A 62,354-nucleotide genomic window follows, 5' to 3' on the forward strand; every position below is an offset into this window, starting at 1 on the left:
CCTTTCAATGGCCTTCCTTTAGGATAAATTCCAAATTCCTTATCCTGGTGTAGAAGGTCCCACAGGATCTGGCTAGTATTTTCCTTTTCAGCTTCAGCTTTTGCCACCTCACGTTTTATACCTCTATTCACTGTTCTTGTGATGGGGCCATGTTTTTTCATGTCTTCATGCCGCCACTTTCCCTGCTTCCTTGTCTAGTACACTCTTTGCTTTTGCTGAAAAACTCCCCCTATTCATCTCTCACACTCATCTTAAGCCTCACCTTCTAGGAAGCTTTCCCATGAATCCCTTCACCCCAAGTCGATTTAATAACTCTGCTATGTAATCCTTCACCCCCCTCCTCTTCACTTACTAGCACTTAACACACAGTTTAGCGATTATTTATCCACATGTCTGTAAATACTCCCAAACTATTCATTTTAGGGTGAGAAACTGTATCTTTACCCTTTTATCCCCAGTACTTAGCACAGAATGTGGCATATAGTAGGATGCTCAAGAAATATGTCATGGATGAATGATTAAATGAATGAATGAGCTCTTAAATGGAGTATATGCTTGAATTCACTTACCTACATAAGGTCGATATAAAGACCCTCACCCTTCTTGCAAAGGTATCTAATTAATGAGGCCAGCTTTTGCCGTCTCTTTTTCCCGGTAGGGCTATACCTAAGCCACTCTGGAGTGATTAAAAAGAGAAATAGATGAGCTGGCCTTTTGAGTCATAGGCTCTCCCTAGTCCCTAAAGCTATAGTTATGGAACAATAGAGCTCGCCTGAATTAATTGGGCAGGAGGGAGTGAGACAAATTCTGTCCCTGGGAGACACCAAGTTCTTCTACACCATCCGTCAGCCTTGAGCACAGATGGGATGGAGGCCAGGCCTAAAAATACATCAGCCCTAGGTAACATCAGGGCTGTGTTTTTTCATGTCTAACTCACCCCAGATGGAGGGAAAGCATTTGACGAGCAGCCTTTGAAACAGGCAGAGAAGCTTATAGCATGCTAGGAATGACTACAGGGGCAAAAGGCTACTGTGTATTTCCTAGTCAATAAAAATAAACTCTGATAGAAATTTAAATAAGGAGCCAGCAGAAACATCCTTGTCACCATCATTGTGAATTCATGTTTATTAAGTGCACAACAAATGCTAGTCTCTGCTCTGAACATTTGATGAACACCTTTTCTGTATCTATATGGGACTAGGGAATACTTGCCACTATTTTGATGTGTCACCCACCAGAACACAAAATGAACTCTTATGAATATTCTAAAGCATAATGAGGAAGGGGTCTTAGACTATATGCAAGCATCCTCGATTAGTGTTTTCCCACTGAGAGTCACTGTCCTTGCAAGCTTCCCCACAACTGGAAAGAAAGAGAAGCAGGAGAAAAGAGGAATAAGTAAGGTATAGTCCTGAGAAATTCACAAAAATTTGAGCAGTGGCACTCCATAGATATTTGGAGATGACAATAAATACCAGGGGGAGGGCCATACAAATGGAGCGGTAGGAACCAGCCCTGTCCATCTCCTGGTCCCTCCCTGCACAAGTGCTCTTACCCAGTCCTTAAGCTTTGGGGTAAGCGATAGAGAGGAGCTGTAAAACTCTGAAGAGCTGCTTGATTGTGCAGTTACCTTTCAAGTGAGGATCTTCTCCTCATTTTGCATGAAGAAGCACTTTGGGACTTGGGAGCTACTGGGTATTCACCAGCTAGGTAAACATTTGAGAGAATCATTGTTCTTGATGGATTTTGTAAATAGCCACTGACCCACTGGCTTAAGGGAAAGTGAAAATGAATGACTGGTGAGTTAAAAAACATGCAAACACTGGGCTAGACTACTGGCAGGTGGGTGGCAAGTGGCCGAGTCCTAGTACCTCTTTTTAAGTCTCCCTTCCCTCCTTTTTCCCCACCCTCACCAATCTTCTGCTAAAGCTCAAGGCTTGAGGCAGTGGTCAAGCTCCATGGCATAAGAATTGGTATTCCTCATGATGCTCTCCACCAACATGACAGGCTTGGGGTTTCTTCCAGCAAAGCAAGAGAGCCAGGTACAGATCAACATGGCTGCAGCTGCTCCACCTCCAGCACAGTAATAGGCCCAGCCAAGCCGACAGGTACCTATAAGAAATGGACAGAGACATGGGGGTTAGGTTGTCGTCTCATACATTCTCTTTGGGATATTAGGGTTAAAGTGAGAGTAGGAAACAATGAATGCAAGTGGGATTCCTGTTTCCTCCTTTCCTTCTTTGCCGATGGTGGTATTTGCTTTAGCAAGAGGTTATAAAATTTTATTCTGTTACAGTAGGAACTGGGGGTGATGTGGGTGGTGGCAGTGGTGGTGACGCTAATGACAATGATGACAAGAAAAACTTAATCAAGTGTCAAGAACTATGCTAAGCTCCTTAGACATATACCTCCTTGATCATTACAGTAACTATATGAGATAGGTACTCTTATTACGCCTATTTTATACAAGATGAGGCAACTGAGGCGCAGGTTAATTGTGAAAAATCACACAGCTAGAAAGTGGTAGAGTCAAGACATAAAGCCAGGCTCCTCTTGACTCTAAAGCTCCACACTTTTAACCACACTGACATACTACAGTGCATGGAATGTTTTCAAAGAACTATATCCTGCATTGTCAGGAGCTTTGACAGGCAAAATCAAATTTCTTGTCGCTTAATACATGTCTCTATCCTAACCTAGCCTTTCAACATCCAGGGAGGAAATACGCATTGGAATCAAGGCCAAGCTTCTAAGGGGGTAGTTTCAGTTTGAGGGGTAATGGGAAAGGTTACCTGCTCAAAAACACCCACCCCACCACCTGCCATTGTATCAGAGGTAGATTGCCTCCTTTGAAGTATTTATATTTTGTTCAGAGATCCTTCGGAAAATGTCAGTGCCCAAAGAAAGAAGGAGAACTATTATTTCATGAGGGATCGGAGTAACAACTAACTGTTAAAATCAAATGCTTAAGCAAAAAATACTCCAGAAATTGAGGTAGATGCCTAGCAATGCAAAATTGCAGAGGGGTCCTGAGAAAAGAGGTAGGCAGCAACCTTCCCCTACCTCATAATCTTGCAGAAAGCTAGTCCTGACTACAGTCTGTCAGTTGGGGATGCCAAGCTTGACATTCATGACATCCTTTTTGGTGAGGAAGATTGGCCCTGAGCTAACATCTGTTGCCAATCTTCCTCTTTTTGCTTGAGGACAATTGTCCCTGAGCTAGCATCTGTGCCATCTTCCTCTATTTTGTGTGTGGGATGCTGCCACAGCATGGCTTGATGAGCAGTGTGTAGGTCTGTGCCCAGGATCTGTACCCACAAACCCTGGGCCACCAAAGTGGAGTGTGTGAACTTAACCACTAATCCACCAGGCTGGCACCCAACTTACTTTTTAATAACCGATTATTTCTGTTCACCTGGTGCCCATTGAACCTTAATATTCCTTGTTGTAATTGACTGGTTGGCATGTCATATAAACAGTCTGAGACAGCCCCAGGTTAGGCTGCTTTGTTTTTCCATTCAGGCCAGGCTAATTTATCCCAAATTTCCCACTTAAGAAATACTCTTTCTACGACCAAGTCATCACTCATGCTGTCTCTCCTGCCAGAAACAGCTTCTTTCCTCTTATTCATATCTTCATCAGAACACTATTCAGGACTCAGCACCTCCAGTAAGCCTTCCCTGATTAACCCCAGTGGGCTCTAGTCACCTCAAGCAAGCAGCCCTCCAGAAATTTGTTTGTGCCCCTCTTACATAAGTGTACCTGTTGGGCAAAATGTTGGGAGGAAGATTTGTGTATCATGTACTTTTTATCTGCCCTTTACTCCCTTCCAGATTGTTGCCTCAACAGTGTAGACATATTTGTTTCTTTCTTGATAATTCCTCCCACGCTCTGTCAACAGTAGGCGCTCAGTATGTGTGATTTAGCCTAATGATACTTCAAAGATGGGTACACTTGCATTTTCAACCCTCAACACCCAAACCTATAGTTTAAATTTTGAATTAAGGTTATAAAACCAGCTATAGTAGTATTCTGTTTGTTTCAAGAATGTACTATGGTCCTTCCCACCATAAGGCCTATATACATTCTGTTCCTTCTGTCTAAATTGCTTACTGCATGTGCACGTGTACACATACACTTCTTACCACTCTCTTTGCTAGTAAATGTTCAATTATTCTTCAGAGCTCGACTCAATCATTAATTCCTCAGTGAAGCCTTCCCTGACCTCCCTAAGTCAAATTCCCTCATCAGAGGCCTTCATTAGCACTGTGTACCTTTCCTTCTGTACTTGAATGAATGAGTGAATCCCTTATCCTTTCCCATGTCAAGTGTCAAATCTTAGTCCTTCGAAGGAGATAGTACTTTACCAATAGACTGAGGCAATCATATAACTTCCTGAAGTCCCGTGGCCCCACTCAAAATCATGCGGAGAGCCAGACTACATTAGCTCTGGAAACAACGCAATCCTCAGAGAGAGGGGGCGAATTTGAAAGAGAAGCCTTCCTAAAGAAAGGAATCCAACTATCTACGAAGTCGCCTCAACATGAACAACAATGATGGATTTCTGAGAAGAGTAAACTGAAGAATAGCACACTGAAGCAAGCGGCCAACAGATCTGTACCACCCCCACCTCATCGCACCTCTGCTTAGACACTCACTCGCTCACTCAGAGTAGGAGGTTTTATACAATTCTTTCAGTTTCAGAGAGTGAAAACTCTGGAGACAGACAAACCTTCAACTTCTGCCTTCCTTGGGAGGAAATCTGCAGGCTTTTTTGCATCCACTTCACAGACAGGAATGCGAGGCTCAGGTGACAGCCCTAGGAACTCTCTCAGAAGCAGAGAAGTAGAGGCAGGGATCCAGACCAAGTCTCTTCACTCTCAACCCAGTGATCTCCTCTCTACTGGTTTTCTCATCCTCCCAAAAGCCATTTTCTTCCTACAGAAACCTTGACCTGTAAGCCCTAAAGAGGGGATTCCTAAATCAATTTGTAATAGCCTTCTTGAGCTTCTCCCCCAGCCCCTCTAACCAAAATCTCCTGTGCTCACATGGCTGAGTAGACAGGATCCAGCTCCAGCATGGGCCCACTATCAAGCAACTTCCTCCTCTCTGGCGTGCTCCCAATCTAGTCTAGAAAAGGCATCAGAAGTCTCATTCTGTTTCTTCAGTTTCCTGTCAGGTCATCCCCTCATTAGAGTAGCAGGGATATTCATATTAGGTACATGCACCCTGGGACCAGGGAAAGACTTGTTTCTAGAAATGAAGGGAATAAATGCATAGCAAGCCATTTCCCCAAAGCCCTAGGCAGGCAGAAAGCTGACAGTGTGGGCAGGTCCAGAGTGAAGAGCTGGCTAGAAAGACCTCAATAAACCTTACTGAAGTCAAGTCAGAACCAGGTATTGCTGGGCTAGAAACCAACAGCAAAGTGCTCCCATTGCCACCCCAAGTGCACTCTGTGTTTCCTCTCACGGAGACTCCTTTTAGGCCACTGAATGGCATCTAAGCCTCAGGCTGCTGCCACACTGGAAACCAAGGAGAAATAGAGCGAGTATATCTTCTATCCAGCCCACTCCCCACAACCCTACCTGTTATCTGAGGGAATAGAGAGGTTATATCACTAGCATTGCAAAGGGAAAAAAGCACACCTTTTAAGAACTACATTTCCAAGTTGAGAGCTGCTGTCAGTACTCACCTACTCCACAGAAAGCTTGGACACTGTTCTGATGGCCTACAGAGGAACTCATGTTTTCTATGGGAGGATGAAAAGCAGAGACCAGTGGCAATGAGCTACCCCCTTTTACCTCCAATCACCTTTTATTGAAGTCCCACGGACCATCAACAATCCCTAAATCCTGTTCCCTGAAGTACTGTTGATCCTTCTATTCATTTGACAAATATTTATTAAGTACCTACCATGAAGCAGACATTTTGAATACATCATTTCACTTGATTCTCACAATAGCCATTATTATTTCCATTTACAGCTAAGAAAACTGAGTCTCAGAAAAGTAAATTACTTTGCCAACTTACAAGTGTCAGAGTTGAGATTTGAATGCCAAAAGTGAAAGTCCATGGTCATCCATTTCAACCATACCAGGAGAGCGGAGCCAAGGATACAGGTTATTCTGGTCCAAGTTTTATGGGAAAGTATGATGCCTTCAACTACTCACTTTACCTTTCTGGGTCTCAATTTCCTTTTTGTTAAGTGGAGGAAATTTTCCCGGAGAGATTTCTAAAAGCCCCTTCCATTCAAATTTTCCATTCTACTATAAATGAGAGAAATTTTTAAGAAACATACATAAAATACGACAGGAACATCCAGAGAAAGGGGAATCATTTGTAGCTGGAAGAATTCGGGCTCAGGTGAGGTTTTATACAGGAGATAGCATTTCAACCTGACTTTAGTAATGGGAAGTGGGCACTCTAGGCAGTGGGAGTGCTTGGTATGTGAAAAGTTATATAAGTGAGAAAGTAGACCACGTTTCAAAAACAGCACTCCAGAGTTGTTTCCGAAAAGGAGTTGCAGTTGGCAAATAATAAGCTGGATCTAGACCAGGAGGAGCCGTGAAATCTGTCATCTTTCCCACAGGCAGTGTGGAACAATGGAAAGTTTCCAGTCAGAAGATGATATGATAGAGCAAGGTTTCTCAACCTTGGCACTATTGACATTTCGGTCCAAAAAATTGTTGCGTGGGGGTGTGGTGGGGAGGGTTGTCCTGTGTGTTATAGCAACCTGGCCTCTACCTGCTAGATGTCTGTAACTTATCCCTCCCTCCTCCGAGTTGTGGAAACCAAAAATATTGACAGACGTTGACAAACATCCCTGGGGGTGGGGAGGGTGGATTGCTTCCCATTAAGAACCACTGAGTTAGAGGTATGATTTGGGAAAATTAACCTAAAAGTTCTGTGTAAAAGGAATTGGAGACAGTTGAGTGCTATAGGCAGAGGCTAGTTAACCAGAGGCCAGGGATGCTGTTACACATCCAACAATGCATAAAATAGCCTCCCACAACAAAAAATGATCTGACCAAATATATCAACATTTTTGAGGTTAAGGAACTCTGATCTAGGCAAACACTAGATATTTACACTTTGAATTACCTCCAAAGTGAATCTTGACAACTGAAAGATTAGACCAACAGAATGGAATCTTATCCCTTAAGGACAGCTGTGCATGATTCCTTATTAACCTGAGAAGCTGGCTGGAACTGAGGCATGGTCGGCCTTGAGAATTCTAGTATGCTGGCCCAGGGAAGCCAGGGAAGGTCAAGGGGCGAGATCTCACGAGGTATTAAGGAGGAAGCACTGATTCCCTGGGAGTCAGGAGACTGGAGTCTTTGAAGAAATCTCCTAAGCCCGCGGATCTCAGCTCTCTAACCCTCAAAATGGGAGAAAATCATTAATTACCTGCCTAAAGGCAGAAAAATAGGACCGGATAAGTTCTTAAAGTCCCTTTCAGAAATTGCCAGGTTCACTGCTACTGTGCATTTCAGATTGAATTCACTGACTCTGAGCCTCCATGCTAGAATTTTCCAAGGCCTGTATCCTCAGAAAATACTGCAGTGAGCTGACATCACACCTGGAGATTGTCTCTACATACATGCATAGATGTCTGTGAAAAGAAAAACTGGATGGCAGGATAGGCTGAGAGAAGAGGTCCCAACCACAAATTAGCTTTATGCAAAGCTTCTAGATGAGGCCTGAGATATGCCTGTTCTTTTTGTACTCTTCTGTATCATTTCTAACACCCTATCTGTGAGTCATTCTATTCCAGTGTTGAATTTGCTGTGACAAGATCCCTCATAAAAGTTATTAAATCATCACTCAGCAGTGAGCCTGACATTTAAATCAAGACACGTTGCTTTTATTCCAAGTTGCAAATCAAATTGGTTTGGAGTTTGACTCTATTTCCTTTGATTCAGCATTAAGTTATACCATTACACTTCTGCTGTTTAGAGAACAAATTGTCACTGGCTACTAAACTGCCCTCCCTGGAGTCCCAGCCCTATACACTCAGGGATGTGGTGTTTGGCCAGCTCTCAATGGATCATGATGAGCTACTGGGAGGAGTTAGCCACAAAACAATGCTTTTGGTGAGGCCATTGTTGTGGCTGTCAGGATTGGGAATCAGAGTAAGAATGAGTCTGACAGAGAGGCTCTCTCTGAAGGGGTCATGATCAGAATGCCAATTTAAAAGCCAAGAATGCTAGAAAACTAATCCAAAGAAAGGTGTCCTCCTTGGAGGAACAGGAAAAAGGCACAAAAAGAGAGTGAGCCCACTTTGGAAGACAGTTTGATGATTTCTTACGAAACTAAATATACTCTTACCGTACGATCCAGCAATCATACTCCTTGGTATTTACCCAAAACAGTTGAAAACTTATGTCCACACAAAAACCTGCACACAGATGTTTATAGCAACTTTATTCATAATTGCCAAAACTTGGAAGCAACCAAGATGTCTTTCATAAAGTAAATGGATAAATAAACTTGGTACATCCAGATGATAGAATATTATGCTGCACTAAAAAGAAGTGAACTATTAAGCCATGATAAGACATGGAAGAACCGTAAATGCATATTACTAAGTGAAAGAAGCCAATCTGAAAAGGCTACATACTGTATGATTCAAATTATATAACATTCTGGAAAAGGAAAAACTATGGAGATAATAAAACGATCAGTGGTTGCCATGAGTTGGAGGGTATGGGGAGGGATTAATAGCCAGACCACAGAGGATTTTTACAGCAGTGAAAATACTCTGTATAATACTATAATGATGGATACATGTCATCATGCATTTGTCCAAACCCATAGAATGTACAACACCACGAATGAACCATGAACTATGGATCTTGGGCGATTATGACGTGTCAATGTAGATTCATCAATTGTGAAAAATGTATCACTCTGGTGGGGGATGTTGGTAATAGGGGAGGCTATGCATGTGTGGAGTCAGAGGAGTTACAGAAGACCTCTGTACCTTCCTGTCAATTTTGCTGTGAACTGTAAACTGCTTTATTAAAGTCTCAATTGAAAAAAGAGAGAGTGAGATAAGTCTGTTCTTTGGGTTTCTCAAGTCTCCCCTTTTAGAGAATCAGCTGATGGAATTTTAGGCCCCCAAAAGGTTGGAGGAAGAGACAGGGAAGCAGGGATATAGCAAGTACGGGGATATATGACCACTAACACCTCCAAAACTGACTAGGGCTAGATGACATGCAATGAAACTTTCAGATCTATGAAGTTTTGATTTGATGCAAATGTTGCCAAAACTCAAGTTCTGAGACCTAATACTCCAGAAAAAGGCATGCCAGTGACGTAAGATCAATGGTAAGAAGCCCTGGGTATTAGTGTGGTGGAGAAGTCGCTGATGGAAGAGAAAAGTATTGTGAAGTAGCTTTGAGCTTTGAGGTAGGACAAGAAGGAATAAAGTTGTTTTAGGAATGTAAACATCTCAGGGGCATAGAGAGGGGACTATATTCTTATAGAAAGATGAGATCCAAATTCTAGGAACTCATGGAGTCAGGATATTGGGAGGTGATTCAGGTAGAATGCAAGGAGAACAATGTTAACATCTGTTTTTCCATCTAATATTTTCCAATAGCCAGGAAATTTGAGAGACACTGCTCTAGCATTAGATAGGCAAAATAAGGGATGGAATGGCCCCAAGGATGGAGGAGGATCTGCAATGGGAACTAGCATATTGCCCTTAACCTCACCACCTAGAGCAGAGGGACAGGACAGACATGCAGAGATGTCTGTCTGGGAGCTGCTTAGGGGGCCTTCAAAGCCTTCAACATATCAAACCAGGGTGCAAAACCCTCAGGGACAGGGAGATAACCAAGATTTCTTTGGGATTCTATGGAATAGAGAGATAAAGGACTAGAGAGAGATCAAAGAAGAGAAAGAAACTAAAGGAGGGTCAATGGGGCAGGTGGAAGAGGAAGAAAAGAAAGGCAGGGGGAGTTTGTTTAGAGGACATAAGGAGAAGATTAGAACACTAGAGAACACGGTGCACAGCAACTGAGGAGCAGGGAGAGATTGAGCTCTTCAACAGACCTCTTCCTTATAAGGGTGTTATTTTTCCCAAGGAGACCCAGCTCAGGAAAACCAGCTGCTCCTCCCATCACTGTGGCACCATCTAAGCTTATGAAACCAGGCCTGCAACCCACCTCCCAAACTGCTGTTGGTGTGCGTGGTGGGGGGAAGGGAGAGGGCTGGTTGCTATTTGCTTACTTGACATATTTTTGCCACAGAGACCTGAATTTTGTGTTAAGCAGGCAGCAGGGGTTTGGAGGAAGCTGGTGGTCCCATCTGTTCAGAGAGATACTGCTGACTTTAGGGTCTCCATTTGTAGCAGCATAAAAACACTTTCAATGCAGCCAAGCCAAATGAGCAGAGAACTTTCTCTGCTAGGTTCAGCACAAATGAATAATTGTCAAAGATAAAACAAAGCCCAAGACTTCAAGGGCAATTGCCAAACACCCTACCCAAACACCTCACCATGGCCCCCAGTAAAAAGATAGCCAAAGACATGAGAACAGCTCTCTTCTCACTCTCCAGGCAAGGCATGAGTGTCAACAGGAGCCTAGGTTGAAGGCCCAGAACCTACTGGAGATTCCAAAAGCCTATCAGGCTCCCTTGCCAAGAAGATGGCAAAAAAAAATCCTATGAAAACTTCAGTAGTTCAGGTAAACATTTTCTTGTTCGTAGCCATTTTGGCTTAGTCACATATGCTAAGGAGGTAGGACATTCTGAGTTTCCAACTCCATCTTGGTCCAACCCAATGTTCTAAAGGGTAAGGGCACTCGCTAGGAAGTCCGTGAAGCCCTCAGTAAAGAGTCAAATCCTTATGGTGCCAGAGACACCCTGATTTGGTTGATTTTTTTTTCTCTCTTACACACATTTCCGCCAAGCAAATTGTGTCCTTCTATTGAAAACTTCCTCGCACTACTGAGCATGTGCTTTTGTCCTATCCTCATATTTTGCCAACCAGTCTTTCCAATTTATATCATTTCTTATATAGTTAGCCTGAGTTTTAGCTACTCTGCTCGTCTTCTTCTTCAGTGGGAGGAGAGGGGGAGGAACGATGTCTCAGGCCAATTTAAATCGTAATTCTGGGTCTTTCTCAAGATTGCCCGCTACCTGTCCCTGAAAAATACCTCCATGTCACTCTGTGCTATCCTTTGTACAACTACATTTAGAGCAACTTCTCAGAAGAGCTTTAGGAACTGCTGTAGACTGAATGTCTATGTCTCCCAAAATTCATATGTTTAATTCTAATACCCAATGTGATGGTATGTGGAGGTGGGGTCTTTGGGAATTGATTATGTCATGAGAGCATAGTCTTTTTTTTTTGAGGAAGGTTCGCCCTGAGCTAACTGCTGCCAATCCTCCTTTTTTTGCTGAGGAAGACTGGGCCTGAACTAACATCCATGCCTGTCTTCCTCTACTTTATATATGGAACGCCTACCACAGCATGGCTTTTGCCAAGTGGTACCAAGTCCACACCCAGGATCCGAACCAGTGAACCCCAGGACAACGAGAAGCAGAATGTGCACACTTCACTGCTGTGCTACTGGGCCAGCCCCAAGGGCATAGTCTTAATGAATGGGATTAGTATCCTTACAAAAGAGACCCCAGAAAGCTCCCCTACCCACTTTTACCATTTGAAGACACAGCGAAAAGACAGCCATCTATGAATCAGGAAACAGGTCCTCACCAGACACTGAATGTGCTGGCACCTTTATCTTGGACTTTCCAGCCTCCAGAACTGATAAAAACATTTCTGTTGTTTATAAACCACACAATCTTTGGCATCTCTCATAGCAACCCAAACAGACTAAGATGGGTACTCTCCCCAAAGAGACAGGTCAAAAAACAGCTAACCAAGTATTGGACTTCTTTGACTCAGCAGGAGCTCTCTAGGATACTTGACCTCTAAGAAATTGGCCCATCTCCTCTAATATCTGCTCAATAGACCTCTGCTTGCATCTACTTGGACTTTCTCAACTACTTAAGTCTGTAACTGGAATAGTATTAGCTAATATTGGGCAAATGCATCTATGTGCCAGGCATTTTAAACATATTTTCACATAGATAAGATCAACAAGGAATGAAAGGGAACCAGAGACGAAGTGAAACAAGTAAACAGACTATTTCTGTGACAAGTGCTATGACATAGGGTGATGCAAAGATATAGATAAGGGGCATCAAATTCAATTTAAAGAGGACAGGGAGTTTTCAAGGAAAATTAGGAATCAGCTGGGTGAGATGGGGAGAAGGGTATTCCTAACAAAGGGAAGAACACAGACAAGGTTGCAAAGGTTTGAAAGCACATGGTGTTTTCAGGGTGGCTGGACAGGAGAAGAAGCTTGAGTGGCTATGCAAGTGATGACCAGGGTCCCTATAGGCCATGCTAAGGAGCCTGGACTTTATTCTGAAGGCAATGAAGAACCATTGCTAAAGAGTGGGAGTGACATCAGGTTTGCATTTTTGAAATATCACCTTGGCCACAGAATGGAAGACAGATCAAGGGAGTGGGGTGCAGTATCTTTGGGAATAGGGAGAGAGAGTCAGAGGCTGTTTTCTGTAATCCAGATGAGAACTGATACTAAAGGAAAGAAGATAGAGTCTGGAGTTCTCATTGTGTGCCTTGGCTAGTAATATTTATTCCTACTGATGATGACATCATTATGGTTTGAGATTGACATTATTATAGTTATGTTTGTTAGATGTCCAGTTTTTAATATATATATCACATCTCCCCAAATAAACTACAAGCTCCCTGAAGACTATATTCTTGAATTCTTTGAATTATGTACAGCACCTCATTCAGCATCTTGTGTACAGTAAGTGTCCAGAATATGCTTCCTGAGTGACTATCTATTTTCAACATAATCTTCAAATACTTACAAATGTTAGAAGACCAGACTTGGTAGGCTGACCTACCTCAAGACTTAAGAGGGAGAACATCCTCATTCCAACCATTGACTTAGCCCCATACCAGCAACACCAGCTTTGAGAATCAGCTGTTTCTATCCACGCTCTATTGGCCAACAGATATAGACCATAGAAATTTTCCTGGGGTCAAATGTCCTTGGGTAATAACTAATGCCACAAATAACATCACCCAATATGTGTATAGCACTTTACGAATTACAAGGTACTTTTTTCATCCATTGTCTCATTTAATCCTCTTTCATTTGTTTTGTCATTCATCAAGTCCCAGCCAGAGGCAGGAATATTGTTATAGAGGAAGCAATTGACCATCCAGATGCAGTTCTGACCAAGGTTCCCACTTAGTCAGATGGTAGAGACAGGGTCAGGCCTGGGTGTGCTCAGGAAGTCACGTGGTTCAGGGAGAAGAGCCTGGGATAAGAGTTACAGAGAACTATGTTTGAAACTATGCCCTGTCATTTACAACTGAACCTCTAGGCAAGTCATTTGACCTTTCTGAGTTTCAGCTCCCCCTTGGGTAAAATGGAAGTGACACCACCTACCTCACAGAATAGCTGTGAAGGTCAAATGAGATGACACATATAAAGCACTTAGCACAGCACCTAGAATGATCAATACTTCTCAGCTCCATTTTCTCTCAGCTAAACACTTTTTAACTATTAATTAGCAAAAATATCTGGGGAGAGCTTTAAAATACAGATTCTGAGGCTCTGCTCCAGATCTACAGAATTATTTTCTCTGGAGACAGGGCCAGACAATGCTGATGCACAGTCCAGTGGGGAGCCACCTGAACCAAACCATATCATTAATCCAAACTGGTCAACATTTACTGAGAATCTACAGTGTGCTTGATGCAGTGCTAGGGGCTTTCACTTGAAAGATACATTTGTCTGAAATTTCTCCCAATTCTCCTTGGTGGGGCTTGGTGAAGGTGGTTTGAAAAAGTCGTGTGACACAGCACACAGACATATCTTTGCACCCTTGTCACTCTAACTTTGCAAGAGAATTGCTCCTAGGATATGCAGAAGTTGTCCCTGGTTTTCCTCTGGTTCCTTCCTTTGAAACCCATTTCACTTTATGAAAAAAAACTTCTAGGGGGGTCCGGCCCTGTGGCCAAGAGGTTAAGTTTGCGCACTCTGCTTCTGCAGCTCAGGGTTTCCCCGGGTGGGATACTGGGCGGGGACGTGGCACCACATATCAGGCCATGCTGAGGCGGCGTCCCACATGGCACAGCCAGAGGCACTCACAACTAAAATATACAACTATGTACTGGGTGGGGGGGTTTGGGGAAAGAAAAAGAAGAAGTAAAAAAAACGGAGATTGGCAACAGATGTTCACTCAGGTGCCAATCTTTAAAAAAATAAAAAAATAAAACCTTCTGGGTCAATCTATAATAATAACAATAATAATAATGATAGCAGTTATTAATAACATTTATTTAGTGCAGTCCCTGTACTAAATGTTTTAGGTCCGTCATTTCATTTCATCCTCACGAGAGCCCCCGTGAAATGGGTGGTACAGAATTAATACTCCTATTTAAAAATGGTTTCTGTTTTTAAACAAAGGATTAGGATACAGGATCATTCCAGAACAGACAGGGGAAGACAAACACTCACTAAAGGTGAGGGGGACAAAGAAAGCTGACGCTGAGGTTTATAGAAGGAAATAGAGTGGAGGAAACGGAAGCAAGGGAATTAAGCGAGAATCACACTCTTTGACCTGAGGATCAGAGGCAGGACTGAGAAAGCAGCCTAGAACAGAATGAATTCTCCTGACTTTACTGCCATCGCGTGGTGGTCTGATGTATAGACAACCGGTTCACAATTGTTTCAGTCAGTGAGGCTACTAGACCCTCTGCAAAGCACCCGATGGGGAAATAAGGCCAAGTAAAGCAGAGGACCTGCCCTTGAGGCTTTTATAGAGACTTGTCTCCTTCTAAAGTCAGCAGGCTGGAAGTCATCTGAGGGATCAGCCACTCCAGGGGTAAGCACCTTTGTCTCACGCGGGCTATTTCAGGAAAGGCAGAAATGTTTATAAGCACCATCATTTTTTCTATTCAAAATGAAAATAGCTTAGCATCCCATGGGATGTATAGAGTCTCATGACTTTAAGTTTTTCCTATTTTTAGTAGAAGATGGTCAGTGAGAAAATTGGCACTTAATTTTAGCCACTAAAATGATAGGGAGGAGGAATCTAATGTTGGATCAGCTTTCTCATCTTTTACCCCTTTCGCCTCTAGGGGCATTGTTGTCATAAGCACATTTACGTGCACTTTGTCATTTCATGGCCTGAACAATCTCAGAAGGTAGATAAAATCACCCTCACTTTAGTCATGGGGAAATAGGCTTATAAAATGAAATCTATGTGAAATCTAAAAAAGCCAAATTCATAAAAAACAGAGAATAAAATAGTAGTTACCAGGGGGAGGGTCTTGGGGGACAGGACAGACGTTATTTAAGGGTGCAAACTTGCAACAAGTGGTAATAAGCCCTAGAGATCTAATGCACAGTGAATATAGACAACAATATTTTACCATAAATCATCAAACTTGCTAAGAGACTAGAACTTAATTATTCCAGCCACTAAAATGAAATGATAATTATGTAATGGACTAGAGGTGATAATTATCACTACAATGACAATCATATTACAATATATAAATGTATGAAATTAACATACTGTACACCTTAAATTTATACAGTGTCATATGTCAAATGTATTTCAGTAAAAAAGACAAAAAAAATAAAGAACAGAAATGACTTGGCTGTGGTCACACAGTAAGATGACAACAGAGCCACCTACAATTTGTTCATTCCATTCAATGCAGCATGCATAGAGCACCAACAGTTTGCCAAGAACCAGGGACATGCAGGTGAATTGAGTTGCCCCCTGGCCCACTGAGTTTCCACCTTAGCTCAGTTTCTCCTCTGAGTAGAGACTCCTTTCTGTGTGGACTAGGAGAGCAACTGAAAAACCTTCAGCAACACCTGAGCCACGAGTTTTCTAGAAGCACAGGCTGCCCAGGGCATTCTAGCTGATGCTGCCCAATGAATGAGTTGCTTTGGGAATCCCCTTGACCAATCCCTGCCCCCTACTGCCATGGGTGAGGGATGCTAAAAGGCTCCTCTCCTGTAGGAGGGCTTCCTTAAGTAAATTGGTTTGTTTTTTCACTATCCTTCTGGTTTTTAAGAACAAAATAGATAGATATGGAATTAAATCAAAGATCTCACCATAAAGGTAGGCAGGTCACAACAGGGAGCTAGGCAGGTATCTGGGGCCTCTGGTTGCTCATCCGTCTAGGCCAATGCTCTCTATGCAAAAACAGGGAAGCCAAGCCTCAGTGTGGGAAAGTGACGGGCCCAAGCAAGCTTAGAAAAATGAAAACCTAGCTGTCCTGATACTCAGACCAGGGCTTGTTCTACCACATTCTGCTGCCCCTCTGTGGACATGAGACTGTATTAAGCTGCCTCATTGTGCTCTGGTGAGCACAAGAAAACAGACTGTCAATAAAGAATGAAACTGACAGAGAAGAAAGGTAACAGGAAATGCCTGGAAACTGAACCCATAAAGGCCAAACCCCACCGTAAAAGGCTTTGAACTGGCAAGAATGAGAGGAAATGATGGGAAAACAAAGGAAATGGGCCTCTGAGAGAGGAAACAAGGGAAGCACACACAAGGCCTTTGGGTAGCCTCTGTAGCAGGCCTTTGTCAAGTTGAGTGGGTCCCTCTCTCCCGCCCAAAAGCCAAGCTCAGGGCATCCTTTCCAAAGAGGCTCTTGAAAACTGGGCTGACTACCCGCTAACAACAAGTTACATTTAGTGCAGCCTATTGTGCTAATGCTTTGTACGGATGTATTATTTCACTTGATCTTTTCGATAACCTTATGGAGAAAAAATATTTTTATCAAACTCCATTAATGAAAACACGGAGAGGTTATGTAGTGTGCCCAAAGATGCAGAAATAGTAAGTGGCAGGGCTCAAATTTGAACCCAGGTCTTTCTACTATTAACCTATGTTTTTATCTATCATGTTGTATATAGTGGCTTCTTGCTGTAATAGGTCCTTTTTCTGAAAACCAAAATACTAGGAACATTTTCATTTCAACAACTGGTATTATCATAATGATGATAATGATACCAGACAACAACTATTGACCGGTTGCTATATACCAAACACTGTACTAAGTGTTTTGCATGTGTGGTCTCATTTAATTTTCACAAGAACTCCATGAGGTAGCAATAAGCTCCCAAATGCTGAATAACTTGTCCAAGGTCACAGAGCTAAGGAGGTAGCTATGCTAAAGCCCACTTTGACAACTAAGCTGTCCTCCCATGGGTTCTTCCCTGGTTCCCACTGTTGTTGATGCCAATTAGAGGCTTGGTGAAGGGTAACTAGGAAGTGGAGTTAAATGCATCATTTTAGTGTTGGACTAAGAAGGATTCACTTGTGTGGGATCAAGTCCATGGAATCTTCATTTTATGGCCAGAGTCCAATTAACAACCACACAAATACCTTTCTCAGCTTAAATCTTTCATTTATTTAATTAAATTAAAGAGTGAGAAAGTTTGCATTTGACAAGGCTGTTGCTGGGAGCCTTTGACTTTCTCCTTCTTACTGAATGGGTGATTCATTCAACAAACAGATATTGGATTGCCATTGAGCGCCACCTACAGTGTGCATGAGAATCTGGAAGCTAGTCCCAAGTTCCTAGTTGTGGGGCCTTGAGAAAAACCACCTGCCCTTATTGGGTCTCACTAGCTATAAATGAGCACACCGATGGATCTGCAAGGTACCTCCCATTGTAGGTTTCAGTGCAAACTCATGATTAATGTTTGCTTTTTTATCTGTTTTAAATATTTGATTAACTTCTTATTTATGTTTTTATTAAGATATAATTAACATATGAGATTATATTAGTTTCAGGTGTACAACATAAGGATTCGATATATGTATATATTGTGAAACAATCGCCACAATAACTTTAGTTAACATCCATCACCACATATAGTTACGAATTTTTTATGATGAAAACTTTTAAGATCTACTCTCTTAGCAACTTTCAAATACGCAGTTCAGTATTATTAGCTATAGTCACCATGCCACACATTACATGACTTATTTATTTTATAACTGGAATTTTGTACTTTTTGACCCTCCTCACCCATTTCGCCAAACCCCCACACCCTGCTTCTAGCAACCACCAATCAGTTCTCTGTATCCATGAGTTTGTTTTTTGTTTGTTTGGTTGGTTGTGTTTTCTAGATCATACCTTATTTGTCATTCTCCGTCTGACTTATTTCACTTAGCATAATGCCCTCAAGGTCCATCCATATTGTGACAAATGGCAAGATTTCCTTCTTTTTTATGGCTGAATAATACCCAATTGTATATATTTATAGCACATTTTTTCATCTGTCCATCCATAGATGGACACATAGGTTGCTTATTTGTCTTGGTTAGTGTAAAAGTGCTGCAGTGAACATGGAGGTGAATATGTCTTTTCAAGTTAGTGTTCTCATTCCCTTAGAATAAATATCTAGAAGTGGAATTGCTGGATCTTCTGGTAATCCTATTTTTAATTTTTGAGGAATCTCCATGCTATTTTCCATAGTGGCTACATCAATTTGCATTCCCACCAACAGTGCACAAGCGTTTCCTTTTCTCCACATCCTCACCAACACTTGTTATTTCTTGTCTTCTTGATAATAGCCATTCTACCAGTGTGAGGCAATATCTCATTGTGGTTTTGATTTGCATTTCCCTGATGATTAGTGATGCTAAGCATCTTTTCATGTGCCTGTTGGCTATCTGTATGCCTTCTTTGGAAAGTGTATATTCAGATCCTCTGCCCTTTCTTTAATCAGATTGTTGGTTTTTTTGCTATTGAGTTGTGTGAGTTCTTTATATATTTTGGATAGTAAACCTTTATCAGGTATATGATTTGCATATGTTTTCTTCCACTTGGTAGGTTGCCTTTTAATTTTGTTGATGGTTTTATTTGCTGCACAGAAGCTTTTTAATTTGATGTAGTCCCACTTGTTGATTTTTGCTTTTGTTGCCTTTGCTTTTGAAGTGAAATCCAAAAAATTATTGCCAAGACTGACGTCAAGGTGCTTACCACCTGTTTTCTTCTAGGAGTTTTATGGTTTCAAGTCTTATGTTCAAGTCTTTAATCCATTTTGAGTTAATTTTTGTGTATGGTATAAGATAATGGTCCAGTTTCATTCTTTTGCATGTGGCTGTCCAGCTTTCTCAGTACCATTTATTAAAAAGACTCTCCTTTCCCCATTGTTTATTCTTGGTTCCTTGTCATAAATTAATTGACCATATTTGCAAGGGTATATTTCTGAGCTCTCTATTCTGTTCCATTGATCTATTTGTCTGTTTCTATGCCAATACCATACTCTTTTGACTACTATAGCTTTAGAATATAGTTTGAAATCAAGAAGGTTGATACCCCCAGCTTGTTCTTCCTTCTCAAGATTGCTTTGGCTATTTAGGATCTTTTGTGGTTCCATACAAGTTAATTTCTTCTTTAAATGAAGAAAAAGGAGAAAGAGAGTAAACTCCCTAAACTGCTCAACTGATGACTCTGGTGGGTGAGAGCCAGGTAAGTAATCTTCCAGGGGGGTAGAGCAGGCACCAAGGGAAGATAGACAGCAGGGGACCTGGAAGATGAACTGGGAGACCTGAGAGGAGATCTCGGAAACAGGAGAGGAGGTGGAAGGGAGGAGCTCAAACTTTTAGGGGGCACGGGTTTTGAGATTTCTTTTGCAACCGTAAGTTTTTGTTTTGAGAGCTGTGTCTTCTCCAACACCCCTCTGATCTTTTATCCTACTCCCCCCCAACACACACACATAATCTCTTTCTCTCAAGAAGAGAGATTCATATAAGGAGTACATAAAAAGTAGATATCCTAGAAAACCAGAGAGAAGCCCTAGGTAGACTGTATATAATCTTAGAACACGTGGAACACAAAAACATTTGTATATCTTTCTTCTATGATCAAGTTTAGCAAGACAATTTAGGTGCCCTTATTACTGCAAGTCAAATCTAGAGGCGCTTTAAAATTTCCCACACATATCCATTCCACGGAGGACCTCTTCCAGAATCCCATCGGGTCTAGCCACTGCATTATTTATTTGTGCTCTGATTATATTAAAAGATTGACAGAGGACTCAGGCTGAAGGTGGGGGTGAAGGAGACAGGATGCAATACTGGGTACTTTCCATGATGTTTCAGAAACATTTGTTTCTGAAAACAGTAGAGCTAAAGTGTATCTTAAGAAAAAAAATCTCAAATGACTCAGGACATACCCTTGCCAATGGACAGGGAAAAAGTCATTGTAGCACACACAGGACAGTGAATTAGGAGTTAGGCTCCATTCACAGTTCTGACTTTAACTTGCTATGTGACCTTACACAAAAATTCACCTGTCCATATCTCAAGGTTTCCTCATTACAAAATTGGCATATTATTATCTGCTATGCATGCACTTTTGAGGATCAGATTTGATGATATTCATGAGAACATGTTGCAAATGTGATCCATTGATAGACAGCACAAACCTTACCTTCGAATTAAGTGATATTGATAGCACAATGGTTTTATAAGCTTGCTTAAAAACAGCTATGTCCAATTAGAAGTATTTAGAATCTCTAAATTCTCGATGGGGCTTATTTGGGCTTCCACTGTCTATGGGCCATTGGGTATGAAGAAATTCCTTAATAGTTTTGTGAATCTAAGAGGATTTTGAAAATCACAGCAAAGCCGAAATATGTGTATTAGGAAGTGAGTCGAAATCTCTGTTCAGGGGTCATATTCATCGCACCTTCACTTTCCCGAGGACTTGCTTTTTCTGTGTCAATCTCTCTCTACTATAGGATCATTACCATCATCATTCAAGTATTTGGCCATCTTAGAAAAAGCCTCTCTTCAGCCTACATTCTCTTTAAGCTACTGCTCAGTTTCTCCGTTCTCCTTCATTGCAGAACTTTTTGAAAGAATTGTTTACACACGCTGCTTTCATTTTCCTTATCTCACAATACCTCCAATATCTATAACTCCAAAACTGCTCCTCTAGGTCACGTTTGTCTGGCTGATTCCAGTGGTCACTTCTTTATCCTCATCTAGCAACTTGCAACAGCATTAAATACAATTGACTAAACCCTCTTCTTTGATGCACTTTCTTTCTCTTGGCTTTTGTGACTCCACACTCTTAATTTTCTTTGTCTCTCTGGCTGCTCCTTCTGAGTCTCCTTAGCAGGCTCTTTGTTCTCTACAGGGAAAAATAGCAGCTAAGAGCACAGACTCTCAAGCCCTGCTGTCCAATATGGTAGCCACTAGTCACATTGTGGCTATTACATTTAAATTAATAAAATAAAATAAATTAAATTCATGAAATTAAATAAATTAATAAAATTAAATAGGTATTAAATAAAGTTTAAATTAATAAAAGTAAATTAAAAATTCGGTCCCACTAACCTAACATTTCAATTGTACAAACACCACACACGGCTAGTGGCTAACACATTGGACAGTGAGACACAGAACATTTCCATCATTGTAGAAACATCTATTGGATGGTGCTACCTAGACCAGACTTCTAGAATTTGAATCCCAGCTCTGCCACTCTACCAGCTGAGTGACCTTGGGCAAGTTACTTAATCTCACAGACAAAAATCCCTGCCATCATAGAGTTTATGCTATCCCTACAATGGAAAAATATGGCATCCCTAAAATGTAGGAAGGAGATCTGTAAATGTTGATAGCTCTCCGAGAGATATCAGTAAGTGAAAAATGCAAGGTGCAGAATGGTATAGCTAGCTAAATATCTAGATAGTTAGATAGATAAGTAATATGACTTTGGTTGGACAAAAAAATACACGCATAAAAATACATATTTTTGTATTTATTAAAAGTTCTGGAGATGCAAATCAAAACTACACTAAGATATCACCTTACACCCATTAGAATGACAAAAATAACCAAAACAAACAGTAACAAATGTTGGAGACGTTGTGGAGAAAAAGGAACCCTCATACACTGCTGGTGGGAATGCAAACTGGTGCAGCCACTATGGAAAACAGTATGGAGATGCCTCAAAAAATTAAAAATAGAAATACCCTATGAGCCATCCCACTACTGGGTATCTATCCAAAGAGCTTGAAGTCAGCAATTCCAAAAGTCCCATGCACCCCTATGTTCATCACAGCATTATTTACAATAGCCAAGACATGGAAGCAACCTAAGTGCCTATCAACTGATGATTGGATAAAGAAGATATGGTATATATATATATATATATATATATATATATATATATATACACACAATGGAATACTACTCAGCCATAAAAAAGAATAAAATCGTCCCATTTGCAACAACATGGATGGACCTTGAGGGAATTATGTTAAGTGAAATAAGCCAGATAGAGAAGAACAATCTCTGTATGGCTCCACTCATATGAGGAATTCAAACATGGAGACAAAGAGAACAGATTAGTGGCTACCAGGGGAAAGGTGGGGTGGGGGGTGGGCACAAAGGGTGAAGGGGTGCACCTACAACACGACTGAAAAACAATAATATACAACTGAAATTTCACAAGATTGTAACCTATCATTAACTCAATAAAAATTAACTTACATAAAAAAAAGTTCTGGAGAGATACAAAAGGAATTTAATGGTGTCTTTGGGGAATGAGATTGGGGTCAGAAAAAAGACTGACTTTGCATTTTCAACCTTTATGTACTGTTTTATTTTATCACATACATAAATTACTTTTGATTAAAAATAATAATCAAATTTATATGTATATGATTTGGCATTTTCTGGTTATCCACTGTTGTATAACAAACCACCCCCAGAACACAGCAGGTTAAAACAATGACCATTTTATTATATCTCATGACTCTGTTGGTCACGATTTGGTCAGGGCTCAGCCAAGCAATTCTTCTACTCTGATTGGTATCAACTAGGCTCATTCAGTGGTATTCAGATGGCTAGTGTGGAGGGTTCAAGATTGCTTTACTCATATCTCTGGTGTCGTGGCAGGAACGGCTGGAAGTTTGAACTCAGCTGGTCCTCTCTCTGTCTCCAAGTATCTCCAGGACTTTCCATGTGGTCTCTCCAGCAGAGTAGTCAGACTTTTTAGATGATGGTTCAGAGCTCTAAGAAGCCAACATGGAGACTACAAGTTCTTTAGAGGGTAGGCCTAGAACAAGCTTGATGTCACTTCTGCCATACTCTACTGGTTAAAGCAGTTATAGGCCAGCCCAGATTCAGGGGATAGCAGGTAGAGATAGACCTGGCCTCTCTATGGGAAAAGTATCAAAGAATTTTTGGCTATTTTTAATCCAATACAGACATGAAGATTTCTGCCTTAATACAAGTTATATACTTAATAATTCAGGTTATGACTAAAAATCATAACTGTGGATGGTTCAGGATAACTTGAAAGAAAACCTAGGGAAAGAGGAGTTGAAGACATGAGTGTGACCCCTTCACACTGGAGGCTGCAGGATGCCATTCAGAGCATCAGAGAAATCTCTTTTACTTACTCTCAGAATCATCTTGGCAGACTGTCAATACCTGCTTCTATTGTCCTTCCTACCCCTTCATCTCTCTCAAGCAAGTCAGGGTAAGAAACTTTGTTCCCTGAGTACGCTCCATGTCTCTCTTGGCTCTGTGAATCTCCTTTCCCAAAATACAGAGCACATAGTGGGATATAGAGCCTACAGCAGAATCAAAGTAAATGTCGTCAATTGATATTCTACTCCCCAATGCATTTTACTCTGCCATGTTTTAAAGAAGGCCATCATTTAAGTCAGACACTGTGCTAGGTACTTTAATATGCTTTTTATTATTTCATTGTAGCAACAACACTGAGACAGATATCATTATTATGCCTAGTTTTACAGAGAAGGAAACAGACACAGACATCAAGCGAATTTACCCCATAAAACTACATAGGTGGCAGAGCCTGGATACCAACTGAGATCTTTGACTCTAAAGCCTATGAACTTTCAGTATGCCATGCTGCCTCTCAAGGAAAAAGGCACAAAAGTCTGTACACTGGACATTCAGAGTTCTTTTCTCCCATTTCATTCATCCTTTTATAGAATATCTGAGGTGTGCCAAGGATGGTTCCACACTGCCAGAATCTCCAGAGATTAAAGAAAGATCTAAGGAAAAAGGCTGTACTTCTAGTATTGGCATTCCCAAACCTTGGTATTCACAAGCTTGGTATTCCTAACACATCATAAAAAAATTCCTTTTAATTCTACTACATGTTTTGCTGCTGCTACTGGTACCTCTATTTTGCAAGGGTTAATACAATTGGCACTATCATGTATGTTTGAGCAGATGACCAAAAAAGGGTCAAGGATGGCACAGATTGTCTCTTCTTTTCAGCATTAACCAGAAAGGTGCTAATATGGAGGCATGTAATTTGAGAATATGGACAGGAAATGTGGGCCTCAGAGGGATGAGAGAAACTTAGATAGTTGGAAGAATACAAAGGTGGTTCCAAAAAGGAGCTATGAGGGCTTGACTCAAGCAGGCTTTGGCAATCCTTTCCTCCTCCCTAAGGATCCACAGAACAACAAAGTGTCCAGTGCATTTTACATTAATCAAATTAGAATCATAGCAATTCTTTCTACGAGGCCAATATTACCCTCATACCAAAATCTAACAAATACGTCACAAGAAAAGAAATCCACAGACCAATTTCCCAATGAATATAGATGCAAAAAATGCTCAACAAAATACTAAGTGAAATACTAGGAAACTGAATCCAGCAACATATATAATGGATTACACACCATGACCACCTGTCATTCATCCCAGAAATACAAGGTTGGTTTAACATATGGAAATTAATCGATAAAATGCATATGATCATCTCAGTAGGTAAAAAAAAAAAGTGCATTTGACAAAATCCATCACCCTTTCATGATGAATACACTTAACACACTAGGAATAGATAGAAGGGAACTTTCTCAACTTAATAAAAGCCATCTATGAAAAAAAACCTAACATCCATGCTTAATGGTGAAAAATTGGATGCTTTATCCCTAAAATCAGGGATAAGACAAAGATATTTACTCCCACCAGTTCTATTCAACGTTGCTCTGGAGGTTCTAGCCAGGGCAATCAGACAAGGAAAAGAAAATACATCCAGATTGGAAAGGAAGAAGTAAAACTACCTCTATTTTTAGATGACATGGTCTTGTAAGCAGAAATTCCTAAGAAATCCACTAAAGAATCATTAGAATTAATAAAGAAATGTCAGCAAGGTTACAGGACATAAGGTTAATATAGAAAAATCATTTGTTTTTGGGTGTTTTTGTTGGTGAGGAAGATTGGCCCTGAGCCAACATCCATTGCCAGTCTTCCTCTTTTTGCTTGAGGAAGATTGTCCCTGAGCTAATATCTGTGGCAATCTTCCTCTATTCTGTATGTAGGACACCACCACAGCATGACTTGATGAGCTGTGTGTAGGTCCACACCCGGTATCTGAACCTGTGAACTCCAGGCCGCTAAAGCAGAGTGTACGAACTTAACCACTACACCACCGGGCCAGCCCCCCATTTCTATTTTTATACACTAACAATGAACAATCCAAAAATAAAATTAAGAAAACAATTCTATTTATAGTATCATCAAAAACAATAAAATACCTAGGAATGTATTTCACAAAATAAGTACAACACTTGTATACTGAAAACAGCAAGATATCATTGAAATAAATTAAAGACAACTAACTCAATGGAGCATCATCTCATGTTCATAGATTGGAAAACTTAATATTGCCAGAGTAGCAATACTCTCCAAACAGACCTGCAGATTTAGTGAAACCTCCATCAAAATCCAAGCTGGCTTTTGTGCAGAAATCAACAAGCTGCACCTAAAATTCACATGGAAATGCAAGGGACACAACATAGCCAAAACAATCTTCATTACCTTGGATTTGGCGATATATTCTTAGATGACACCAAAAACACAAGCAACAAAAGAAAAAATAGATAAAATTGAATTTCATCAAAACTAAATAATTTTGTACTTCAAAGGATGTCATCAAGAAAGTGAAAATACACCCCACAGAACGGAAAAAAAGATACTTGCAAATCATATATCTGGAAAGAGCCTAGTATCCAGAATTTATAAAGAACTGTTATAACTCAACAACAACAGGTAAACACCCCAGTTAAAAAATGCAAAAGATTTGAACAGACATTTTTCCAAAGAAGATATAGAAATGGCCAATAAGTAAATAAAAAGATGCTCAACATCATCAGTCATCAGGGAAATGTAAATTAAAATCACATGAGATACCACTTCACGCCGGCTAGGATAGCTATAATTTAAAAAATGGAACATAAGTATTGGTGAAGATGTTGGGAAATTGGAATCCTTGTACACTGCTGGTGGAAATGTAAAATTATGCAGTCACTTTAGAAAACAGCCTGGTAGTTCCTCAAAAGGCTTAAATACAGAGTTACCATTTAACCCAGCAATTTTGTGCCTAGATGTATACCCAAGAGAAATGAAAATATATGTCCATATAAAAATATGTACATAAATATTCATAGCAGTATCATTTGTAATAGCCCCAAAGTGAGGAAAAAAACCAAGTATTCATCAACTGATGAGTGGATAAATAAAATGTGTTATATCCATACAATGAAATATTATTCAGTCATGAAAAGCCGAAGTGCTGATACATGCTACAATGTGGATGAACTTGAAAAACATTATGCTAAGTAAAAGAAGCCAAACACATAAAGCCACATATGATATGCTTCCATTTATATGAATTTCCGTAATAGTCAAATCTATATTGACAGTAGTTGCTTGTGGCTGGGGTACAGGGGGGAACGGAGAGTGACTGCTCATGGGTAAGGAGATTCTTTTGGGGGTTATGAAAATATTCTCGAGTTGGATAGTGGTGATGATTGCACAACCTTGTGAATATACTGAAAACCACTAATTGTATACTTTAAAGGGGCAAATTTTATAGTATATGAATTATATATCAATAAAGCCGTTATTTTAAAAAAGTAGAATTATACGTCTAACAACCAAGTAGGAGAAATGTGCTAAATCTTCAGCTTTCTCTACCCCAGCTAGGGGGACTCATAGCTTGCTTCCATTTTCTTCAGCGCCTTCCCCCAGGTATTTACTCATTCCTTCACCTATGGCAGAATTACTATATTTACCAGTCAGCCCTGCCCTGAGCCAGGAACGCTGGACATTCCAGGGTCCACCCTTGTCACATCTTCTATATAGCCTTTACTTCATGTTATGTTTATACAGTGAACAACTCCTTCCTCCGAAAATGGGTAGGGGAGACTCAAAAAACAGTCTGAGGCAACAGAAAGAATGGAAAGTATTGGAGCATAAGCTATAGGGAATAGGTGGCTTCATTGCTCCAAAATTCTCTCCTACAATTGAGAATACTCAAGGAAACCTAGACCTTTCCCCTCCTACTCTCTTCCATTATGGTATGTTGGGAAAATATTGTGAAGTCTTCCAATTAGAGTCTAATCTAATTCCCAATTCACAATAGTGAACTTAAGCCATTCTCAATGAGAGTTGGCGACCACAGAAGACTCCAGAGCTACTTCTGTCACCCATTCTAGTATTTAACGGTACTAGTCATTAACATGCCAGTAACAATGTAACAATGCCAGTAACATGCAAGTAAAAATTCCCAATATTTAACATAGGTTGCTAACGCTTGAGGTAAACCTAATTACCTCTCATGATATCCTCAGTGGGGAGTGAGAAGAAATACTGTTGATTTGTATTTGGTAAACAGTACCTAGAAGGAAATACTAATGGGAACTAGGATTTATGCAGAGGATGACAGATCATCAGTTTCCAAGCGCTTGAAATTCCTCTGTAGATAGGGTTGCCCCAAAATTGGTCACAGAACTCTGGGTAGAAGTGCACCAAGGTTGTGGACAGACACAGTTTTAAAAGTGGAATTTATGCCCAACCCTTGTGAGTTAGCAAGTACAAATGAGACTACCCAAGCTATCACTTCCCCCAAGCTAACAGTGAGAGAGACTCAGGCAAGCACCACTAGCAAACAGAGGCCTTTCCAAGAGGTAAAGCACTTTGAAAAACAGATTCCCAATGAACCATCACTGCCATCCAACCCAGGCCACCTTACCTAACTGAAATTGATTGGAGACATTCCCACATGTTTGCATTATCTCCGGGCTATTCCATCCTAAGGGGTATAATGCGCAGCCTGAGCTTATCAGCAGCCCTGGAAAGAAAAGCATACATACAAGTAGAAAAATATATATATTTAACAGGTCTCTGTCACCCCAACATTCCCTCTGCGTTAACTCAGCTCAAATTCTGCCTCCTCCTCTCAGAGTTTACTTTTCCCCTTTACCCTAAATGTCTATGACACTACCAACTCAACAGGATTTCTTTGCCATGCCATGGGTGGTGAGTTGCATTAGATAGTACAGGGGATGACTCATAAAGAACAGGCAGTATTAGGAATGAGACAGGCCAACGTGCTTTTTACAGCCAAAATGATTTTGACAGTGACTTACAAAGCTAAGTTGGTCTCTCCAACAAGACTCCTCTTCTACCTTGTTTTGATTTACAAAGAATAACAATATAGAGACTTCTACTCTTTCCTAAAATTTAGCCTTTTCTAAGTGTCAGGTAGATCCCTACTCGTTGGAGGTAGGTCATGATTTCTGTAATTTGGAGTCAGCAGCCAGATTGAGATCTACAGAAAGCACACATGTTGCATAGGCTTCTCCTGGTCAGCGGGACACCACACTGCCTCTTCCAGAAACACTTTCTTTTTCTGGGAAATTATTCCAGCTTCATGCTAAGCATTCTTCCTTTCTTTGGCTTCCAATACCTTCCACTGTGACCCTTGCCTTCATCTCCATTTTGTTTTGTCACTTGGTTGCCACAGGGAAACTCTGTGGGATCTTAGTGACAATTTTACTCTTTCGACCAGAGATACAAATCTGCGTCTTCTTGCAGGCACTGCCTTCTAAGGGCAACTGTCTCATCCACAGCTCTTGCTTACTGCCTAGGTTTACATTTTATAAGATATGACCTCCTGAGTTTTGGCAACAGTGGATTGAACCAAGTATTGGCATCTGACGCAAAAGCAACCAAATTCACTGGCTGGCCGGTAATGGTGACATAACTTGGCGTGAAGAGATGAGCTGGGCCAGATTTTTGTTTCTGGAAATTTTAGTCAAGAAGCAGAGATGCTGAAAGGCTTAGCAGATAGAGCAGAAGTTAGGAAAAAACACTAAGAGTTAGAATTAAGTCTGTGTAAAGCTAAAGCCAAGTTCAGTCCAAAGTTAAAAATAGACATCAATTCTGGGTAAGCTGAGCAAGCTAATTGATAGAGGGAGAGAATACAGTGGCATGAAACAGACACACCATGAAGAAAAACTCCATACTGCCCATGAAAGAGCTGGAGAGAATCCGGTCCTTCCCAATGGCTCTCCAGTTTCACTTTCCCTATGTTATAATAACCTCTTTTTTCATTAAGAGAACTCAAGTGAGTCTCTGCTACTTGCAACGAAGAGAGCCTAACTATAAGAACACTATACTTGAGTGCCACAACAAGGGTCATGGGAAGGTCACCTGCCACCAGTGTGGATGCAGAAACTAACTCATAACACAGAACATCCACAGAGAAGGTACTTGATCGGTGATGAATGAATGGCATATTTGTAGGTGCCAGAGCTCTAGGCCTTAGCTGGACAGTGAAAGGTAGGCTGCTCCAGGGACTGCTGGCCACACCTGCCCTACTCTTTCTCCACTGAGGAAGATTCCATACACACTCTGAGAAGCTCATAAACTTATTTTGCCTTCAGATGAATCCTTTTGGAAGAAAATCTCAAAGTACTCTCTCAGCTTGTCTGCGACATAGCAACCAGATTCCTTCAATACTCTGAGGTCAGAGAAAAGGACAAGGACATTAAGAAATAGCAAGAATTTTAAACAGAAAAATAGAGAGAACTTCCTGACAGTGAGAGAGGGTTTAGGAACTAAAAGAATAACCAATTAAGGTTAGAAATTCCCTTCAGTGGAATGCTTAAAATTAGAAGGCATTCTTATCTGTCTCATAGTATTAAAGGAAATGAAACTGGTCACTCAAGGACTTTTCTAGGCTCTGGAATTTATCCAGCGGCAATGGAACAATACTCCCGGTTTTTCATTTTTCATTTTTTGTTTTTTGTTTTTTTACCACAGATAAACTGAAATCCTACTCTATGAGGAAGTATGAGCCAGGGTTTGTGAGCCCAGATTTTGCACAATGTATGCACGACAAGATTGGAAATGAAACTTAAGCTTCTTCCTGCTTTCAGTGTATACACTTTGAGGGAAGAGTTAATAAAAAGTGAACTTTCCCTCACAGACTAGGAAGAAAAGAACGCAAGTTTATAAAAGAACAGCCTTTCTGCTTTCCAACCTGCACACTCAGATCCCTGGGACTGGCACACACTCTGGCTTCTCAAGCAGGAACTAGTGCTTGCCAAGTGCCTTTCTTGACACTGCAGGGGGAACCTTCCACCTTCTTCAGCCCCCCTGCTCCTCAGACCTTACCATGCTATGGAGCTCAGGTCAAGGATTACCTCCTCCAGGAAGCCTTTCCTCAGCCGTCTCTAACACCCACCTCCCAGGTTAAGTTACGTATTCCTTCTCTCTGTTCCCACAGCACCCTGTGCATACCCCTGTGATTAAAATACCCCGTGATATATTTCCTTCACTATTGTTTGCTGTCTGCTTCCCTCACTAGAGTGTTCATTCCTTGAAGGAAGGGGACTTATTTATCCTCAGCTATGTACCCTTGGTACCTGGTACATAATAAGTGCTCAATAAATCCATCTGTTTCAGAATATGCTGCACCCGCCTAACAGACAGCTTCCTTCACCCACACTACCCAAGGGGGAAGCCTTCTGAAGGGATCTCCACGGCAGGGATAGGAGATCATCCTAGACACCTGACACAGCCATAGAATCTTGGAGAGGGAAAGGCCTTTGGAGATTACCTATTCCAATCCCTTCCCATTACAAACATGGATGTTGAGACCAAGAGAGGGAAAGCGATTTACCCAAGGTCACATAGCCAGTTACTGGCAACACTTTTTCTCACTAATCAGAGACTATCAACCCTTAGAAGTTCTGTCCTTCTAGAGACAGGTATCCAGAAATGACTACCTTTTGGCAATAATATTTCTAGCAAGTACTAGGAGTCTTATAGGCATTGGATCCATAGAGACAGCACAACATGATGGCTCAAGAGAATAATATTGTATTATATACTTGAAAGTTGCTAAGAGAGTAGGTCTTAAGTGTTTTCACCACAATAACCGGTTATTATGTAGAGTGATGGATGTTAACTAACCTTATTGTTGTAATCATTTCACAATATATAAGTGTATGAAATCATCACATTGTATACCTTAAACTTACACAATGATATACGTCAATTATATTTCAATAGAGCTGGAATAAAAAAAAAGAGAATGAGTTCTGTAGTCAGTGTAGACCTAAATTCAAATTTCAGCTCTGCCACCTAGAGGTGGGACTTTAGGAAAGTTACTTAATCTGTCTGTGTCTCAGTTACCTCATCTTTAAACTAGGAATAATAGTACTCTATCTTAAAGGGCTGTTTCAAAAGTAATGCTCATAACAACTCCTCTCTCACTTTCCACCTACATTCTCCATGCTAATTTCTTCCTCACCTCTTTGTCCTCATAACAAATAGCTAAAAAGTCAAAAGCTGAACAGGGCTCAATTCAAAAGCTGCCTGGTTGGAGTTATCTTGCAATTTTGCACAAGCACCAAGCCAAAGACCAGGAATCTCTGCAAGGCATGTGTCTGCCCCAGTGCATGTGGCTCCATGCTCTGCCCAACCTGCCCTACCACCCCTCCCATCCCCCACCCTTCCTTCTGCATTTTAGAAAGGTGAGCACGGTAGGTGGTACACACATTTCCTTTGACTCATAACTGACGGCTGATTTCATTCCGTTTGATCACAGCTGGGTAAAGATGTTCTGGGAGACACATTTTAAAAACAATGAAGCATAGGGTAATTTTTCCTCAGTTAGATTTGTCCCCAACAGTTCTCATCAATTTGGGATTGTGAAGATAAGCTTCAAATAGCAACATGGAAGTTATTTGCCAGTGCCAGGCCCTGCCACTTTCTGGAAGAGTGGAGGCTTGTTAAAAATGTAGATTCTTAGGCCTCACCCATAGGTATTTGATTCAGTCACTGCAGCCCATAAATATGCATTTCAAAAGCACGCTAGTGATTCTGATGCATCTGGTCCTGGTACCAACACTTAAGAAAAACACCATGAAAAATATTAAGAGCAGGAGCTCTGGTGGCAGGGAAAGCTAGTTTAAATCTCAGCCCTGCCACACGGGAGCAGTAGCCCTAGTTCCCACTTATCCACTTGCCATTGCTGACTCTGGGTTGAACTGCCAGTTGGAGAAGTCTGTCCCAACTGCACACGCTCAGATGGTTACTTTCCTATTCTCATTTGCCTCTAGAAATGGAAAGAAAACCCTTTAGATTGTGTTACCATCCTTACTTCCCTACTGCACACGTGCAGGTAACCAGTGGGCTGCCATCTTGTTTCCCTCCCTCAACTGCTCTTTCTACAAGAATACCCCATCACAAAATGTACCAGTGTCCCACCCAAACGTGGCTGCTATAGTTTGAATTCACTGCTCTCACCAAGGAGAAGCCTGGGGTTGGACCCTTTACTCAGTTTCAGCCCTGTGGCAACCTCAAACCAATACAAAGCCTCAGGCACATAATCTCAGACCTTGGAGCCCTCCCTTCAGCTACATCCCAGCTGCCTTCAACCTTCCCTTGATGCCAGAATTACTATTTCCCCATATCCCAACAGCTGTATAACCCTCTCCAACTGCACAGTCTCAATTAGGCAGATGCCTAATCTTTACTCTTTAATCTTTAGCCTCTGGACAGAAAAAGCCTCCTCACTGGGTTTTACCAACTCCTTTCACCCCCCCGCCCACCTCCCATTCACAAGTGCAACTGTTGATAGGCAGCCATTTTGTTACACTCCCAACTCACTCCGAAACAAACATCTGTTCAAATATGGTTACTAGGTAGTTTGAATTTACTATCCTGAGAAGAAGCCTAGAATGAGTTAATTTGTTATTTATTTGCTCAATTTATTGCTCTTGTAGCAACTTTAACTCAAATACCATGGAAAATTTATGTCTGCCCTCCAGCTATATCTCAGCTTTCCCTTCCCAGGGAACTCCCCCACTCAACTCTCCATTCATTTGACCCCATATTCTCTCTCAGTTATAAGATAGCTCACTTCTGATAGAGAGTTTCAAAGTAGATCAGAAGGGGCTTCACAGGGAGGTTGCATTTTACCTAGCCTTTGAGAAATAGGCAGATGTTTACAGGCAGAGATGGAAGAAAAGGGAATTCCAGAAAAATGCAACACTATGAACAAAACTGACCAGAAGTTCTCAAATTTTATTGTGCACTAGAATGATGCTAAGGAATGATAAATAACAAATCCAAGATAGTTACCTTTGCTGTGGGGACAAGGGAATATGATCAGGGTATGAAGGAGACTTCAACTATATTGGTGATATTCTATTTCTAAGCTGAGTGGTACATACATCTGAAATATTTCATACTACAATTTCAAAAATAAATCAGCCTGAGAGGTTGTATAAAATGCAGAGTGCCAGACATCAGTTCTGATTCAGTAGGCATAGAATGGCACTAAGGAATCTGCATTAACAAGTGCCTCAGGTAATTCTTATACGAGTGATTCACGGACCACTCTGATAAACATATGATAGCACTTCTTCTCCAAAGAGCAAAAGAAAAATCAATAGCACCAGCGCATAAATCCCAGGTCTGAGAGTCAGAAGCCATGGACCGTATTCTCTGCTCTCCTCCAATGAGCCTTTGCTAGTAGGTTAACTTCTTTAAATACCATTTTCTCAAACAGAAAGTCACTTTTGTAATCCTTGTTCAGCATTGTAAGGATAAGTTAAGTAATACCTGGTGAAACTTTCCAGGAAATGCACGGTTTCCAGAGAAGACAATGATTTTTAGAAAAATAATACTCTTTCCTTGAACCAAGACCTCCAGTGGTGATTTTCACTCAGCTTGAAGCATGTAGCATTAGAACCTTACATGGAGAAAAACATTGGTGCCTGTCTGGGTGTGTTGGATTCTATCCCCTTAACCAAAAAAGAAAAGTCCAAGGAGTGGTTCTCACTTGGTCTGGGGAAAGGGAACACATACACATCACAGACACTGGGAAGATTTTTCAAAACATGCAGGCCTCCACCTGTTGCTGTGTATATCAGAATGGGAAAGAGGACTGAAGAGTTGGGGAGTCCACATTTTTTAGTCACTCCAGATGATTCTGATACATTCCCTGCTCTAGAAAGATTCTTGGCCTCCTTCAAGTAACCTGATCCAAGATCTTACACTTTTTCCTGCCAAGAAGTTCCTTATATTTACTTCTCACCTATTTCTTCTTTGTTTAGCTCTCACTGAAGATAGAGGATAATTCACAAGCCTCTTGCAAATGCATACACAGGGGGCTGTGAATAATGACTTTGTTCTCAGAGCCTGGGGGCCAGCTGGTTGGAAATCTCAGCCATCCCGAGGGTTGAAATAATCTCCTGGCCAGATGTTTCCTTCACCGGTTGGAGCAAGGCATGTAGGTCCCAGTGGAAGGCTCTTTGGACCCAAGGCTTGTCCAGCTGGATCAGCTGCAGGTGGAGCAAATGGGACCCAAGGGCCCCATCAGGTCACCTTGCTGAGTATGACTCAGGCCAGCAACTCTTTATTTCTTCCTGTCTCTCCCACTTCCCACTGCTCATCTTTGTGGGCAGCAGCCAAACTGAGGAACAAGAGTCAGGCAGGGGGAGGGGATAGTTCTTAATGGATACTCCATCTCTTCAGTGGTTTGGGGTCTGGCAGAGATAAACCAGACCTGAAACAAATTGGCTCCTCCTCCTGATGTATTTCGGTTAATGCACCAGCTGCCGAGAAGCAGCCAGGCCTGGAGCAACAAAATCAATTCCCCTCAGCTGAACAACAAGCTTAAACTTAACCCACGCAGCTCTTTCTCTTGTGTCCTTTATCCATGGAGCTCAAAATGCTGTTCAGGCTTGGCTTCCTGCCACTGGCAGAGCCTATCTCTGAAGAGTCAGACCCAAGATCTCTGAAGATCCTTGAGTAATGGTCATGTGCCAAGGGGCTCTTTCATACATCCAAGCAGTCTTCACCATTCCTTCACATCTGGTATAATCTTGACAGACACCAGTTTCTAAAAAGGAGGTGGAAATGACTTTTAGTTGACAGGTGTTCCAGATGGGGAAGCTGTGGAAATTTAGCGATTTGTTCAATATCATTCATTTGCCCAGGGATAAAACTTGTGGAACACCTGGGGTCTTGACTCTTTCCATGACTACTGTCAAATGGCATTTTATCCTTGAACTTTAAAGACCCTCATCTAAGTGTAAATAGCATGACCATGATCCTATGAGCAAAGATCAATGGAGAATATAGAATGGCAGAATCACGTCAGATAAAAATGGTATTGATGTTTTGACTTCCTCTGTATGGCAACCGCCACTTAGTCAAAGTTCTTCCCTACTCAGTCCATGAATGGCTAAAACTCTATTACCTACCCACATCTCCCCCAACAATTTCCTTTGAGTTTCTAGACCTAGAAGGTGGGATCAGCTAAAATGTGTCATATGGAGAACCATAAGAGTTTTGCAAAAGTCTCATCTCAGTCAAGCCCAAGATAGGAAGCAAGCTGGGAGTAGGAGCCACTGTTAATGCTTAGAGTCTGACAGAGGCTGTTTCTACCAGCCGTCTGATTCCTACCAGTTAGCCCCTCCTCACTCTCTGCTGGAAACTCTTAGAAATACAAGTGTGGCTAAGTTCTCACTCTCAAGTCAGAAGAAAAGAGAACTTAGGGTGCTAACACCCCTGAATGGAAGCCTGAAAAAAAAAAAAGAGAAGGATGTAAATGAATCCAGCTCTCACATGTCCAACTTACCCAAACACATACTAGACCTTGCCTTAGCCATGCATTCATTCTTTCGACAGTTACTGAAGACCTTTTTATTTGCTGGGGAAGATTGGCCCTGAGCTAACATCCATCCCCATCTTCGTCTATTTTATATGTGAGACGCCTGCTGGCATGGCTTCATAAGCAGTGCGTAGGTCTGTGCCCAGGATCCAAAACTGTGAACCCTAGGTCACCAAAGCAGAGCACAAGAATTTAACCACTATACCATGGAGCCGGCCCCCTGAACACCTTCTCTATGCTAGGCACAGAGCTGGGCCCTGGGGCTATAAACATGAGCTGCAAAGACCACCTCTTTCTCCTGCCAGTAAGTGTCACCTCTGAAATAATGTGTCCATAGAAGTGCTGAGCTAACTATAGCATACCTGAGAATTCAGGTGAAAGGTGAGTCTGCTTAAGGTTCATTTGTGATATCTGTGGAGCCCCCAAAGGAAGATAAAGTTGTTGACTTAGACCAGCCTTAGTAACTGGTTCTGTACTGTGGTTTTTAAGGAGAAGGAAGAAACTAATACAACAACTTTCCAATGTGGCCAGAAAACCGTTAGCAGATAAAGAGTGGAAAAATTTAGACATAAAGGAGAATGTTAATAGATAGAATGCTAATTCACATTTAAAATTTTTACAATGAGTCTAAGGAAAGAGGGAACCAGAACACACCTTAACTGGCACAACAAAAGAAATCTGGTGCTTTTCATAAGCAGGCCAGGAAACCATGATCCCATAGCTCAGGGTTTCTCAACCTTGGCACTATTGACACTTTCGGCAGGATACTTGGTGTTGGGAGTGAGGAGCTGTCTTCTTCCCGTGCATTGTGGAATATTTAACAGCATCTCTTGCCTTTACCCACTTGATGTCAGTAGCAACCTCCTCAAGTCATCACAACCAAAAATGTCTCAAAGACATTACCAAATGTCTCTGGGGGCCGTGTGAAAAATCAGCCCCTGTTGAGGACCACATCTTAGCTCATAAATACCATCTCACTCCAAGGCCACCTAATGCAGTCATTGGAGAGGAAAAAGAAAATTAGGATCTGGGCTATCTTGCCAGTGAACAAATTCAAATGGAGAAGGGAAGTGAACACAGGAGAAGTCACTGTCATTTGCCCACAGCCACAGGGCAACTTAGTGAAAGAGGCAGAAGTGGGATCCAAGTTTCCTGGCTCTAGTTACCCACACTGTTCTGCTAATGGAGATGATAATGGTCCTATAACTTCACGAACAACAACGACAAACTTCAGCAATAGGTCCCACCAGCACTTTTTCCCAGTGCCCCATTCAGGTGTAAAAAATATTCATGTATTCACACAAATATTTGCCTGTCTATCTAAATTTTCTTTTTCTTCTCATACAGTTCAAATTAAACTGCTCTCATTGCCTTCCTACAATCTACCATTTCTGTATTTTGCTCTTTCCTAGCCCATCTACACCCTGCCAGCATCCCAGGTGTCCTGAACTAAATTTCGACGGAGACTAAAGGAGAGAAAAGATAAGTAGGGTGGGCCAGGGCCGTAAGAAACCTAGATAGACTGCTAATGGCTACCAGACAGGGCTAGCCTTAGATGTCCACCAAATAAGCGGTCACTTAGAGTCTGTCCGGTACAAAGCATTTCACTATTAGAGATGTATTTATTTGATGAGGACTGTACATTAAACTCTTGTTAGTAATAGCACCTGGGTGTTTGTGTTTATCAGATCACTGCCCTCTGAGATAACTACCAGAGATCAGCGCTCTTAAAGATCAAGTTTATTTTGGAAGAGTAGTAATACAGTATATGTTGCTGCCCCCCTGGAAAGCAGACCTGGATAATATTCTTAAATGGGCACCCTGTAGGCAGAAGAAGGTGATGAAAATGAAGGCCAAAAAACAGATATCAACTCTGTCTATTCACCAATTTTGCTGTGAATAAAACTACAATGTAGATTGCACTTTGGGGAGTCCTAGACTAGGTGTTTCAAAGGGGTCCCCATTTATAGCCTTAGAGTCAGACAAAGGGGAGGGGATGAGAATTGATTTCCCCATAAGGCAACACTTCCCACTCCCCACTCCCCCTGCAAAGCTCCCCAACCTACCCAATCCCAGCAACATTCTTACCTCCCACAAACTGCGCTGCTCCCATGCAACGTCCCATCATCCTGGAGATGAGCTCCTCCATGCAGCAGCCCAGGACAGCAGCCAGTGCCACCAGGAGCAGCAGAGCACAGCCGGCACCTGTCACCACCGTGCACATCTGCCAGGCCAGGCTTGGGATGGCACTGAAGCTGGCATAGCGCCCACACTCTTCCACCATGATCAGACTGTGCCCCTCTCCCCGCACAGGGTAGTTGCACCTCCGGAATGTGCTGAATGACACTGGCTTCCCCAGCTGGGATCCAAAGAGCCAGTATGGCAGGAAGTAACTGGTAGAACTGGCCACAGCGGTAACAAGGGACAGGAAGGCCCAGAGGGTCCCCACCAGGGTCAGGCTGCTCCTCATGGTCCCAGGTTTCTCTGCAGGGATGGGGAGATGAGTTGGGTCACAGCACCAAATGCAGAAAGTTATCACGTAAGCTCCATCGGCCTATTTTTTTATCTAGCTTGCCAGTCCTGGGGCTCATTGATATGCCACTTGGCCCTTGTTTATTGATAACATTATTCTCTTGAGGACCATTTGGGTCCTTATGGGATTCTGCTTTCCAGCACTTTTCCCATCTTCCCTTCCTTCTGCCTGATTCAGAGTTCTATGGTCTATAGGCTTCAATGGAAGAACCATAGAACTGAGTTAGTGACTGCTCTGCCAACTTAAATGCAGCCTGATCAGATAGCTTTTGACTCTTGACATCCAGCATGGAACAAATGGCAGGAGGAAAGCCTGAATGAAATCAAGGCTGCCCAGAAAGTCCCCAGCTTCCAGTGGCATGGTATTGTTGGCCTGGAGGACTGGAAGGAAGTGATATCTCAAGAGAGTCAGGAACCAAGATTTTTCAGAGAGTGAAGGAAGAAGGAAGACAACCGACAGAGCCTGCCCCTACTACAAGGGAGAAGAGGGAAGGAGAGCTCACCATGAAGTTACAGGATGTGCCCATTTGACCTAGGTAAGATGTCCAATAGTGCATTAATGTGGGCTTTTCATGGGGACACATCACCTAGGTTAAAATGGGTAGAATAAAATAAGGGATGCTTAGTCTCACACTGTATGCTTATCACTGAGCAAGTACTGTTCAGTCACTTTTTCCTAAAATCAAAATGGGAGGCAACTTTCCATCCAGTGAAGGTTGTTTAACTCTAGACTGGCTACTAAGAAAATCTGCCTTGTTCTTTGCTGAATATAGTCAAGAAAGCTTCTCATCTCTCTGGATCAGGTACCCCCTCCCTGGCAACAGGAACATATATATAGTTGTAAGAACCTTTCAAGGTGCCTTTTGAAACAAGTAATCTCAGATTCAAGAGGCTGAGAATCTTTTCAAATCTAATCTTTTCAGCCTAGCTCACAAATGGCTTTCACAGACCCCTCTGTCAAAAATCAACCACTTCCCTCCCAACTCCATTAATCTGCCACTGCTTTCTGGCCTGTTTCTCAGTTAAGGCAGCCAGAGACCACACTGCACCTTGATGACAGTCTTGTGAATGTCTCCAGCAGGCAGATGGTGGAGTATGTTTCGGAAACTTCTCCATGATTCATCACCATTGCTTAAAGTTACAGGTGGTGGGAGAGGGGTTGAGGGATGGGAGACCCAGGGCAAGGGAAGTGCAGGAACTGGCTGCCTGGGGCCACCACATTGCCAATTTGGGACATTGTCGGGAGCAAGCAGCAGTTGTACTCAGGGTCTCAGGGACTGTGCCCACAATTATCATCAAACAGTGCCTGGCACAGAGTAGGCACTCCAATTCATGCTTTTTTAATGAAACCCATTTGATAGAAGCATCCAATTTCCAGGCTGGCAGGGACCTTAATGAATCACCTAATTCAATCTTCTTGTTTTACATATGGGGACATATGGTCCAGTAAAGGGAGAAATGATTTCCCCTAAGTCACAGAATAAGTTAGCAAGCAGCAACACCAGAATAAGAAACCCGATCTGCAGATTCCTAGGCCAGTACTTTTCTACCACACAGTGCTAACCCCTTCCCCCCATCGCTTTACAGACGGGAACATGGAGAGGAAGTGTTTTACCCAAGAGTAAAAGGCTAGTGAGGTACACTGGCCAGACCAGAGCCCAGTTATTTGATTCTTCGTCAAATGCTCTTTTTTCTTTCCACCACAATTCCCCTCCCGATACATATGTACAGTGTGCTATGTGTTTTGTGCAGGAAGGGAGCAGAGATCATAAATTGCAGGTGCTTACTTTGGAATGTTAGGGCTTGGGAGGAAAGTGCTCTGAGCTGGGCCCCTGGGAATGAGGCTTTGTGCTTGAGAGTTGGGGGAATGAGAGAAAGATGTGATGAGGGATTGAAAGCCAACAGGAGGAGAAGTGGAACTAGTTTTGAGTAATTGCTGTTCGAAAGCAGGTACGCTTGGCCGCAATGAGGTAATGCCTCTGCTTGTTATATTAGAGTTTGTAAGATTATGAAAAGTGCAAGCAGCCCTCTTTTATGGACTCACTTCCTGGTGAAGAAGCCCAGGCCAGAGGATGAGAGGAAACAAGCTGATAAACAGCTGCTGGCTGCGTCATCATTTTCCCTCCAAGTTCATTATTTCAAGTGCTCTGCCCAACAATCTTTTTAGCTTGGTAAGAAAGGCATTACCCCCAATTACCCCCAGTTTACAAATGAGCAAGTTGAAGGTCAGAAAGCTAAGTGACTTGCCCAAGGTTATACAATGATTTAATGGCAGAGCCATCACTTCCCACTTCTCCTTCACCTGAAACCTTCCCCCTTATAGTCCCTATCACCCCAATAGTATCACAGTGAAAAGCCTCCATGGTTTCTCATTCAGGATTTCAAAAATTGTTTAAGGATGGGGAAAGAATTAGAGGGGAAGATTGGGAAGGGAGGAGGAAGGCCACTTTCGCTGAGTAGTGTGTAAACCAGCAGAACAAGAGCATTAGCTGTTTCAAGCTTAGAAATAGTAATCAGAACCCCATATGTTTCCCATGAATGTCATCATCTTGAGATCAAAAGTCCCAGTATGACAATCAGTAGAAGGACAGAGAACTTAATTCAGAGAAAAGGAGTATATCAGTGAGTGGTACTTAGACTATACTAGAAATAAGAGGACAGATTCTGACATAAGATTATCATTATCTGTGACAAATCAGGCTGCTTAAAAAACTGCAATACTACCAGCCACTGTCACCATAATTTCACTTAAAAAAGGGCATTTTGAAGCCAAGACGTAGGAAGGCAGAATTACAAAATTTAGATTAAATTAAATACATTTAGCTTTACAAAAATTCATTGACTTTCAGAATTTAATTAAATACTTCCAACTTCAGGAAACACTCATTGTCATTATTTCATTTAGAACTAGGATCACCAACCACGCCAGCTCATCTGGGACTGAGGGACTTTCAGTCATAAAACTAGGAAAGTCCCAAACTTGGGTAAGTTAGTCACCCTATTTAGGACTGGAGGTGTGGTGAGCCAGCACCATCCATGGACAGCAGGTTGCGATTCACTGCCACAGATAATTCTCTAATGTTCTCTCTCTGGGACTCAAACAATATAAAGTGAAAAGTGACCAGAGAATCAAACAATGAAAAGATAAAGCCTATGTATTTCTAATGTAAACCTTTCTGAATCATAGACTTGACCTCATGTAGTCAAAGAAGAGATCTCAGTGATCCAATTACTCAATATTCTCTGAGCGCAAATAAGCCCTGGTGCAGCTTCTCCTGTGGCAGGACAGAGAGGCAATGGCATGCATATTATTCCATATTCACATGTGCCGGACACGGAAGTGCATCCAAGCAAATGCTGTTATTTCTTACATCACCTGCAGTGGAGCAACCGCCTTTCATGACTGCCCTCCAAAGCAATCTAAGTTCCTTCCCGGGAACTAGTCAAGTCTCTTTACATTCCCATAAATAAAAATCACACACAATGCTATACTCCATTCTGTCTTTATTCCTCTTGTATATTTCATGTATCCAATTGCTTTGTTTTCCTGTCCTAGAATGATTAGCCACACAGCCACACTGGATTTCAGAAGCCAAGAACTTACTCTGGTGCTCCTGCTAAGGGGTCCAGTAACCAGGCCTTGATAGGATTGCTATTGATCTTCTCTCTTTAAGTCTTACATGGTCTCTTGTCCCTTAGTTTCTCCATCTCCTAAATGGGTCATATGCCTTTTTCTGAGAGTGGTTGAACGAGATGCAGTGAGTGATGCAGAAAGTTGTAACAAGCAGGGTGGAAGCTTGAGGTCTGTTCTGAATTTACTGTCCTTACTAAAGACTAATGTTCACTAATATTTAGAGATATGGTAGTCATTCTAACACAGATTCATGGGTAGAGATCACTTCGACCCAGATGAGGCAGGAAACCTGCCTAAGCCGTACATGTCAAATGTTTATCTATACTGGTTTTAAAGAACTCTAAAGAAGAAGACTACAATTTTTCTCAGTAGCTTAACAACTCTCACTGTCAATAAATTATTTGTTATGACACATTTTAAACCTTTTCTGCTGCAACTTAAGGCTAGTTCCTTTGGTCGGGTCCTTAGAGGGAATGGAGAACAGCTTGGCCACTGTCCTCCCGATGAGAGTACTTCATCAACTCAGACTGCTGGTAGCTCACCTTTAGCCTTTTTCCCCCAAATGAGCACTCTGCCTCTCCCTGTGTGTCTCATTGCCAAGTCTTTAATCATTTATTCTCACCTTTTCACTCGCATGTGTAGTTACTCACATGTGAGCATTTAGTATCAATAAAACTGGAAACTTTGCTCTTATATTTTTCTTGGTGGAGAAAAACAAACTGAATCCTTCCTCTACCTTTACCTCTTCTGCAGGTCCCTCGGAAAAAGACTCAGATCCTTTTGGTCCCACTTGAGCTTGTCATACAACTTCTGAGTTAAGGAAAGCACTACTTTACTAAGGGTAACAGGGTTCAGGCAAAGCAGCAGCGAGTTAACCACTAGAACATGAACTGGTCAGAAAGGGAGTCTCTGGCTTGCAGCTGCTGAGGAAAGCATGGCTGCAAGACTGCTGGTTTCAGACCAGTCTGCGAGGAGCCGATTTGTTAGCACTGGTGTTAGCAAAGGAATATCAACAGGCCTTTCTCCCCATGCCCCCAGATAGCATGCATTTCCTACCGGCCAACCCTGTTACAAATAGCTCAATTCTACTCAGTGCTGAGACTTCCCTAGGACATGATCAAAATATACAGGCATATGTTTCCAGGGTAAATAAAGTCCCGCTCCAGAGATAGGTCTTTGCCCACTGTGATTGCTTGTATCAAGTTGGGTATATAAGCAGCCTGACCATCCCAGATCTTTCTGCTTCAGACACAGCTTGAATAAGAGTCCACTACCACTTCCCAAACATTCCTCTCCTCGTTTTCTGCCACCGCGATCCCTCAGAAATTTTTCCTTCTCTATGTTATCTCCACAATGGGAGTTGCTCCAGGTTCTCCTGTGCCTGAAATCATCTTGTAATGTAGCTATTCCAAGGGCTTTATTTCCCATTTGTATCTCGGTGACTCAAAGAAGACCTCACTTTTTTTATGCTTTACTGAGGTATAATTGATATATGAAAAATTGTGCACATTTAATGTATACATCTCAATGAGTTTGGACATATGCTTACATTTGTAATACCATCACCGCAGTCAAGGTACTAAACACATTCATAGCTTTCAGAAAGGCTCTTTGTTTTGTGGAGTTTTGTGTGCACGTGTGTGTGTGCGTGTGGTAAGAACACTCAATATGAGATCTATTCTCTTAACGTATTTTAAAGTGCACAACACTGTATTGCTAACTATAGGTACAAGAAGGTATAGAAGATTTCTAGAATTTATTCATCTAGCGTAATTGAACCTGTATACCCATAAAGCAACAATTCCCCATTTCCCCACCCCTGCGGCCCCCCGCAAACCAGCATTCCATTGTCTGCTTAAGGAGATCTCACTTTTGTCCTAAGTCCTGTCTTTCAAATTCTTCAGCTTTTGTGCTTGCTGATCCTTTATAAGCCTTCCCCCTTCTTCTCTCCTTTTTCAGTCTGGGGTAGAAAGACTAGCAAAACCACCTGTATTGGGTTGTATGTATTTGCATCTCTCCATCCTGAGGTGGAGATGCTCACAAGCAGGTAAGGCATTAGAAGGCAGGAAGCCAGAGAGTAAGTGGAGAGAGAGGACAAACTGAGTCATCGACAACCTAGAAGGTCAATTCTAAATAATCAAGTTGGCCATGCAGAGAGAGAGAGCCCCTAAAAAGAACTTCCATGTCAAGTCCTGGGCTATTCCCTTTCTTTAGAGTTTGAGGTTGAAAAGGTGGAAATTGGAACGATTGCCCTAAATGTCACATGAGCTTTTCCCTTCCCTGCAAAACAATGCTGCTCACTGGGCTCCCCATCTGTCTTCTGCTTTGGAAAGAGAGGTGCCAATTACAAATCTTCATTCTGGTTCTTATCCTGGCTGGACAGGTGCCACCACCTTCAGTGATCAATTGGTTGGCTAGAAGTCCTATCTTGCACCTTCCAACAGTTAGAAAGTATTCCTACCAGCCTGCTCTAGCAAAACACTGTTAGGCCCTATCAACAATGGACTAACTGGTAAAGCATTCCCCACATCCTTAGGTTCACAGGCCCAGCCCTGCTATCATTGCCCAGTAGTCCCTCTACCCATGGTCTCAACAAGGAATAAAATGCCACCACAAGTGACTACCTCCATTCAGTGAATCTAGCCATTGTAGGAAGGTAGGCTGAAGGCTTCTCCAGCCACTTCAGCAGACATGAGAGGCAGCACAGGATATTAAGAGTGTTTCCCAAATTGGAGGCCCTAACCCCTCTGCATCAGAAACACCTTCAATGCTTGTTCAAAATGCAGACTACAACACTCCTCAGATTCACTGAATTAGAACTAATGGGATTTGCATTTTTTTAAAATGGAGAGTTGATTCTAATGGGAACTAATGATTGAGAAACACTATTTTAGTGGAAAAGAGTCCAGATATTGGAATCAAATCCAGGATAGGGTCCTGTGGTCTGCCCCTGAACAGGTTCTATGAACTGGAGAGGATCACTCAAAACCTCAAAGTTTCAGTTTCATCTATAAAATTGAGATGATGGAAGGCAAAGTTCAAGTGCAACAACAGCGTGGAATACCTAACACCAGGACAGGATTCACTTCTCCCTCCTACCAGAGGAGACACCATTTTCTCATAACTAATAGAGAAGACTTGAAGTCACCTAAACAGTAGAACATCACTCCTCTTGCTTCTCTCTCCCCCAACCACTCCCTCAGGGATTTCTCCTCACCCCTAGGCTTCTTCCTGCTTTTAGTTTTCCACCACAAAATGGAAGGACTTGGCCTAGTGTTCTTTTCAAGAATGGATTTATAGTTAAACTATTTCAGGTTCTTCTGGAAATCATCATGCTTGGCACATAGTAGGAACACATAAAAATTTGCCAAGTGAATGCAATCTTTTATTTCCAGCCCACTGACTTTAATATCTGTATTTCAGTTTAACCTCATCAACCCATTTCAGTCCCATAGCCCCAGTTTAGGCAATTCTAAGAGATCAACCCAGCACATCAGCAAACCGGATCCACTTTTACTTCCATAGACAGGTCAGAACAAAATCCCTCCCTCCACTCCAAGAGACGTGGACTTCCTCTCCTCAAGTTATCAACTCTCCTGGGGAAACCAATTAGCATTTAACCCTTCTGTCCTCAAACCATGTCAATATGAAATAGGAATCCAGCCCTGATTCCTCTTAGCCTCTGTGCAAACAACAGACTGAGGAAGTAAAAATGCACCAGGCTGCCTTTGGGAAGAAAACAGCTTCTCTGAGCTGTGAGATGAAAGGACAGGAAGCCTGAGAAAGGAAGGGTAGAAGGGGGAGCTGAGCAAGGGGAGAGCAAAACAGTTTCTATTCCAGCTGTTTCAATTGCATTTGGCCCAAGTTGCAAATTTACCTTCTGACCACGAAGGCTGATTGACTTGTTCCCTGTCTTCGGACTCAGATCTGAGAAACAACTTCTCCTCACAGCTTGTCAGAAGGGGATGGGAATCCCAGCTGCTCTTTGCAGTGATGCCTGAAAACCTTGTTTTACCTTTGGGAGAGAGGGGCGGAGTCCAACCTAATGGGAATTAACTCCAAACACGCTGGAGGCTTCAAATCCAGCCTCGGACGGACATGCAGGCACTAGAAGTAGCTTATGAGGCACTGAGTCCCCCACCTCCATTCTCTCAGCTGCCACGTCATCAGTGTGTCTGTGTATGTGTGTGTGTGCATGCGTGCAGGCACACCCACATTTGAACTGCATTATCTATCTCATTTCCTCACCTGCTGCCCTAATGCCTGCTGAGGAATAGAGGTTCTCCCTAACTTTCCTCCAAAACCCTAAATAATCTCCACCGTATATATTAGGTAGCTGACCTACGTGGCTGAAAACAACTCAGAAAACACATGCCTGAACAGAGTATGACAGAATATCCTCTTTTCCCCGAACTCATTTCTACTGTCTGATGGGGAAGGTGCTCCAACAGAGTAATCCACGGCTCCAAGAAATAATAAGTTTACATTTAAGAAATTTAAGGGGGCCGGCCCCGTGGCCGAGTGGTTAAGTTCACGTGCTCCACTTCAGTGGCCCAGGGTTTCGCCAGTTCAGATCCTGGGCGCGGATGTGGGACCGCTCATCAAGCCATGCTGGGGCAGCATCCCACATAGCACAACCAGAGACACTCACAACTAAAATACACAACTGTGTACTGCAGGGCTTTGGGGAGAAGAAGAAGAAGAGAAAAACAAAAAAAAGATTGGCAACAGATGTTAGCTCAGGTGCCAATCTTTTCTTTTTTTCTGCTTTATCTCCCCAAACGCCCCCTGTACACAGTTGTATATCTTAGTTGCATGTCCTTCTAGTTGTGGGATGTGGGACGCCGCCTCAATGTGGCCTGACGAGCGGTGCCATGTCCGCGCCCAGGATCCGAACCCTGGGCTGCCACAGCGGAGCGCGCGAATTTAACTACTCGGCCACGGAGCCGGCCCCTCAGGTGCCAATCTTTAAAAAAAATTTTTTTTAAAAGAAACTTAAAATCACACACCGAAAGGCTAAATAATACCTTTTTTAAAAAATAATTTTACTACCAAAAGTCAGTGTCCAACTTACCCCAAAGCACCAGTAACTGCTTTTGTGCTTGGAAAAAGAGCTGGGAGGTCTGGAGATTAATGGAGCTTTACCTGACACTCTGCTCCAACCTGAGATCATCCCTCCCACCTATGAATGTCCCTGGCACTCCGTATTTACTTGGGGAAACATTACCTTCTACTTTGTATTAGTTTTTTGCATTTGTGTCTCATTTCCCCTCCTAGATGCCTTGTGAACAGGGAATTTTGCTGAACAAAATGAGCTGGAAGGAGGAATGGTAGCTAGCTTAACTTAACAGAGCAACTAGACTTATCCATAGTATCTCTGCTCTGTGATGGCCACTTGCCTTCCCAGAGCTCCATAAAGGTTATCAGGCCTGTTTTCTAGCATTTCGTGGCAATAATTCAAAATATGAGAATAAATGAACTAGCAGTTTAATACACTCATTGTACCCTGATTATTTAATGAAGTTGCTTAAGTTTTTCCTGCCTGCTGTGGATACAAGCAGGCATCCCGTCTATTATCAGTGACATAACCTTATATTCGTGCATGCATGCATTTGTCTATCTTGCTACTTTCCATCGGCGGTTTTTAACCATTTTTTTCTGCCCCTACACACTGATAAACCACATTCCCATCCGTAATAATGGCTTACTAAGGCAGTTTCTGAGGGAGACAGAAATGACACCTTCAGTGGAATATCAGACTTTTGGCAGTGTAAACTCCAGAGATAAGTTTTATAATCCCCTAGTTGGTGTCCCCTTAAGAATCACTGCTTCAGATATAAGGCTATATAAAGAGAAATGCCAGATCCTCTCTCATTAAAAGTAAGTCGATATTAACAGACACATAATAACCGAGTGTGAGATGTGGCTGAAAATTTTGTCATAAGACAAATAGTCAATTCTACTCTATGCACCAGTAAATATTGCCCTTTGCTGAGTGGATACACCTTTCATTTGGGGAGCTGATCACTATCTGCAGCTCTAAGAAGAGCTCATTTTTATTTAACTCTTTTTTATCCTCTTTTCCCTGTGCCTCCAGTTCCCTTAAGTGGAATAATAAGGAAACTTAAACGTATACTAAATAATGATCTAATTTATTGGGTAAAATTTTGTTTCCTGTTAATTCTACAGTTTATAGTTCTTTCAGAAAAAAAAGTTACTTGCATCTTGTAGCTCTTGATATTTCTTCATTTAAAAATGTTCTTCACTCTGCTTTCATGAGATTGTGTGGGAAGGATTAAGAAGGGAACACTTCTATTTTTAACAATGCTAAAATGAGTATTGGTTGGGGACCCAGGGAATGCCTAAAGTCTGCCTTTGATTAGTCTGGAATAAGAGGTCCTGCAAAGACAAGATATGGTGACAGGTAATTCTGATACATATCCCCATTTCCATCCCTAATTTGCAAAACTCTGCTCTATACAATAGAATTTCCCAAGCAAAATCATCACTCCCACAACATTTTGCAGTCTAGGTAAGGGGTCAGCCAGAGCCTGAGCTGTGCACCAAATCCAATAGGCTGCTTGTTTTTGTAGTTTTATTGGCACCCAGCCACAACTTATTCGTTTATGTATCATCTATGGCTGCTACAACTGCAGAGTTGAGTAGTTGTGACAAAGATCTTATGGTCCACAATGCCTAAAATATTTATTATCTGGCTCTTTACAGAAAAAAAAAAATGCTGACCCCTGGTTTAGACCCACACCAATAGATTATAGTAGAGACATTATGTTAATTATTAGGAGGAAGAGATTGAAAGGAAGAGAGAGGTGAAAGTGAAGTAAAGAGAAATGCTGCTTGCTTTCAGCTTTGTTAAATTGCTGGTCAACCCTCTCCAGTTCTTTAGAATCTGTGAAGTTAACAACACACTAGAGATCAGTTCAAGCCAAATAGTTGATAGCTTGTGAGAATGTATTTCTCTAACTATACTTTGAACCTGTGTTTACATTGTTCTCCAATATACTTTGTTTTTTATCACTGACAACTTTATTGAGATGTAAGTCACATACCATAAGATTCACCCCTTTAAAGTGTAGAGTTCTGTTTTTTTAGTATAGTCACAAAGTTGTGCAACCCATCACCACTAATTCCAGAACAGTTTTATCACCCCCAAAACAAGCCCCATACTCATTAGCATATACTTTAAGTTGTTTTCTCTTTTGTCAGAGCTGCTTCTTCTTTGGGGGCCATTTTTTAAAATAAAGTTTCTCATCACTATAGGTGTACGTTTTGTTCATATCCTACAAGAAGGGACCATTTATTTCTAGAGTCATTTCTAGAGTCCCATTGCCCTTGAACTTTGGAGAGTTTGCATATATGTGCTTACAAATTTAAAAGCACATAGATTCCATGACCTGTCTCCCGTGCAAGTTGAGTATGGAAGGTACACCTTGCTTATACTGTAGTTTCAGTTCTAGTCTCAAAACGTAAGATGAAACATATTTTTTAATATAAAAATCAGAACTGACAACCCTTTTGTTGAGTTTCCTTATTGACCTCAGAGGGTGAATCGATAGTGTTAACCAGTGATGTGGTGTGCTGGTAGATACTTACTAACTGGCTTCACGTGGCATGGGGAGCAAGAGAGCCCTGGTTTGTGGTATTTGCTGGTTCCCATGGTGTAAACACTCCCACCATGGCCAATTTCAAGCTACCAACTTGAAGTCAATGAAAATGTATTTGGGAAGATATAGATACAATCTACGTACTCTCATGAGTTGGCACAAACCAGTTCCAGTACACACCTGGAACTCAGATTCAAGAAATTACTTCAGTCTTGGTTTGTGTAGATTTATAAGGTATGTACAATATGAACCAAAATAGGATAGCTAACACAGCTGTTACATATGTTGCACATAGACTTCTCCACACTGTACAATATGTTAGCTGGCAGTAAAATATTTCAAAAATATTTTGTTGCACCAACTTTTAAGCTTTTAGAACGCATTTTGTGTATTATACAAAGATAATTGTTCATGGATCTTCTACCTGCTTTAACAACTTTTGAGAGAGGATCTTTATTATAGTTATAACAGATGAAAAACCAGACTGCAAATACTTTTTTTAAACTTAAATCATGTACCATATTTTTGGTCCAAATTGTATAGTGTACGTTAAACTAAATGGCATTGTATTAACCACTGAGTATCTTTCTGTAAGCATATTTATATTGAAATAAACTTTTAAAAAGACAAAAAATATGAAGAAAATTTCCATCAATATGTTAAATAAAACTCTTAAAAAGTCCTATATACTAGGTAGGGAGGATTCATCACCCATGCTGATTGTCGCCCCCTTGAAGAAAGGCAACCTGCCAACAATTACTTACTAATTGCCAACATGTACCAGGCACCGTGTTAGGTGCTGGAAGCACAAGGATTGGCAAGATAGAGTCCCTGCCCTTATGAAGTTTACATTTTACTCAAGGAGATGGGAAAGATTAAACAAGCAAACATACACGATAATAATGGACAGTGACGAATACGGAGGGATTAAAAAATAGTGATATTGAGAATAATAGGGATGAGGGAGCCTTCCTTAAACAGAGGACTGAGGGAAGTCTTCTTTGATGTGGCATGGAGCTAAAAACTTGAAGGATGAGAAGCAAGGGAGGAGCAGGAAGAAGCTGGGAGATGATTGTAAATTCAAGGGCTCTGAGGAGGGGAGGATCCTGACATGTTAAGGAACTGAAAGGCCAGGGGGTGGAGCATGGTGAACCAAGCAGAAAGTAGTATCTGGTAAGGCTGGAGCGGTAAGCAGAGGGCAGACCATGCAGTGATGAGTAGGATTTCCTTTTATGTACAGTGGCAGGTTAGGGAAAGGCCTTCCATGAGCTCAGTGTGGCACAAAAAGAAATAGACTGTGAAGATAGGTAACTGTGGTAAAATAGGGTGAATCCTAGGCTGCTGATGTGGCCGGTCTCCAGCTTCTAAGCCTCTAAGTCCATACAGCTTCAGCAGTGCCTCTGCGAAAACAGAAGCAGCTACAGGAAACAATGGCCATCAACTCCAATTTTTATCGCAGGGTTTCCAAAGTACTATTGTTCACAGATTTGTTAGTGGTAAACTGAGGTGTACTACTTAAGCCTGAGGTTTACTACTTCATCATTTAGGCTACTTTGACTTAATCTGAATCATTATCCTCACTAGGCTTGGTGAGGACGCTTGACCTTTGACCAGGCTTTCTGGTCTTGCCTAGTTCAGAGCAATGGGAAGCCACGGCCTAGTTTAAAGCATTATCTGATTCATATTTGAAAACTGTCTTCTTGTAAAATATAGAAATTTGTAATATTAGCACGTCCAGGCCCTGGGTCTTTCTCAAAGCTTTCTTCTTCTCTCAGTGATCATCTTGCATTTATAACCCCCAAATTTCACTTTTCATTTCCTTTTTGGTCCTTGCATTCAAGGTACCCTGGTGCTGAACTAATTATGAGATTGATTTGCCTAGGAACCGCAGGTCCACTCTCTCATGCTCCAATTAATCAAAGTTTGACTAGAATTTTATTCCTAGGGCAGTGTCCTCAATGATGGTCCAGATAGCTAAAAGAACAAATGGTCTCCTTTCGAATCTCTCCACAGTATTTCCTCTGTCATTCTTCCCCATCCTACCTCTCTCACTATGAACACATTAGTGTCTTTCGAAGCCTTTCTAGCACTAACACCCCTGTCTTCACAGTCAGCCAAACCATATTGGCAGAGTGGCCACTAGTAACATAAGGGATTTTTTAAACTACCTTGATTCATTTCCCAGAGGATACTCTAACTGGGTTATAAGAGTTTCGGTGAAACAAGAGAAGCAGCATTCTAGAACCAAGAAATCCTTATTATCCTTGCCTCTGCTTCCTGAAGCAAGTTATAGAGCTTCGTCAATTTGGGGAACTCAACTCACAAAGAATGGTTTCTAGGAATCCAGTTGGTTATTACTACACTTTCCTGGCTTTGCTAAATGATGTAGCCAGCCAGGTTGCTCCAAAAGACCACACTACAGAAGGACATTAAAAGAGGTGAAAGGATGAGTGTGTCTCTTGCCATTACAGTACTGGCTTAGAGGCTGAAGGAAAAGTGAGGGTTACAGGATAGCCAAAACATGCTCAGGAAATGAGATGCAGAGCTCAGGAAATATACAACAGCCTTTTCCACAAGGGTAATCTGATAGGGCTAGTGGCTGACCAGTCGAGACAGTGCTATGATCCAGATTGCTTGCCCGCAAAATCCCATGAAGCAACAGCTGCAGGAAGCAAGGACCACACAATAAGAAAGCTCTGCTCTATGAACTTCAGCTTTGTTCTCTGGGTAATGATTTGGGTGCTGGGGCAAGACCACCCCAGGGCATATTTGGGCATTTGCCTAGTGACCTGCAGTATATACTGGTTTCTTGGCAGTTGTGGGTAAAATACAAGCGACAGCCAAAACACTTTGTTCTATCTCTTCCTGGAATGTGATTCTGCTTTCTGGGGACATCATAGGCACATCTGTGATTCTAAAATGACTTCTATCTAGGAGATCTGCCCAGGAGGCTGTCATCATGGATATTTGCTGGGAATTATGGGCAAAAGTTGCCTAATTTTGCAAGCAGGACTTGCCTTTTACTGAGTAACTGTCCCTTAAATTTGATTAGTAAAGTTGATCCTCACAACAGCCTTATGAAGTAGGCATTACTTCCACTTCCAAGGCAGAAAACTGAGGCTTAGAAAAGTTAAATGACTTTCCCAAAGCCACAGAGCTCTTAGGTATACTAAGTGATGGATTCAGAAAAGGACTTAGAGACAGAAGACAGGCTGGATAGAACCAGAGGGTAGGGGCCAAAAGGAGTAGGAGAGAAAGGGAGAAATATGGTATGAATCCTACATTTCTGCTTTGAGAAACTGGATGCATGGAGATATCCTCCATTAAGGTCAGAATAAAGGGAGATTGCATGTGACCTCTCCACACCCTTTTTCTTTGGTGATGGACAGTGAAGAGCAGTTAATAACTGAGTTCAGCTTGGCTTTTAGGTTAGAAGCATCTCTGGAACATCCTAGTATATAGTAAACAGATAGTTGTATAAGACTGGAGCTCAGAGGAAAGTTCTAGGCTGAAAGTTCAAGTGTAGAAGACCCCAGTCCTAAAAGTAGATGACATGACCAAGGTACTTATAAAATATGAGCGCCAAGGACAGGAAAAACCCTGATAAACATACACATTTAAAGGATAGGTAGAGACAAGGACCTGTGAAGGAGATAAAAAATTGCTCAGCCCCCCTCTTACCATCCTGTTTCCCACACACTACAGCCTCTCAAGAGCCAGAGCTGGCTCAGGAAGAACTGGCTCAGGAAGGATGTGGGGATATAGGAGTTGAGGGAGGCAGAGTGGTTAAAAATCCTTCAGTGTTAAGTGCTTTATCGACCAACCATTGTCCGGAGGTAACCAAGGATGAGCTGTGAGAAAGCAATCTCACTCAGAAATGCGACTCTATTTCCAGCTTAACAAGTCTCTTTCATTTTTAATGAGTTTTAAGGGTAGCCAACGCTTACTGTGCTTGGCAAAGAGCCATTAACTCTGGTACCACCTGGTTCTCTTTCTTGAATTTAGAGAAATTTTGAGGGATGACAAGAAGGCTGAAAGCAGTTTCAAGCACCTTGGATTTGGCCTTGAACAATCCCCTGTGCCTTTCTCCTTTACTGTTGTGGGATACCACAAGCTAAATTAATGCTGTGGGAATCACTTCCCAAATCAAAGACTCTCTGTTTGACCCTGGGGAGTAACTTTTACCCTTCCTACAACTAAATTTCCCTATCTAGGGAAAAATTTCAGAAAATTAAAAACCATCCTCATACACTATGGGGACAGATTATCCATTAAGTTGGAAAATGATTTGGAGGACATTGTTGTCAGTATTGTACTACTGGTGGGACCACTATGTTAGCTCCACAATGATTTGTTGACCACTCATTATGTGTCAGGAACTGGAGATACAGTGATCAAACAGGACAAAGTCCCTGCTCTCATAGAGTTCACATTCTAGTGGGGAAGAAAGCCAATAAAATAAGTGAACAATTAATGAAATAGAGTGACAAGTTCTAAACCAAAAATAAAATTTGGTTATAAGATAGGATATTGGAGTGGAAATGAGGACAACTTTAGATTAGATGGGGTAGTTGAGAGAGGCTGTGAGGTGATATTTGGCATAAGACCCAAAAGATCAGCAGGAGCCAGGTGTGCAAAGAGCCAAGGTAGAAACTTCCAGGTAGAGGAAACAGAAAATTTAGAGGCCTCAAGTCATAAAAATTCTCAAAGTGTTTAAGGAACCAAAAGCAGGTTAAGGACAACTGGATGTCCACATGCAAAAGAGAGAAGCTGAACCTATACTTCACCTCCCACCACATACAAAAATGAACCCAAAATGGATCAAAGACCTAAATATAGGAGCTAAAACCATAAAAATCAGAGAAGAATATAGAACCATGAAATCTTCATGATCTTGATTTAGATAAGATATGACACAAAAAGCATAAGCAACAAAAGAAAAAATAGATAATTTGGACTTCATCAAAGTCACAAACTTTTGTGCATCAAATGATGCTATCAAGAGGGTGAAGAGACAACCCAAAGATTGGAGAGAAATGTTTGCAAACCATATATCTGATAAGGGCCTAGTATCCAGAATATATAAAGGACACCTATAACTCAACAACAAAAAGATAAACCACCTAATTTTAAAATAGGCAAAGGACTTGAGTAGATATTTCTTCAAAGAAGATGTGTAAATGGCCAATAAGCACGTGAAAAAATGCTCAATGTCATTAGTCATTAGGCAAATGCAAATTAAAAGCACAATGAGATACCACTTTACATCCATTAGGATGTCCATAATAATAATAATAATAATAAAATAATGGAAAATAACAAATGTTGCAGAGGAAGTGTAAAATTTAGAACCTTTGTATGTTGCTGGTGTGGATGTAAAATTATTTAGCTGCCATCGAAAACGGCTTGGCAATTCCTCACAACAAACATAGGGTTACCATATGATCCAACAATTCTATTCCTAGGTATATAAAAAAAAAATAAATAAAAACTACTGTAAACAGGTATTTAAACAAAAACTTGTGCATGAATATTCATAGCAGTGGCTTTCACAATTGCCAAAAGATTGAAACAATCCAAATGTCCATCAGCTGATGAATAGACAAATTGTGGTATATCCATACAATGGAATATTATTAATCCATAAAAGGAAGGAAACTCACACACATGCTACAATATGGATGAACCTTGGAAACGTTATGCTGAGTGAAATAAGCCAGACACAAAAATTCATATATCATACAATTGCATTTATGTGAAATGTCCAGAATAGGCAAATTATAGAGACAGAAAGCAGATTAGTAGTTGCTAGAGGCCGAGGGGAACAGATAGGGGAGTGATTGCTCAATGGATCCAGAGTTTCTTTTAGGAATGATGAAAATACTCCAAAAGTAGATAATGGTGAAGGTTCCACAACTCTTTGATTATACTAAAACTCTTTTTAAATGAGTGAATTGAATGGTATGTAAATTATATCTCAGCAAAGCTGTTATCACAAAAAAGCAGGCTAAGGAGAATAGTGAGGGAAAGTGATAGAAGGGGCAGAGACGGAAATTGCCTAAGGATGTCATCCTCCTAAGGCCCGGTGCAGAGCTAAGGATCATGATGCTAAACATACGCTGAGCATCTTTTTGGGACTTTGTGCTAGGCTGAAGACCTTTTCTTTCCTTTTAGAAATTAGTACTCTAAAATCAAAGAACAGAGAATTCTATAACAGTTCATGGAGAAAAAGAATATTCGTCCTTCATCTAGAGCAGAGGTAGCCCAATTACTCTCCCTAGTCCTATTCAGGGTGGGAGCTTCCTCCCAAGCCCCACCCTAAACATTCCAGAGACATCAAAGGAATCAAAGGAGCAATGGAGAGAGGATACAATAAGCTTGCTCCAAAGACATGGAGGTTTAATGGCTCCCCGCTGACATCAAAAACTCTACTCTCCAGAACTGCGGCCCAAGATCACCTTGGCTAACACTGACAGCTACATTTTACTAAATGCTTACTTTGTGCCAGGCATTACGCTAGGTGAGTTTGCATAGGTTACCTCATTTGATTCACACAATTATCCAGTGAAAACTTTACCCATTTGTACCCCCAGTTCAACAATTGAGGAAACTGAGGCAAAGCTGAGTCAAAATCTTGCCTAAGATTTCATAAATAAGAAGGAGTACTCAAGCACTGTCAAGCTAAACTTGCTCCCAGAAACGTCCTATCTGTACACCTTCATGATGCTGCTTCTCTGACCCACCTGAGGTCTGTGAGAAAAGAGAGGAAGAGTGTTGGTCATCAGAATTCAAGCTTTGTTTCCCTTATCATATGAAAACCTTTACTTTTGAATTGTAGCCTAAAGGTGTCCTTAGCTAGCCATCATTGCTAACAAATACTAAGCACTTACTGTATAGAAAGCACTGTGGTAAGTGCTTTTATGTCAATTATCTCATTTGATCCTAACAATAACCCTGTATAATAGGTTATCCTCCTCTTTTTATAATTGGAAAAAGTGAAATATAGCTATAACAAACTTGTCCTAGATCTCTCAGCTCATAAAAATACTGAAGCTGATGTCCACTTTCAGTCAGTCAGATATCAGAGCCCTTGATTTTTTTAAACTTTCTTTTTTTTGCTGGGAAAGATTTGCTCTGAGCAAACATCTGTGCCAGTCTTCCTCTATTTTGTATGTGAGCCATTGCCACAGCATGGCCACTGACAAGTGGTGTAGGTCTGCGCCTGGGAACTGAACCCAGGTCACCAAAGCAGAGCATGCCAAACTTTAACCACTAGGCCATTTGGGGCTGCCTCTAAAACTTTTTTTATTGTGGTAAAAAACACATAACACAGGGCCAGCCCCTTGGCCTAGTGGTTAAGTTTGGCGTGCTCCACTTCGGCAACCTGGGTTTAGTTCCCAGGCACAGACCTACACCACTTATCAGCGCCCATGGTGTGGTGGTGTCCCACATACAAAATAGAGGAAGATTGGCACATATGTTAACTCAGGGCAAATCTTCCTCAAGCAAAAAGAGGAGGATTGGCAACAGATGTTAACTCCGGGTGAATCTTCCTCAGCAAAAAAAAAAAACAAACATAAAATTTACCATCTTAATCATTTTTAAGTGTACAGTTCAACAGTGTTATGTATATTCACAGTGTTGTGCAAAGATCCCCAGAAGAATTTAATCTTGCAAAATTGAAGCTCTATAGTGATTAAACAAGAACTTCCCTTTCTTCTCTCATCTGCCCCTGTTAACCATCACTCTGCTTTCTGTTTCTATAATTTTAACTAGTTTGGATATCTCATATAAGTGTATTCATACAATATTTGTCTTCTTTGTGACTGGCTTATTTCCTTTAGCATAATGTCTTCAAAGTTCATCCATATTGTAGCATGTGACAGAATTTCCTTCCTTTTAAAGCTGAATGATATTCCATTGTATGTATGTCTTAGTCTGTTCAGGCTGATACAACAAAATACCATAGACTGGGTGGCTGAAAGATCAGATATTTGTTTCTCACAGTTCTGGAGGCTGGAAGTCCAAGATCAAGGTGCCAGCGGATTCAGTCTCTTGTGAGGGCCTGCTTCCTGGTTCATAGACGGCAGAAAGGACAAGAAAACTCTTTAGAGCCTCTTTTATAAGGATGCTAATCCCATTCATAAGGGTTCCACCCTCATGACCTAATCAACTCCCAAAGGTTCCCCTCCAAATACCATCACATTGGAAGTTAGAATCTACTATATGAAACTTGGGAGTACATAAACATTTAATCTATAGAAATGTATATACCACATTATATTTGTAGATTCATCTGTTGATGGATATTGGGGTCACTTACCCCTCCTGGCTATTGTGAATAGTGCTATGAACAGAGGTGACCCTGCTTTCATATTTTTTGGATATATACCCAGAAGTGAGATTCTTAAATCATATGGTAGTTCTGTTCTTAGTTTTTTTCTATCATGGTTTTACCATTTAACAATCCCACCAGCAGTGTACAAGAGTTAAGATTTCTCCACATCCTCACCAACACTTATTATTTTCTTCTTTGTTTTATTCTAGCCATTCCAATGAGTGTGAGGTGATATTTCATTGCGGTTTTGATTTGCATTTATCTGGTAATTAGAGATGTTGAGCATCTTTTTGTGGGCTTGTTGGTCATTTGTATACCATCTTCAAAGGAATGTCTATTGAGGTCCTTTGCCTACTTTTTGATTTGGTTATTTGATTTTTTGTTGTTGAGTTGTAGGAGTTTATTGTATTCTATGGATATTAATGCTGTATCAGATACATGATTTGCAAACATTTTTTCCCATTCTATAGGTTGACTTTTTACCTGTTGATTATGTCCTTTGATATACAAAAGTTAAGTTTGATGTAGTCCCATTTGTCTATTTTTGCCTTTTTTTATCTGTGCTCTTAGTGTCATATCCAAAAAATCATTGCCAAGCCCAATGTCATGAAGCTTTCCCTTTATGTTTTATTCTAGAAGTTTTATAGTTTTGGGTCTCATGTTTAGGCATTTAATCCATTTGAATTATTTTTTGTCTATAGCGTAAGTTAACGATCCAACTTCATTCTTTTGCACGTGGATATCTAGTTTCCCCAGTAAAATTTGTTGAAAAAGACTATGCTTTCCCCATTGTGTGGTCTTGGCACCCTAGTCAAAGATCATTTCATCATACACATGAGGGTTTATTTCTAGGCTCTCTATTCTATTCCGTTTGTCTGTATGCCTGCCTTTATACCAATAAGAACTGTTTTGAATGCTATAGCTTTGTAATATGTTTTGAAATCAGAAAGTGTAAGGTCTCCGACTGTTCTTTTTTACAAAATTGTTTTGGCTCTTTGGAATCCCTCGAAGTTCCATATGTATCTTAGGATTTTTTTATTTCTGCAAAAATAGGCAAATGGGACTACATCAAACTTAAGTTTTGAACATCAAAGAACATAATCAACAGAGTGAAAAAGCAACCTATAGAGTGGGAGAAAATATTTGCAAATCATATATCCGATAAGGGGTTAATATCCATAATATACAATGAACTTCTTTTCTGCAAAAAATGCTATTGGGATTTTGATAGAGATTGTGTTGAGTCTGTAGATCACTTTGGGTAGTATGGACATCTTAACAAATATTAAGTCTTCCAATCCATGAACACAGATGTCTTCTCATTTATTTGTGCCTTCTTAATTTTCATTCAGCAATGCTTTGTAGTTTTTCAGTGTACAAGTCTTTCACCTCCACTGTTAGGTTTATTATTAAGTATTTTATTCTTTTTGATACTATTGTAAATGAAATTGTATTTTTAATTGCCTTTTTGGATTGTTTATTAGTGTATAGAAATGAAATATATTTTTGTGTGTTGATTTTGTATCCAGCAGCTTTGCTCAATTCATTTATTAGTTCTAACAGGTGTTTTTGTGGAATCTCTAGGGTTTTCTATGTAGAAAATCATGCCATCTGTGAACAGGAATAATTTTACTTCCCTTCTGATTTGGACGCTTCTTAGTTCTTTTTATTGCCTAGTTGCTCTGGCTAGGACTTCTAGTACTGTGTTGTATACAAGTGGTGAAGGTGAGCATCTTTGGTTTGTTCCTGATCTTAGAGGAAAAGCTTTCAGTTTTTCACTATTGAGTATGACGTTATCTGTGGACTTTCCATACATGGCCTTTATTATGTTGAGGTAGTTTATTTCTATTCTTAGTTTATTGAGTGTTTTTATCATAAAAGGGTGTTAATTCTTGTCAAATGCTTTTTTCTGCATCAATTGAGATGATTATGTGAATTTTGTCCCTCATAATACTAATGTGTTTTATTACAGTTATGGATTTCCTTATGTTGAACCATCTTTACATCCCAGGAATAAATTCCACTTGATCATGGTGTATAATCCTTTTAAGGTGCTATTGAATTCCATTTACTGCATTTTTTTTTGAGAATTCTTGCAATAATATTCATCAGGGATATTGGTCTGTTTTCTTTTCTTGTAGCATCTTTGTCTGGCTTTGGTATCATGGTGACGCTGGCCTCCGAATGAGCTTGGAAGTGTTCCCTCCTCTTCAATTCTTTGTAAGAATTTCAGGAAGATTGGTGTTAACTTTTCTTTAAATGTTTGATAAAATTCTGTAGTGAAGCCATCTGGTTGTGGGTCTTTCTTTGTTAGAAAGTTGTGATTACTGGTTGCATATCTTTACTCGCTATTTTGTCCCTTCAGATTATCTATTTCTTCATGATTTGGTCTTGGTAAGTTGTGTGTTTCTAGAAATTTATCCATTTCTTCTAGGTTATCCAATTTTTTTGTACACAATTGTTCACAGTATTCTCTTATAAGTCTCTTTTATTTCTCTGCCATCACTTGTAATGTCCCCCATTTCATTTCTGATTTTACTTATTTGAATCTTCTCTCTTGTTTAAGTTAATATAGCTAAGGGTCTTCCAATATTTTTGATCTTTTCAAAAAGCAAACTCTTCATTTTGTTGATTTTTCCTATTATTTTTCTACTCTCCATTTTCTTTATCTCTGCTCTAATCTGTATTATTTCCTTCATCCTGCTAGGTTTGGGTTTAGTTTGTTCTTTTTTTTTTTCTTTCTAATTTCTTTCTTTCTCTTTTTTTTTTTTTGCCATTCTGTATTTTAATTGCCTTTCAGATCTCTCTCTCTCCCACCCTCTGTCCTCTGTCCTTATTTATTATCATTATTATTTTTTACAAATGTGGTGGCATCAGTGCTTGGACCTGGGCCTGGGGTACACCGTGTTTGGAGAATGAATGAACAGATGAAGTGAATGACTTGAATCTCTGGAGATGCTGGGGAGTTCAACAGGCGGGCCACCTGCCTGCCTCTGAAAACTCAAAGGACATCATTAACGTAATTTATAAGAAAGCCAGGAACACAGAAAGACGTTTTCATTTGCAAGAATTGGGGAGGGGAGGTCACAAAAAATACCCACTGGACAAATCTCCCAGGAAAGTACACGGAAGTGTAATTATTCGTATGTCTGTGGCTCTAGCAATATTCATGAGCTTCTTGATGGCAGATAGTGCATTTAAGGCAACTATTTGTTCCACTTATAACAACAAGAATAATATTAGGAAGCCTTTCCTGAGCACTTACTATGTAGCAGGCACTGTTCTAAGAGCTCCTGAGTCCACGAGATAGACATTGTTACGGCCCCATTTTATGCTTGAGGAGACTCGGGCACAGAGAGGTTAAGTGGACCATCCATGGGTCATATAGCTGGCAGGTGGCTGAGCAGAGATTCTAACTCAGTACCTGGCACATGGTAGGCGCTCATTAACCATCTATTGAGTGAATGGATGAATAAATCAACACCTTGCACTTCCAAAGCTTGGAGCCTGTGCTTCTCCATATTGAAATCTCACCGTTTAAGGCTTACACCAAAGGTCCCCTCCTTGGTGAGGCCACCTCCTGTTCTGCCCCCTGTGAAGTTTGGCCCACAGTACTTTGGGTCTCAGCTGGAGCACTGGCCCTATCTTATGCTGGGCACACATCCCATTTGAGAATGAAGATGGGGAGTCCAGCATCCTTTGGTGCTTTGGGCTAGCAGGTGCTTAAGACATGATTATTGACTTGAACTAAAGTGGAGCTGTAAGAGGAGCCAGGATGTTCCCTGGGAGAAACCGAGAGCAGTTGGAGCACAAAGGTCACCAGAAATGGGGCCAAAGAGCCAGGTGACCCTGATATCTGATGAGCAGCAGAGATCAGAGAAGAGAGGGATGAGAGATGGGACAGGTGCCAGGAGGACAAAAGACCAGACCTTTCCTTGGAGGTAAGGAAAGAAAGCCTTCGCTGAGTTAATGAAGTGTGTTCAGCTCAGTATTCGATCGGTGCTCTGAAATTCGTGTTCCCTTAACGCTTCCTCTACAGGGAGCTGCGGTTCATGAGCCCAAAGCAGAAGTCGAGAGGGTTGTATCGTGTTATCTTAATAAGGTTTGATGTTGGTTGAAAATTCACAAGTGGATTGTGTCTTATGC

The 62,354-nt window shown here is 41.2% G+C and overlaps 1 protein-coding gene across 1 annotated transcript; it reads right to left on the reverse strand.

Moving 5' to 3' along the window:
• Nucleotides 1-1,101: 1,101 nt before the first annotated feature.
• Nucleotides 1,102-38,554, reverse strand: LHFPL1 (LHFPL tetraspan subfamily member 1). Its single transcript, XM_014862988.3, has 3 exons — nt 38,171-38,554; nt 28,139-28,237; nt 1,102-2,112 (listed from the first exon to the last, which is right to left on the reverse strand). The coding sequence occupies exons 1-3, from the start codon at nt 38,550-38,552 to the stop codon at nt 1,931-1,933; spliced, it is 663 nt and encodes a 220-aa protein (XP_014718474.1). The 5' UTR covers nt 38,553-38,554; the 3' UTR covers nt 1,102-1,930.
• Between the last annotated feature and the right edge of the window lie 23,800 nt (nt 38,555-62,354).

The sequence above is a fragment of the Equus asinus genome, chromosome X, assembly GCF_041296235.1.
Source record: "Equus asinus isolate D_3611 breed Donkey chromosome X, EquAss-T2T_v2, whole genome shotgun sequence".
NCBI classification, from domain to species: Eukaryota; Metazoa; Chordata; class Mammalia; order Perissodactyla; family Equidae; genus Equus; species Equus asinus.

What these genes read in the sequence shown, in the direction of transcription:
- LHFPL1 (XM_014862988.3), bottom strand. Translation starts at nt 38,552, where the DNA reads ATGAGGAGCAGCCTGACCCTGGTGGGGACCCTCTGGGCCTTCCTGTCC. An exon ending in AGCAGCGCAGTTTGTGGGAG is followed by an intron (nt 28,238 to 38,170) that starts GTAAGAATGTTG and finishes TTTTCTTTCCAG; the next exon opens with GGCTGCTGATAAGCTCAGGC. An exon ending in CTCCAATCAATTTCAGTTAG is followed by an intron (nt 2,113 to 28,138) that starts GTAAGGTGGCCT and finishes CATTTCTTATAG; the next exon opens with GTACCTGTCGGCTTGGCTGG.